Consider the following 72089-nt stretch of genomic DNA (forward strand, 5'->3'; position numbering starts at 1 on the left):
TGCCACATGGTGCTCTGTACACACTAAACACTCTAAAATCCTCTGCCACTATACCAGTAACTTCTAAGTCTTTTTCTCTAGCTATGGGAAATGTAGCAGCTTCACTGTTTACATTCTTTGATAGAGTACCTGTTTTAATATATATAGAAACGCCACCACCCTTATATTTAGATCTGCAGAAGTAACTAGTTAGCTTGTAGTCCTTTATTGCAACATTATGTATTTTACTTTCAGTTAGTCCATGTTCACTTATGCATAATATGTCTGGTTTTACTTCACTCAGGAGTACTTCTGCTTCTAATTTTTTGTTACCAAAGTATGGAATATTTTGATGAAGTACTTTTATGTAATTTTTCTTTTGTTGGTTTACATGTTGTGAGCTATATTCTGGTGCAAATTCTTTAGTATCGTCTTTTTTGTATGGTGCTTACATTTTTCTTTTCCAGCTGGAGTGTATGATTTTTCACCCCCTTCAGGCCATATTAGTTTCCCTTGCTTCTAATGATTTTGCAGACATCTGCAAACATTCTGCTGAACGTTATAGACCCCAATGTATTTAAATGCAAGTGAGTTTTCACATAGGAATTTGATTGGGTCTATAAAAATTGCCCCAAGACGATCACGTTGTTCTTTAAGAGCACAGTTTATTTTGGCAATATATTTTTCACTCACCGACCTTCTGTTTATGACTCCGCTAAGTATCACACGAGATCCTGCATACATATTTCTTGCAGAACGAATCATGTTTCTTGTTTCGTCTGCCGTTTCTTCCTCACTGCTGCTCCTTAACGAATTCGTTCCAACATGTATAAACACCCCTTTATAGTTATGTCTGGTTTCAGAATCTGGTTCTGTAGTATCTTGTCTTGCATTTACCATATTTTTAAAATGTTTACCGAGTTGATGCGTTCTAATTCCAGGTCGTATGTCGATCTTGCAATTGGGGACAGCGATATTCTTCAGCAGCGAATCGCCAATTATTAAAAAGTCATTTTACTTTTGTTGCGTATCCGTTGCCTTGTTTTTCCTTTTGCTGTATGTCACCACCTTCCATTTATATTTATCTTCCGGTTTTTGGCTTACTGAGTTTACCGAGGCATCAACGGGAACACCTGAAATGTTGTTTTTAAAGTCCGATCGGTCACTTGTATTTTCGCGATCTTCTTGCTTTTCCGTTTGATGGCTTTTACACACACAGGACTTCTTTTCTTGTGTTAATGTATCGTTTTCTTTCTTGATGACCGAAAGTTCGGTTTTTAATGCCTCAATGTCACTTTGCAGTAACTTTATAATTTCGTTTTTTGTATCAACTGCACTTACAGGATCGGCCGTTTCGTTACGTAAACAACCGCGACATGTCCACGGAAAATCATCGCTGACGAACTTTAGATTTACTTTCGCGCACTTTTCGTGTAACCAGAAGTTGCATTTGATACACAGAATACCCTTCATCACACGCTTTTCACATTCTCTACACGAAGAACTGTTCATTTTTTGCCTTTTTAGCGAGAGAGAAGCGTCACTACACTTTCCTATCGGCGCCATCTTGAAGCAAGAATTAACTAAAATGAGAATCACTCAATCAAGCTGACTGGTAATTTCGAAAGGCACTGCTACTGTATTATGAATCAGTTGATTAAAGAGATACTTAACTGGCGTATTCGAGTTGATGTTCATAACTGAAGATCATGAATATTAAGATGAGATGTTCGAGGAATGATTTTCGGTGGGCTAAGAAAGAACACAGTGATAATAACATGTATTAAAGAGTGTGATACATTGAAATTTCTGTCTGGTCGGTTTTATTATTGAATCGGTATACGATCATTACTTTTCTTACGCGACGTCAATCCTGTACTTCGCAGTAATTTTTCATCACAGATTAAATTCAGCTTTGCTTACGATAATGTCAACTTCTTTTTCACCGCATGCCGACAGATAGGAGAAGCATACAGGATTACGATATACTGTGATTGCTGAATGCATTACACATTACAATTGGCGCCAGCTCGAGGATGAACGTCACATATTGTATAAACTGAAGTGTATGCAATTTTCTTTTTCTTGAAACCATATCATTTGAAACTTGAGTGGGGAAAGTGAAACATTAAAGACCACACCAATAGCACACCGAAAAGAGATTGGTGTTCGTCGGTGGAGCAGCAAACGCAAGTGACAGTTGTTGCATTTTCATGCAGTCTTGCTTGTATCAAGTACTCGATTAGAATACGTCAGAATTAACCATAGTACTTTTTTGTAATATTTTATAGGAGTTTGATGCAGTAGGTACTATTTTTAAGTAGTTAGAAAGTGAACTTCGTGCCTCGCTACAACAATCAGTTTAGGCGTAGGTGGATTTTTTTTCTTTTAAAGTTATATCACAACGCAACCATCGCTGTTACAAGTTGATGCATAGGGAATTTAATACGGTAACTAATGGTCAAGCGCATGGTCCGACGTCACTCGTCGACTTTGACCAGTGATATCCTGTGTAAAGGCATGAGCTGACGATGCGAAGGATGTAAGCTGCCTGTTATTAAATGTTATCCGCGTGTGGCATTAGAGAAGAGAGTAGCGATTACATTTGGTTCTCACTAACATTTTGCTCTTTCTTTCGTATGTAGCATGACTTGCGTGGATATGGGAATTGCGATTATGTTTATAAACTTGTTTCTTACAAATATTTTTTTTTTTTTTTTTTTTCGAAGGTGCGATTAGGCAGGGACCTGAGAGCACAGCTCAAACTAGTGCGCGAAACGAGTAGCGATCGTATTTATAATATTGATTCTTACAAATATTTGGCTGTTTCATTTTGAAAGTGCCGTCGTGGAGGTATGGCGTATTTGAAAGTATTGCTTTTGTAGGACTGTGTTGTTCGTAATTATTGGTATTTATTTGATTTGTTTCTGAGCTATTATTTTTCGTTTGCAGTTTGTTCGTTTTTTAGATTCAATGTGCTGTGTTTGTCGTTTCTTTGTATACAGTTTTGCCTTGAAGTTACGTTACATTTTGTTTTGCAGTGCAGTTAGTGTGTTTGTGTGTGTGTGGTTTGTAATATTTTGATTATAGGTTAATTTAGAGTTGATTGTGGTCGGTAACTAAGTTTTTACGGTCTGTTTTGTTTACTGAGAGACTGTACTTTGATTATTGAAGGGAAACTACTTTGAAATAAGAGTTTTCAAATTGTGTTTAATTATTTTTATTTGTTGAGTAGTGGTGCTTTCAGGCGGGGGGGTGGGGGGGTGGGGGGGGTGGGGGGGGTGGGGAGGGGCTGCAATTCAGCTATATTGATCTAACGAAAATTGCGATACGGTCGCAAGGGATGCAATATATACCAGGTATATGCAGTTGTAATATGTCATTTCCCAACCAAACATATCTTTCGTTTTTCATGGTGCTCGAAGAGCACCTTTATGTTGTTTTTCTGAGGACTCCCACAATTTCGGCTGAGGGAGACCCAGTATAGAGGATAAAGGCGACTTTTTCTTCCTCTTCTCTAGCCCTTATTTGTCGATGGCTGTATCACTCATTTTTTTTTTGAATGCGCATCTGATCTGCCCTTCGCTGTGCCTAATTTGTCGAAACATATCTCTAAGGTGTTGCAGTTCAGTCGGGAGACTGTCTTAGTCATATATGACACAAGCCCTGGGAATCAGTGTCGTTAGAATATTGTACCGCTGCTCTAGACAATGGCAGCTCGTTGTACGACAGAACAGATTTGTGTGGGTCTGCTTTCTGTAGACTGTATGTCTTAAAGTCGGCTTTTCTTTTTATTAGAATGTCCACAAATGGTAGACATCCATTCTGTTCTAGCTCCACCACTAACTGTATGTTTTGATGGATGCCGTTCAGGTGGTCCAGCAACCCATTCATGGTCTCTCTGCCATGTTCCCACATAAAGGAGCAAGTGTTTAGGTTTGAGCTCTGCAGTTTTTAGTGGCATCTCCTCAAAGTGCCCTTCTACGTCTACATCTACATCTACATGGATACTCTGCAAACCACATTTAAGTGTCTGGCAGAGGATTCATCGAACCACAGTTCTCTATTATTCCAATCTCGTATAGCGCTCGGGAAGAATGAACACCTGTATCTATCCGTACGAGCTCTGATTTCCCTTGTTTTGTCGTGGTGATCGTTTCTCCCTGTGTGTCAACAAAATATTTTCACACTCGGAAGAGAAAGTTGGTCATTTGTATTTCGTGGTAAGTTCCCGCCTCAACGAAAAACGCCTTTGTTTTAATGATGTCCACTCCAGATCCAGTATTATTTCAGTGACACTCTCTCCCATATTTCGCGATAATACAAACGTGCTGCCCTTCTTTGAACTTTTTCGATGTACTCCGTCAATCCTATCTGTTAAGAATCACACCGCGCAGCATTATTCTAAAAGAGGACGGACAAGCATTGTGTAGGCAGTCTCCTTAGTTGATCTGTTACATTTTCTAAGCGTCCTGCCAATAAAATGCAGTCTTTAGTTAGCATTCCCCACAATATTTTCCAAGTGTTCCTTCCAAATTAAGTTGTCCGTAATTGCAATTCCTAGGTATTTAGTTGAATTTACGGCCTTTAGATTTGACTGATTTGCCGAGTAACCAAAGTTTAACGGATTCCTTTTAGCACTCATGTGGATGACCTCACACTTTTCGTTATTTAGGGTCAACTGCCAATTCTCACACCGTACAGATATCTTTTCTAAATCGTTTTGCAATTTGTTTGGATCTTTTGCTGAGTTTATTAGTCGATAAACGACAGCGTCATCTGCAAACAACCTAAGATGGCTGCTCAGGTGGTCTCCCAAATCGTTTATGTGGATGAGGAACAGCAAAGGGCCTATAACACTACCTTGGGGAACGTCAGAAACTACTTCTGTTTTACTCGATGATTTTCCGTCAGTTACTACGAACTGTGACCTCTCTGACAGGAAATTACGAATCCAGGCACACAACTGAGACGATGTTTCATAAGCACGCAATTTCACTACAAGCCGTTTTTGTGCTACAGTGCCAAAAGCCTTCAGGAAATCCCTAAATACGGAATCAATCTGAAATCCCTTATCTCTGGCTTTAGCCAGCTTTCTCTGTCTATAACGATTTGAGCATCAGTGCTTTCTATTAGCGCTTGGAGCTCTGGTACTTTCCCAACACAGCTACGACAATTTGCAGCTGTTATACCGATGGTTCCGGTATCTGCGTTCTTCCTGTGTTCGGCCTGCATCCTTTGTGACTGAGGCCCTTTTTGTGTTTTCCCTAGACCCTCTAACGTAAAAAACCGCCCAGTCTACGCCACGCAGCCCCTGCTACCCGTGTAGCTGCCTCCTGTGTATAGTGGACTCCTGACCTATTCAGCGGAACCCGAAACCCAACCACCCTTTAGCGCAAGTCGAGAAATCTGCAGCCTACACGGTTGCAGAACCATCTGAGCCTCTGATTCAGACCCTCCACTCGGCTCTGTAACAAAGGTCCGCAACCGGTCCTGACGACTATGCTGCAAATGGTCAGTTCTGCTTTCATCTCGCAAGCGAGACTGGCAGACTTTACCATTTCTGTTAGGTGCTGGAAACCAGAAAGAATCGCTTCTGATCCAAAGTGGCACACATCAATTGGTACTGACGTGAGCCACCACCTGCAGTTGGCTGCACCCTGTGCTCTTCATGGCACCCGGAAGGACCCTTTCCACGTCTTGAATGACCCCACCTGGTATGCACACGGAGTGCACGTTGGCTTTCTTCCCCTTCTTGGCACCCATGACCCTAAGGGGCCCATAACGCGCCTAACGTTGGAGCTCCCAACTATCAATAATCCTAAACTCTGTGATTGTCCGGATTTTGCAAGCTGAGAGATTTCCTGTGAAACAGTACAGGCGACGACATCTGGCTCAGCGACAGTGTCATCCACAGACAGCACCTGGAACCTGTTTGTCAGACTAGCCGAGGAGGCCTTACGTGCGGCTGCCTGGGAAGTTTTTCGCCACCTGCTACGCCCTGGGGCGGCCTCCCACTATATCACAGGTGAAGGGTCAACCTCAGTGAGAACTGTAACTGGGCTAGCCACTGGTGAGGACCGATCGGAGGACTCGGACGTGCTGGACGTCCGTTGGATCCCCATCCACTGCATCCTGAAGCTAACGGAAACCATCATAGCCTGGAGCTGAGAGCGAGATGTCACCAACTCGGCTCGCATCTGCACATAACAGTCACAGTCCCCATCCATACTAAAGACCGTGTAAAACTAAACTACCCAGATAAACGTACTAACGGCACATTTTGCGGAACTCTACTGTAGACACTGACGAAAACCCAGGAACTGTGTCTGGCAAAGACACTCTGCTGTAGACACTGACGAAAACGCAGGAACTGTGTCTAGTAAAGAGATCTCAACTTGTACACAGAACTCTCCCTCCCCACTTCCCATATTTGAATTACGTTGATGTGAGTACATATACAAACAGCTTGACTGTATGGGGCTCAAAACGATCTGCTAAGTGTCCCAAGGCGTCTAGAAGTGGTACTCATGTGAAAAGAGATGTCAGACTGAAGCTCACCAGCAGATACTCCTCCTGCAGTAGCACCTCTTTCCGTAAGGCCACGAATTCAGCCGAGTTCTTCACATGATTACTGCGGAGTCCCACTATGGGTTTCACAAGTAAGGCCACATACTTAATCACTTCATGTTTAGGTGAATTAGTGATGTCCACTATAGGACATAGTGGCATATCTTCTTTATGCATTTTAGGCAGTCCATGCAAGCGTGGAGACGCTGGAGATTTGCTTGGAGCCACTTCATATTTTCTTTCGATAGAGCTGACTCATGAAGCAAAGCTATGGTTTTTCTTGTCATCTTCGGTGTTGAGTCCTTCTTCAGTTTCCTGTAGGCCAGATTCTGTAGCATAGTGCGTACTTTCTGACAGTAGTCATCACCACACAACTGAACTGTCACACTTCCTTTTTGTTAGCTGCTAGGACTATCGTTCTTTCATCTGTCTTAGCACTTTTCGCCCAGTTCTTAGATATCCATACGTAGACTGGCGTTCTGTTCTTCTGGAACTGCTCGGAGAGCGGCGAAGTCAAAGGCAACAAGAACGGAAGGCTGCCCTTGCCACCCACTGGGCCGACCGCCGCTCCTTCCTGAACAATGGCCCGCGGTTGTGCCACTTCCGGCGCTCTCTCCGCTGGCGCCGCTGTGTGCCGGATCTCGGTCGGGCACCACGCTTTGTGGGACTGGCATAAGGGTCCGCTCGTTGCTCAGATTCTGCGAAACGTCTGCTTGTTGTCCCCTACAGCTGGCCAACTGAGCGAGACTCCCTTGGTTGAACGTATATGCTGCGGTTTCCAAGCACTCTAACTCATCAATATTCTGTTCCACGTCGCTCATTATTCTTAAATTTCTCTATCTTGATTGCATTCTCATGTACGTTGCCTACTAAAACCTGTAATTTTAATCCAAAACACACGTAATGCTTGAACAACGAATCGAGAAGTACCGAACTGCTAGTACTCCTGCCTCGCACACGAAATAGTTAGCCATACATCAGCAAAAAAATGAAACATTTCTCCCAAAAACAATGGACACACAAATCAGATCTATAATGCTGAACAACAGAGATGCAAATGAAATTGCACAAAGCTTAAAAGAAATATTTTTGAAAAACGTGCGAAACAAAAACTGCTAAATCTGACAACTTCAGCAAATGTTCGCAGAAGAAACGAACCCCGTCAGGGGAAGCCAAATTTTGCTTTACGTGACTTTTCTGGATGCTGCAGTAGTAGAAGTAATAGTAGTAGTATTAGTAGCTTTATTCATCCGTAGATCTCTTTTTACAAGGATATAGGACATGTCAAAGTATTTACAAATTTACATCAATTTAAAATAAGCTAATTCGTATACACATATATTTACAGACTTCTAGTTAGAGACAACAATTAAATTTACTCCTGGTATATAATACTTTTTTTTTCAAATAACTTAATAAATAATGTAATGCCACACTGTTCACTCGTATCTCACTATGTCACTGCACACATTATACACTATTGTTTCATAACACTTCACTCACTACACACACACACACACGCACGCACGCACACACGCACTGGTGTTCTCTGGGCCATTTTTTGTACCGCAACTTCCCATCTGCTATCCTGAAAAACTGAGTCAGCATCCCTCCATAATGAGCGATATGTTGAGCTCAGAAAGAGGAAGAGGTGTTAGTATTGTGCTAAGCATAGATTGGGTGTAATTATTTCTAGCAAGGAAAAAAGTAGGAAAAAAACATAAAGGTGTTATGTGGAATGTTGGATATTTTATAATCATGATGATTATTATTATTTATTTAATAACATTTTTTTATCAAACCCCTACTCTGTTTTAGCTAAATAATCCCTCAATGTATAAAATGTATTGCATAACAGGTACTTTTTAGCAGCATTTTTAAATAAGTGTATTTTTGTAATTTCTTTGCCGGTCTTGGAATTAGAAAGAGATCCGAACATGAGTAAGGCGGAACGGAAAATTGGATTTGATCGAACGTGATTTCTCATGAGGATGTTTTGGTTTATCTTAATACAAGAGCATCTTGCACTCTTTTATTGCATTTCACAAGCGTTTGTATTGCTCTTTTCATGAGGACATGCGTGTTGGAGGAGGGAATGAAGTTATCTGAGGTAGAATTACTCCTTCACACAGATTTCATTAATTCTCAAAAAACCGTTTATGGAACAACAGCCCGCTTTAAATGAACAAGAAATAATTTAGCAAGTAGTTGATCCCCTATCGATAATAATTACTGGAGTAGAGCCAAGTTGCAGAGAAGAAACCAGCTTACAGGTTTTATGACGGGTGAAGAGGAGGATCGTGAGATACATGGAAAAACGGAAGATAATCCTGCATTAATTTTGCACCTGACATACACATGACTAAAAGTAGGCCTGAAACTCTGCAGTCCTCCACCAAAGGAAGTTCTTGGATATGTTGAGGAGTTTCCAAGCTCCAAAACAGTTTTTACATCTACAAATGGTACTGAATGAAGCCACTCAGGGAATTGCGCTGCAAGTATCAAGTATACTTGCGTATTATACGAAAAAAATCGCATAATAAAAATATTTAAACACGCGTGATTGCTGATGGCAATGAAATCACATGTGTAATCGCACATTGATTGCTATATTTCATACGTGATTCACAAGGACAAACGAGATTATTCAAAGGCATCGTAAAATGAATCACAGTCGAGATGAAATTCTTGTCATTTAACATGATATACGATAACCAACAAAACTGAGATCACTGCTCAGAGCACATGATCGTCTCCGTTGTGAAAGAAGATAAATGCTTGTCCATATGCTTCTCTCGGAAACTAAATCTACTCACCGAAATGAAATAAAACTCTTCCGAACGTTCTAGAAACTGAAACAAAATTTCTCCTGAATTTCGAAACTAACAGAAGTATGAACATCTTAATCTATGTTCCACAGGAACAACAGGTCTTACCATTTCAGCATCTGGAGGACGTTTCCTCATTTTAGTCAGGAGCGCTTTTTTTTTACACCTGTGGGGCCTGGATAGCTCAAAACAACGGTTTCTAAAAAACGGGAACTGTGAAATATAATAATCAATGTCCGATTACTCATGTGATTTCATTGCCATCAGCAATCACGTGAGTTTAAATATTTTTATTATGCGATTTTTTTAGTGTAATACGGAAGTATAATTAGTACTTGAAGTGCGATTCCCTCAGGAGCTTCATTCAGTACCATTTGTAGATGTAAAAACCGTTTCGGGTCTTGTGAACTCCTCTACATATCCAAGTAATTCCTTTGGTGGCGGGATGTACTCTTTCGGTCCTGCTTTGAGTCGTGTATGAGTCAGGTGCAATATTAATGCAGGATTATCTTCCGTTTTTCCGTGTATCTGACCATCTTCCGCCTCACCCCGTCATAAAACCTGCTGGTTTCTTCCTTGAAATTTGGCATGATTCGTCGGGAAAGAACTCGCCCCAATGTCCTATAGAAAGCTATCAACATCAGAAAACGACAAGCGCTTTGGTTCGTGGATAAAGAAAATCAGGAGATTCCTGTGGAAAAAGCTAACAGAATCGGAGCTACAGTATAGATTGCACAAGAAAACCTTTGTTTGCCTCCCTAGTCGCTGAGACACAGCAGCTCACAGAAATTAACTAACCAGGGATTAGCTGTGGAAGTGATGAGGACGGGCAAAATGGAGCATGAAAAGAATACGCGCTCTCACACTGCACTTATTCTTCAGGAAACACATGGACGCAAAAGAATATGAATCGATCAGCAACGAAAGTTATATTCCATAGCAGTCTCTCAGTGTATATGATTTGTTGCTTTGCTCGATATTTACATATTTCGGCATAGCTCAGTTCTTTAAATGTAATAAAAATGGATATATAGTTTTAGCATTTGACGCGGTTCATGTTATTAAAGAAATATACCTAAACTTGACAAAAGTAAACTTTTGTAACTTGTTTCAACATTTTAAATAAAAATTGGATATAAAATTTAAGATATTCTCCTGAAATATAATCATTTTAGGTTTAACATTTGCTTTTGTACTTGCCAGACATTTTATGATACTGATAAAATGATCAGAGAGTTAGTAACAACGTATTGGATGTCTTTGTGAAAGACTGGCAGGTTTAGTTACTAGTAACGAAGGTTTTAATTTGCCAGGAAGATTCAAGAAGTGATATGTGGAACGAATTTTCTCGAATTCTTAAGAGCTAGACTTCACGTAACGAACATGGCCTTTCCTTTAATGCGTTCCATTTACGAGATATTTTGACATTTCTCTGATACTCTTTAAATAAATGCGGGGGAAAAACCCATTCTTCTCATAATCTAAGTTACAGTATATTTTATAATGAGAATACACTTCTGTCAGCAATTCTACGGTTATAAATGTAGTAAAAGGTCACCTATTTCACAGCAAAAAGCTGTGTTATGCCAATACAAGAGTGATACAATTGCCCATAAAAACAGTTCAAGGATTTTTTTAATATTCACCTTTTTGGAATAATTATCGCTTTAGAGAATCCACATAAAGCACTTGGATTTACCTGTTTGGACTTCAGGCGCTTTTTATTCCCGGTTTCACTTCGCAGGAACGCCATAACACATTTCTCAAGCGAACGAGCACACAACGCCACATTCCAGTCTGGCATGATAAGAAAACGTTTCGACGTGGTTGGGCGGCACGGTCGTGCGTGCCAGCGTTTTCCCCGCCGCTCCAGATAATGTTGTATCGACTTTGTGAGACGAAGCAGCGAACCCTGTCTCAGGAGGTCACTGCTTGCTCAGATACATATTCTATAAAACACACTGACTTAGAAAGCTTCCACCACAATACTCTTTACCCTGTATATGCGGAATTCCTTAGTTGCTCCCAGATTTCTTGTAATTTACTAAATTCCGACAGATTGCAGATCCAATGTACGTATGGTAATTTATGGAATATTATTACCAAGAAAATATTTCATTGGCACTCAAACTGTGTTAGAAGCAGCGTATTTAGCATACTAGACTCATTTGCTGCGGCCGAAATTTATGCGTAGGAACAATCAAATTTTCAATACCATGTGCTCTAGCGGCACTAGGTATCACCGGGACATCGTCTTCACTATGTCTGTGTAAATATTCTAATTTTCTATTTTTTTTAATTACAGACTATTATCGCATTTGTTTCACAATGATTAGCGATTTTGTTGATATTCTGGACAGCTTCAGATCCATTGTAGTTATAGGACAACCCGTCTGTTTTATGTGCTGTACAGAGCCGAAATAATTCACTAATTAGTGATTTATGAAGGCTGCACACAGCACATAGCTTGTGGCACATGGAGGTTGTACGCAGCTCATTAACCTGTCGGGATGATCGACAGTTGCAGTGTATCAGAAGATGTTCCGAACATGAACGAATCTGGTATTCACTGCAACGACAAATGTGACAAAAGAATGTAATAAAAAATACTATAATGACTATTCAGCTGCCCATCTTTTATCTCCACTTAGCATTATGTCAAGATTTCATAAAAGTGAATATTTTCACAGCCGTAATAGCCGGATTTCTCTACAGACAATTGAGACAGCGTTTACTGGCAAAGATGTGGTACCTGGGAACAGTTCAGCTGGTATAACTCACAAAAACGACTATATAAAATTCATAAAACCACTGAAACCAAGCTTTAGTCTACCTTCCTGTAAATTTGCAGTACTGATACTGAGTAAGATAAAAACAAGAATACTGAGAGCTTCGCTGTGAGAAAAGACTGAATTACATGCCGAATCCCTGCACCCTACAATGAGAAGAAAACTTGTAAGACCGATGTCGACTGTTTGCCCCTTGACGCATATACCCGGTACCGCCCTGAGAACGAATTTAAATTCTTTGAAAATATCATAATATTTCCCAGAAAAGATCATCACCTCGTTCTTAGCACTGTGCTAATACTGACAGCTAACATGCAAAAGGCGTCATCCTCAAAGTTGTATGCAGTCCTGCCACTTTCAAGACGTTATACAGGAAGGGTTTGATTGCAGACCATTAGATCCTCTCTGAAGTGATACTTTCACAAACGATCTGAGACTACTATATTTGATAGAACGGATAAGATAATTCATTTGGTTGAAGTACGTAAGTGTTTACGCTATTAAACGTGAAGATTTTGTCGCCCATAAACTTGACCTGTCGTCATTTTGGTAGCCCACATTCTAGCCAGAAAGTTGCTACAATGTCCTACAAATTAACGACAGTCTGACATTCTGATTTCACTACCATGTTTTGTTTTTTTTTTTTTTGTTTTTTTTTTTTTGTGCTTCAGGGAGAAGGCTGGTTTGATGTAGCTCTCCACGCTAGTCTCTCCTGTGCAAGCTCAAAATGGTTCAAATAGCTGTGAGCACTATGGGACTTAACATCTGAGGTCATCAATCCCCTAGACTTAGAACTACTTAAACCTAACTAACCTAAGGACAGCACACACATCCATGCGCGAGGCAGGATTCGAACCTGCGACCGTAGCAGCAGCGCGGTCCCGGACTGACGCGCCTAGAACCGCTCGGCCACAACAGCCAGCTCCTCTGCAAGCCCCTCTCCTCTGCACAACTACGGCAACGTACGTCCATTCAAAGCCGCATACTGTATTCAAGCCTAGATCTTCCCTCTACGATTCCTCCCCCCTACACACACACACATCCCTCCATTCTATTCAGTACTTCCTCAATAGTTACGCTATCTACCCACCTAATCTTCTCCTCAATAGTTACGCTATCTACCCACCTCATCTTCAGCGCTCTTCTTTAGCGTCACATTTTAAAAGCTTCCACTCTCTTCCAGTCAGGACTGCTTATCGTCCACATTTCACTTCCATGTAAGGCTACATGCCAGAAAAGGTTTCCTAACACTTAAATTTATATTCTACACCAAGTGATCAAAAGTGTCCGGACACCCCCAAAAACATACGTTTTTCATATTAGGTGCATTGTGCTGGCACCTACTGCCAGGTACTCCATATCAGTGACCTCAGTAGTCATTACACATCGTGAGAGAGCGGAATAGGACGCTCGGCAGAACTCACAGACTTCGAACGTGGTCAGGTGATAGGGTGTCACTTGTGTCATACATCTGTACGCGAGATTTCCATACTCCCAAACATCTTTAGGTCCACTGTTTCCTATGCGATAGTGAAGTGGAAATGTGAAGGGACACACGTGCAGCACAACAGCGTACAGACCGACCTCGTCTGTTGACTGAGAGAGACAGCCGACAGTTGAAGAAGATCGTAATGTGTAATAGGCAGACATCTATCCAGACCATCACACAGGAATTCAAAACTGCGTCAGTATCCACTGCAACGACTACGACAGTTAGGCGAGATGTGAGCAAATTGGATTTCATGGTCGACCGGCAGCTCATAAGCCACATATCACGCCGGTAAATGCCAAACGACACCTCGCTTGGTGTAAGGAATGTAAACATTGGACGATTGAACAGTGGAAAAACTTTGTGTGGAGTGACGAATCACGATACACAAAGTGGCGATCCGATGGCAGGGTGTGGGTATGGCGAATGCCCGGTGAACGTCATCTGCCAGCGTGTGTAGGGCCAACAGTAAAATACGGAGGCGGTGGTGTTTTGGTGTGGTCGTGTTTCTCGTGGAGGGGGCTTGCACCCCCTATTGTTTTGCGTGGCACAATCACAACACAGGCCTACATTGATGTTTTAAGAAACTTCTTGCTTCGCACTGTTGAAGAGCAATTCGGGGATGGTGATTGCATCTTTCAACACGATCGAACAACTGTTTATGATGCACGGCCTGTGGCGGAGTGGTTACACGACAATAACACCCCTGTAATGGACTGGCCTGCACAGAGTCCTGACCTGAATCCTATAGAACACCTTTGGGGATGTTTTGGAACGCCGACTTCGTGCCAGGCCTCACCGACCGACATCGATACCTCTCCTCAGTGCAGCACTCCGTGAAGAATGGGCTGCCATTCCCCAAGGAACCTTCCAGCACCTGACTGAACGTATGCCTGCGAGAGTGGAAGCTGTCATCAAGGCTAAGTATGGGCCAACACCATCTTGAATTCCAGCATTGCCGATGGAGGGCGCCACGAACTTGTAAACCATTTTAGCCAGGTGTCCGGATACTTTTGATCACATAGTGTGTGTTATCAAACTCCTCTTTCCTTGGTATAGCCAGCCCGAATTTTGTATCATCTCTACTTCGGACTTCATCAGTTTTTTGCTGCCAAAATAGGAAATCACATCTACTACGTTTAATGTCTCATTCTAATTCAGTAACCATCGCCTGGATGTTCTCGGCAGGCCCACATATTGCCAAAGTTGTTTCAACTACCCAGCAAGAGTTTCGCAGTGAAGCTCTTACGCATGATCCATACAGTACCAATCCCCCTCCAAGTGATTTCCAGATTTTTGGAGCCCTGAAGAAAGACACTCGCGGCTTTCGATTTGCTTCGGACGAAAAGGTACACATCGTACTATCGTCATGGTTCCTCAGCCAACCACAGACATTTTTCCATGAAGGCACTGGCCGTCGCGTCTCAAAGTGCGATAAATGTATTAATAGTCACGGCGATCGTTTTTGAAATAATAAACAGTTTACTTACTTTTTCCATCTGTCTCGTTCTCATTTGTTTTCCTTTATATATCTACTTTCGTTTCACCTTATGTCTCTTTAATTTTTCTTTAGGCAGCAGCTGTCTTTGTATGTTTCTATAGCTCTGCACCTGTCCTCTAACCATTCTTGGTTAGCCAATTTGAGTTTTCTGCCAGTCTCATTTGTGAGACGCCTGTTGCGTCGGTATCTAACGGTTACTGCTAGTACAGTTGCTCTTCGATACAGCATCCCATACGAGCAAACCACCTGAGTCATTACCTGCTGTTACTCGTACTAAGGTACTTGGGCTATGTGTCGTTCATTTTATAGAGAATAGCTCGATGCAGTCATAGAGTCGATCCGCGCGCGTCTAGTTTCGTGTCCCGCAGCTTATTCGCTGCAAATAATAACCTGTAGCATGATAAAATAACCTATGCATTGGCTAGTACTGCAAATTAATAAAATACGCAGATATACAAATTAAAAGTTCAGTGAATAATTTAATAGCAGGGGTTCTATTCTAACGTATGTAATTGAAGCAAGCTACAGATAATTATGTTGAATTATATTTACTGGGGGAAGAACATCTCAAATAAACGGGAAGAGGTCCTACAATATTTACTTAAAATACAGACAGAAAATACCCTTACCAAATTCAATAAAATTACGTTGAGAGCGTTATGAGAATAGTACCAAAATCCTAAAACTAAATAGTCATCAAAGTTACACCAAAACTAATTTCATTTCGTGATCACAATACGCAAATTATTCACCAGCTCAAAACAATTCAGAATTCAACATGATGATTTAGAAGTTAACACAGGTGATACAAAGAATAGTAGCTCATACTCTGCCTATCCTCAGTTCTGTAATACAAGCGGAAAAAGGTAAAGTCCAATTGCGGATTACATTCAGACCTCCTGACATATAAAGTCCCTTGAGAAATTAAAGTACGATAAGCGCCATTCACCGCCCAGAATCAGTCATATACACGACTGAATATCAATCGTTACCCCACAGATAGGTCTGTCTCCTTCAAGCAGAAACTTAAAAGTGTCCAGAGTCATTTCCTTGAGTTCTTCACTCAAGAAGATCGACTCTCCATTTGACTCCTATAGTTTTCCGCTGCTGTCTGCTTTTCCATTGCTTGAAGGCCGTTCACACCAAAAATACAACATTCTTAAGCTCTACAGACATGATTTACCTTAACGTGACCCCTTACTGGACCAAACTAATATATTGCAATAATATTTACATAAAGAAATGTTATAAACATTGAGTCACACTCAGAACAAACAATAAACATAAATATTGGTTTGTCCATAAGTAAATAAGCAAGTGTTGTTACGCAAGTGTACTCATGGTAAATTGTTGTTACATATCGTTTAAACATTACTTTTGAATACATTATGGGAGTGACAGTGATCAATGTGTTACAAATATTTACTATCAAAACCAGTTTTCATCATAATTTATTTATTATGGTGACCGGTTTCGACCACTAGTGTGGTCATCTTCAGTGATTCTCCAGCACAAGTAGGTTCTTACTCGTTTGTCTGCAGATGACCACACTAGTGGTCGAAACCAGTCACCTTAATAAATAAATTGTGATCAAGACTGTTTTTAACAGTAAATATTGTTTAAACAGTTATTTGAGCCTGCTTGTCAGAAGCGTCTTTTGGCACTCTTACAAAGGTGGTGTCAGCTAACATATCCTATTGACCACCTCGTAAAGTACAACGATTTTTTTATCAGTTGCAGTTAATATTTAGATAATGTTATTACAAAATAGTAAACTGTTCATTAAATAAATACACAAGTATGATAAAATGTGAGGTATTCATGGTGTATTCATTTGCTGTGTAATTTTTCAGGATACGATATTCTGACAAACATTTTTCTGTTTGTGCAGTATTTATGTATCTATATTTTGAAAATAACGTCTGTGGTCGGCGAGTGTGGATATCGAAGCAGACAATGATAATTGAAAAAATTAACAAAGATATTTACTAGCGTACTGAATTGATTATAAATAGTGGAGGCTTAAATCTTACTCTCTCTGTCTTTTTGCAGCCGTTATAGTTTAAGAGCCAGTGACGCTCACTTGAATGCTTGGTTAGCTTTCTTGTGTTCTTTGTTCGAGAAAGACGCCACTGGAGGCTGATGTATAAAAAGGTGTTTACTTTGAATTTATGTTGATTTTCGAATACAGAAATTGTTAAAAGCACTTGTAATAATTTATTGCTAGCTTGCCTAGTATTTCATTCCATCTTTTTAGCCGTTTTCAGCATATTTTGAATTTTTCATGTAGCAGAGCTGCACAGCGATCGCGGGAGCCGCTGCCGCGGCAAATTCAAATTATAATTGAATGAAAGCGGTTTTCCCGCAATTAAGAGGGCAAGTAATGGTACATTAAAATTATTTCTTTCAGATTCACGGAGTCCTCAGAGGAGAATTGTGGATTTTATTATGTCATTTTTAGGTGGACATGGGCAACTGCTATTACAATGTCAGTGACCTAAATAATTTACGTAAAGACGAGTGGTAAAACTTTACTTGTGTGATATCAAAGACTGCTGTGCTTAAACCTGTTCTGGCTAGTAATAATATTTAAATCAAATTTCATTTTTGGTTTCATGCTCTCGTGTTAGTCGTGGCAATCAATAGTGTTCATATGTTAAAAGAGACATTGCAGTTTTATGTTTAGCGTACAAATCGTACTGTAACTTCTGTACGTGTAAATAAGAGTAATTTTCGGTGCATTTCAGAGATGAAAGTAGATAAGGACATGTTTAATTTCATAATTAGTTACAGTAATGATACTGTGCTCCATTTCTAACAGGCCAGATCAGGGTTATGTGGAAACAGTTTGCAAATTAAAGATCACACGTTCACAGCAGGAAATCTTTTAGTGTTGTGCGTATCCCCACACAATAGGTCGAGGTGCACAAAGTTAAAGTTTTTCAGCTACAGAAACTAATAATGAGAATTGCATGTTATCTTTTGTGCTCGCAACAATAATCAATATACAGTTAATTGAAATGTTATGCAACATAAACTGCATATAAAATCAAAAAGTGCGCGGTGGGAAGACCGAAAAATTGCTGAGCGAAATATACCCCAGAACTATGCACCAAATTTTGTGGGAACAATAATTATAAACAAGTTACCTATATCAAAGGAGAAACCCATTCAAAATATAACAAGTAATCATTTAAATACCCTCTTGGATTTTCCCAAGTCTTACGTATTATACATTTTATTCCTCTCTTACATAGACGTAAATAACGACATTAATTACTTCCTACCGACTTCTACGTACTAAGAGCCGTGCAACCATTATTAGCTCACTCCTTCCACCAAGTTTTGCCTCCACACATTTTACATACATCTTAAATTCAAGATTTTTACTCCTTGCGGAAGCAATCTAACCCCCAGAATTCTTAAAACTGCATATGAAAATACAGTTATTTACACTCTTATATTGACACACAACACGTTTTTCATTCACAAGATCCAAATATGCTCTGTTATCTCTTGTAACATGTATCTCACCAGTGTGAGTATCTTCTGAATCTCAGTTTTTTCGTTTTTTGAATTGCTCAAACTTGAGGCCTCTTTCCTCATTTATCAATGGACTCCTAATTTTGCCGCAAAAATTTTTTGCTGCTGTTGGAACACTACTTTTTGGTTCTAGAAACCCACACTTTCTTTCCTCTTCAACATAGATAACTTCACTTACAAGTTGCTCATTCTTAGTTTCATCCCTGTCTAAACGCTGTGCTCTCGAAAGATCATTTTCAACGGCCCTTCCTTTTTCCTCCACTTTTATGGTACACATTCTAATTTCAGAAAAATCCTCACTCTCATTGTATATTTCTAGATTCTCCTGATATACCTCCAACTCATCCATAAGTGAAATCACCCTCAAAAACCCGACATTCCATCACCCTATCAAGCATCAAATACACACTTCGCTTCCCCCGAATTAATGATGTCAATAGCTGCAACATTGTCACAAGTAACCACAAAACTTAAAACTTCATGTCTCTTAAACAAATCCTCACTTATATCCGCCGAAACACTAGAAACTTAACATTAACATCCACAGATAACTCATAATCGTCTTTACTTAAAACATCCATTACGTCTGTCAATATGTTGTACAAATCACCACCAATAGCTTTGTCTACCTCCGCCGATACATGATATAATTTGTCACTATTACATCGTTCCACATGGGAATTCACAATACACTCGAACGGCACCAAACTTGAATCTACCTCTGTCTCCATTACGTTTTCTCTCTTCTCAGACGCCTCTACCACTTTATGCTTTATATACCACTCAGCACATTACTTCCACGTCGATTCTTCCACATTCACTCAAAATTCATGTTTCCATCAAGAGCCATCGGTTCACTTCCATGAATAGAAACAACAGCACGAATTCCTTCAAATGGTTCAAATGGCTCTGAGCACTATGGGACTTAACATCTGATGTCATCACTCATCTATAACTTAGAACTACTTAAACCTAACTAACCTAAGGACATCACACAGCCGGCTGCGGTGGCCGAGCCGTTCTAGGCGCTTCAGTCCGGAACCGCGCGACTGCTACAGTCGCAGGTTCGAATACTGCCTCGGGAATGGATGTGTGTGATGTCCTTTGGTTAGTTAGGTTTAAGCAGTTCTATGTTCTAGGGGACTGATGACCTCAGATGTTAAGTGCTATAATGCTCAGAGCCATTTGAACTATTTGACATCACACACATCCATGCCCGAGGTAGGATTCGAACCTGCGACCGTAGCAGTCGCGCATTTCCGGACTGAAGTGCCTAGAGCCGCTCTGCCACCGCGGTCGGCACGAATTTCTTCCTCCCAGATATCTAGGTCAGAAGCTTCAACCCCCACAACTTCAGCAGTTAGAACACCACCTTTACCCCGCTTTAACAGTAAATAGTCCACTTACACCGATACATAATAGAACTCATCACCAGCTGACTAGTCTTCTGCAACGTCGCCTTCACAAGCACCTTCACATACTTCCGCCAATATATCACAAAATACATCTCCAGCTGACGAGACAACAGCTTCACTACCTCCACAGACATCCTCACATGTTTCTGTCGATATAAAATCATGTATATTACTTTCTCCTACACTACTGTAATTCTGCTACTGACTAGTGCCTCATCAGAATTCGTCACAGATTGCATCTCCACCGAATTCAGATCTACCTCTGCCTCTCTTCAGATGAAAGAATTTTTCACCAAACATAGATTCATTACATCATTTACTTCCCTTCCACAAAAATTTTTCAGCCCCATATAATAATTATCAAATATCTCTACACATTTTACAACATTTATTGTGCCCTGTTTATGGCTGCGTCTCTTAAAATTTTGTTCTTACTTCTTACAACCTTTATCTGCAACATTTGTGACTTCTTTGCCGAATTTTCGACACCCACAGAATTTTTAAAATAACATGTCCTTTGCAACACGAGTTCATTTCGTCGCCTCTGGACCTGGCACGTAGCGATCTCGAACTTCCTGACCTCGTATTTTGGCACTGTATTTGGCGAAGCTCCTGCCCCTCAAATCTTCGTTCCTGGTTTTGATTTCCGTTGTGAGCACTCTAATTTCCATTACCCCTTTGAAAATTATGGCTACCATTGCAGTGATAATTATTTGGTGATTATTATGATTATTGCAGTTATTTCTGTTGTTCCTGTTCTGGCACCGATTTCTTTATCTGCTATTCCCATTTTGTGCCCTGAATTCAACGCCTGTTCAAGCTTTTCCAGAAAATTCAGTGGAATTTGTCGGACTGTGGACGAGATCTCATTGTATAAATCCCTTTAGTCGTCTCTTGATCGTTGTGATCTCTGTCAACACTCCCAGCGGACGATTATGTGCGCCTACTTAGCCAATTCACGCACATAAAAGTCCCGCATTGACCCATTCCCGCAACTGAAATTTGCTCCGTTTAGAAACTCTTTCTGAAGTCACGTTTATTTTGCTTCACTCCAGAATTTGTTCAGCAAACAACTCTCAGACACTTGGCAGATTGTAAATGAAGCACTCGTTAAATTTGCCTATGATTGTGCATTGCCCCCAGTATGCTTTTCCGTGAACTGCAGAGCACTTTGTCATTCACGGATTACCCCATGGAGCACCTACCACAGTAGTAGCCTGATTTGCTGCTAAAGAATTAAATTCTGAACTCATGTCGTAGGCTATTCATGGTGCACAGCTTCTTTAATACATACAGCTCCAAAATGTTCTCTGTTCTTAAGCAACTCTTCTCACATTCTGCCTCTCTACATGACAAATTGTTGACCGAATTACTGATCACTTCCTTAAGCGTATTTTGCTTCTGCACATAATTCTTAACATCGCCACCCAGATCGTCCCTTATATTTCCCAACTTTTCCCCGAAATCGTTTTCTTCTGTGTGGACTCTGGGGTTAACCAGGCTAGCCTCCTCAAAATTTTGCCCGTCTCTGCCCTTATAACTTCTGATTTTGTATCAACTACGCATTCAATATCTGATTTAATTTTTTCACCTCAGCTTTTACACTTTCGATATTTCAATTGAGATCGGAATTCCCCTGTTCCAATTCAGTGTACAATTTGAAGCGAGAATGGTCCAACCAAGCAAAATGTTTCGAGTCATCAACAGTCCAATGTCGGTGGTGATGGTGTAAGTAGGCTGTTTATGTTTTCTTATTGGCAACGTTACGTAGCGCTCTATATGAAAATCACTGGCGGTGCTGTGTGCAGTCTGTGGCTAGTTTGCATTGTTGTCTGCCATTGTAGTGTTGGGCAGCGGCAGCTGGATGTGAACAGCGCGTAGCGTTGCGCAGTTGGAGGTGAGCCGCCAGCAGTGGTGGATGTGGGGAGAGAGATGGCGGAGTTTTGAAATTTGTAAGACTGGATGTCATGAACTGCTATATATATTATGACTATTAAGGTAAATACATTGTTTGATCTCTATTAAAATCTCTCATTTGCTAACTATGCCTATCAGTAGTTAGTGCCTTCAGTAGTTTGAATCTTTTATTTAGCTGGCAATAGTGGCGCTTGCTGTATTGCAGTAGTTCGAGTAACGAAGATTTTTGTGAGGTAAGTGATTTGTGAAACGTATAGGTTAATGTTAGTCAGGGCCATTCTTTTGTAGGGATTATTGAAAGTCAGATTGCGTTGCGCTAAAAAATATTGTGTGCCAGTTTAAGCACAGTCACGTATAATTTTTCTAAGGGGATGTTTCAATGGGCCCAGGCGAGGCGTAAAGCTCTGTGTCGTGCCGTCATCAAGCTCCGAAAGCACATATCAATGATGTTTCGGTGAACGGTTCGCACGCTGTCACTTGATGATGGCCCAGCATTGGAATCTGCAGCAATTTGCGGAAGGGCTGCACTTCTGTCATGTTGAACGATTCTCTTCAGTCGTCGTTGATCCCGTTCTTGCAGGATCCTTTTCCGGCCACAGTGATGCGGAGATTTGATGTTTCACCGGATTCCTGATATTCACAGTAAGAGTGTAATGGTCGAACGGGAAAATTCCCAATTGATCGCTACCTCGGAGATGCTGTGCCCATCGCTCATGTGCCGATTATAACACCACGTTCAAACTCACTTAAATCTTGATAACCTGCCATTGTAGCAGCAGTATCCGAACAACAACTGCGCCAGAAACTTGCTGTCACATATAGGCGTTGCCGACCCCAGCGCCCTACTCTCCCTGTTTACATATCTCTGTATTTGAATACGCATGCCTGTACCAGCTTCTTTGGCGCTTGATTGTATATTCGTTCGTTGTGTAACAGTGTCTCGATTTGACTTGCGTGCCCTGGAGGATATGTTCGCTTTCTTTGAATTTAAGCCATAATTTGTGTCCAGTTAATAGTATGGAAAGAGAAGAAACTATCTTAGGAAGCATCATGCGAATTTCCATCTCAATTTTTTAAGCATATATATTTCCCATTTACTTTTAATGGATTTGGACTTTATGGTGACGTTGTGGTCACTATCTACTGTATCTATCACCACGTTCTCTACTTGCTCAGGTTTGTCGCTAAGAGGTCTAGTATGTTGTCACAACCATTTACTCATCGTATACCCTCTTGAACGAATTGCTCATAATAATTTTTGGAGAAAATTTATTAGCGCTAGTACTGTATAGGAATATTTGTTGACAGAGACAACGTGAACAGCAATACTTATGCACACAATATTCTCTACAGCTCCTGCAATAGAGCTGCCATGATCCTCTGCGTGTATTCATTCGGCCCTTTTCGTTTCTTTAGGCACAGAGTTGTTGAAGTTCTATCTGAGTATTAGAGCGATGTCAATCAAGAAAGCGTTGTAAGTGTTACCCTCTTTGTCACAGCCATAAATGGTATAACATACACAGGAAGGAATCTTGTCAGTGTTCCTTATTTATGGTTGATTAGCTGGTTTTTGCCCCACATCCACTGCAACAGCAACTCACCAACTGCGGCTTACAGACGGTTAGTTGAGTGTGGTCTGCAGCTGCAGGTTTTACAAGTAAGTTTCTACGGATGTGTGTTGCATTGATTTTAACCATTTTCAGTTTATGTGGCTCGCAGATGAGGGTTATATAATATTACTGTATTTAGGCGAATTAATCAGCCACCTAGAATTGGTGTGAGGTGAACTGGTTTTTACGGTTGAACGCTAGTGGGTTCAGGGCTCCAGGAGTGGAGCGGCCGCCTCAGTTGCAGTGAGTGTTGTTAGCGAGCTCTGGTGTGTTTACAAAGACTTGACAACCAATTGGTAAATCCCAGTTTGGGGAATTTTGGTATCGTCACACTCTTAGTAGAAGAGTTAATATACCAGCAGTGACTGTCAGACAAGGTGAAAGACGGCTCTGTGAAATTCGACAAGAAATGCAAAGTATCTAACCAAAATTGTATCCTTTTATTCTGTGAAAGTATAAGTGATAAGATTGTTCTAAATTAATTATTCAGAAAACCTGCATCTGACAACTTGTTTCTTGCACTCCTCCATTTTGCCAAAAATGCAACATGTATTTGACTCAGCAATCAAGTTTAAGAGAATAATGGCGTTTGTGCAAAGGCATTAAGATGGTACTGGAAAATTAACTTTTGGCCCTGATGTTTACTTGGTTCTTTCATTGGTGGGTAACTTTAGTTTACTACTCATTTTCATATGCAATACAAGCAAAGGATGTGGATTATGATTCAGGCTGTTAGATTTAAACACAATTTTGATCTCAATATATATATTGTTAAAATTTTAAGTCATACACAAAACTTACTATTTCAAACATTTTCGTAGCATGACTCACTCTTACAAAAAATTTTACAATACGCTTACTGCGTCATGAGGTATTCGTCACGTTTTACGTTCTGTTCATCACGTTTAGCGAATTGTTCATCACGCTTTATGTCACGTTCGCTCAGTAGTCGAATAAAATAATCTAATTTATCTTCAGCTAGAGAAGGGGATGTCAGCTCGGGATTTGAGTGTTGCAGCTCATATTGCTGGAGAGGGTTGCTAACAACTGTTTGAGAATTCTCAGATGAAACAATTTCTCCGTCTGTGGAAGAATATTGCAAGAGAAATTGGTTGTCGGAATCAACCACATGGCTTTGTGAAGGTTGAATTAACATGAACGAGTCATGGGAAACTGTTTCTATTTGTCTTCCTGCATTCTGAGAATCCGAAGGCAAAAGAGGAACAGATGCGGAATTTTGTGGCTCTGTGGCGTCATTACTTGCTGCCCCATTGTTGTCAAATTCCTGATCACTTTGTGAAGTAGGAGGGTTAGCTGACAAAACTAGGGCATTGTCCGGTTGTTGTTGCTTACGCTATTGTGGGGAACTGCGTAATTGTACTTTATCACCCTGCCGATTTGTTTTGGACATCTTGAGGAAGACAATACGGCGGACAAAATCTCAAAATGGTCGTAATTCACAAGACGATATTTTGTACACAAAAGGTAAAATATTTAGAATAGACACATAAAATCAGTATAAGCATAAGCAGAAAAAAAATATTCACAACTCAATATTGCGCAACTAGCGATGCTGCGCACAGCTGAAACAGTGGTGTAGCAGCAAACGCAATATTACGCAACTAGCTATGCAGCGCATAGCTGAAATAGTGGTGTTGAAAAGAATGCTCGAAAACAAAGTCCACAGTTACAAAAAATATATCCAAGAACGTCACCATGGAGGATGTCCCCAAGTGAAAGTATCCAACCGAAATTGTATCCTTTTATTCTGTGAAAGTATCAGTGATAAGATTGTTCTAAATTAATTATTCAGCAAACCTGCATCTGACAACTTGTTTCTTGCACTCCTCCTTTTTGCCAAAAATGCAACATGTATTTGAATCAGCAATCAAGTTTAAGAGAATAATGGCGTTTGAGCAAAGGCATTAAGATGGTACTGGAAAATTAACTTTTGGCCCTGATGTTTACTTGGTTCTTACATTGGTGGGTAACTTTAGTTTACTACTCATTTTCATATGCAATACAAGCAAAGGATGTGGATTACGATTCAGGCTGTTAGATTTAAACACAATGTTGATCTCAATATATATATTGTTAAAATTTTGAGTTATACACAAAACCTACTATTTCAAACATTTTCGTAGCACGAATCACTCTTACAAAAAATTTTACAAACCGCTTACTGCGTCAAACCTTGGACATACAAATCCTAGCTCTGAACATTATCTAACAAAAACCAATTTGAAATGATTATATATCTTCTCTCATTTACATTCTAAAGTTTGGTCAGGGGCAGCGACCTACCTTAACGCTCTCACACGTCTGCTTCCTCCGCGCACCTAGCTGCGACTTCTCCCTTAAAGCTGTCTGCACACGTCCGCTTCCTCCGGGCACCTACCTGCGATTCCCCCGTTTTTTTACTGCGCGCGCCCGGCTCTCTTAACTATCAAAGATCCTCCTACTCAAAGATATTATACTCGTTCCATCTTGCCATTGGCAACTACCGACTATTTTCTGGAGCTAACCTGATCAGACCTTGGCACATACCTTGGAAAATCACACTTACGTAACAAAACCAATGCGAGTACATATGTGACCTCAGAAAAATGAGATCCATCCAGAGACACAACAAAGTTTTCAATATCTTTCAAACTACAGAAGTTAATATTTTGCAGTGGCTAAACATTTTCACAACTAACCTACTAATTAACAACCTCTAAAAGCTTCATGCGATTTCAACAAACGATGTCTCAGATTACCGCATTGCAATGTAGCTATCGTCTCTGAAAGCTATGTATGTGTATCCAATTTATTCCTTGATTTGTGGCGTCTTTTATATCTTTTCGTTAGCCAAATGTCTATCAGAACTTCGTATTTTCCACAATAACATCGCAAATGAGTGCTGCATGAGTACCTTAAGTCTTGTCATACTTCTTTAGTTGTTTAAGGAAAATTTTACAATTTTGTTACTAACGTTATTTAAATGCTGATTACAACTGCTATTAAGAAACAGTGGCAAATTAATAGCGGTCAATCGTATGTGTTAGCTGATACCATCACTAAAAAGAGTGCAAAAAGATGCTTCAGCCAAGCAGACATAAATAATTGTTTAAATAATAATTAGCGACACTTGGTTCTCATTTAACATGAGCTCACTTGTGCAATAATGGATGTTTCAAATGGATATCGTAGGACCATTTCCTTTTTGGTTGAAATATGCTTTCATGAACAGATATTATCCAACACAGTTCTCTGTCATCTAAATCAATTACAGACGTTAGGATAGAACCCTTTTCACTAAAATATTCGTTTATCTTTTATTTAATATTCCTGTGTCTTTTATTAAATCTCAATTCTGGATAATGCATAAACTATATGATTGAACGATTACAGCAACATTATTATTTGCACCCAATTTGGTGCTTTTCATGAGATCAGTCATGCACAGCTCAACCCTACGACTACATCGAGTGCTGCATAGCCCAGGTACCTAAGGTATGACCAGTACCAGGTAAAGTCTGCTGGTTAGAGAGCTACTGCTTAGCAGAACCGATAGGTAGCGCCGTAGACACCATTCTGGGCCTCAGATTTGATTTATAATTAATTGTGATCACATCTAGGGATCCTAAAGGCACTGAACATCTTGAACTGCTTTAGCCACAGGTCTCTGGCATCATACATGACGCCTTTACTCCAGTTTCATAAGTTTTCGTGAAATCCTCACTAGATTACAGGTGCATAGTATATGGATCAGTGATGTCTGTCTCATTCATGCGTTTTGTAAATGATTAGCAAGCCACACAACCTTGCAAAGGTACGAGTGGACATAAGTGATGTGGAGGTTTCATATTTCAATTTTTTTAAGATGTGGACGTTTTAATAAAATTCTGCTCTTATTATTTGTACGAAGACATTGATAAAACAGTGACTGAGTGCTCTTAAACTGCAAATGTACATATGCAATAACCGGGAAATGTATTAATTACATTGTCAGTACACCCTGAGAGAGGACGAGTCACTCTCTCACTATTCCCCATATGCAAGAGTACAATTTAATGTTGATTTCACACCCAATACGTTGTTTTCATGAGATTACAGAAAGTTATAAGCATGAGCAGGTATTTATGGGAGCATGTACGTTGTTAAATCATGTGGGATTTTTATGGTGGCTGTCCTTATAATATTTTTCCGTAATTGAGAACCAGCAGAAAGTTTGGTCATTTAACAGTAAATCTTGCAGTGGACGTTTGGGGCTTGATAGCCACATGCAGCTATTACGGAAAGGAACATCTTGAAGCATTTACTGGGGACATAACGCTGGACCCACGAATTTCTTGCACGGGTCTGCAGACAAAGCATTTGGTCAAAGAGGCGAAAAAAACAGCCTAGCTGGACTTATCTACTAGGCGCTGGAATCTTCCGAGATTTAAGGGCTCCATTAGACAGTAATTGCAATGCATCTAACAGATCGCCAACCTCGCCTTTGTATATATCGTGCATGCGATATGGAAATAAAGGCGCCGCACATCACTGCTCTGCTTACTTTGGAGCCACGACCGTAACCTGAGACAGCACCACACATCGAGAAAACGGGTTCTCTACTGCTGATCTGGCTTGTTAGGGCAAACAGGATCACAATCTCACCACTTGTTCTCAGCTGCATCAACGTAGCATAACTATGTGTAGAATAAATCTGTCAACGTCTATTGAGTGTTAGATAATTTCAGATTCCGTTGTACATATTTTGAGCCAGAATAAATAGTTCAACCAGACAAATCTTAATCTTTGCCAACCAGCCACCTCGCAGGAGAATATTAACTGTTTGTTGCATATTTGTGATATCATCAGATCATGTTTTATTTTTGTCACTTCGCTTAACATGTATCTTTTTGTCCTATGTTATAACCAAGAAACTTGTTCCATAACTTTTATAAAAGTTCAATCTCGTGTTGATATATTAATCATCCATCAACAATTGACTAAAATAACGATAGGACATCCATTTCATAAATATTATTTCAGCATTCAAGTTCATTTAGATTCAGATAAATGTGACAACGTCTAACGCAGTCATAGGGCAAAAAATAAGTTTCGCATATGCATGGGGCAGCTAGTCATGTGGAAAGTTTGCTAGTGAAGGTCATCGTTGTCATGGCAGTAACTCGGAGTCACCTGTCGCCTTACAAAACATACCGCAAATCCAATGTAGTCTTGCAACCCAGCTGTCATCCCCGTGTCCCATGGCATCAAAGCATTTAGCACTTAAAGTTCGTAAAGTGGGATAACGACAGCTATCATGATTTTCTTCTTTCCTACATCAACGCTCCTCATATCACCTTACGGCTGTGGAAGGGAGTACTTCTATTGCTACTGTCTTATACCCTACCCAGTTTCATTTTCGAATGGTCCTTGGGAAGATAGACTTTCGATTAACCTGCTTATGAACTCTAATTTTTCCGTTTTTCTCGTTTTGGTCATTTGGTCATCTCAAGAGACGAACGTGAGAGCAGCTTCTTCTTGAAATTTCAACAGTAAATTGCACCATAATACCCAATGCTTGTTTTACAGTACCTGCCATTGCACTTTTTTGAACTTTTTCATAGCTGTCTTGCACTTACTACACGATCCGGAGGCGGAACGCGTCGTTCTTATTTCTCTCTCTCTCTCTCTCTCTCTCTCTCTCTCTCTCTCTCTCTCTCTCTCTCCCTCTCCTATCAATCCAAACTTCTAAGGATCCAAGACTAGTGAGAAATGTCCAACGGGCTGTGTTACAAGTGTTTCGCATCACACTCCTTTCGTTAGTGAATTACATCTCCTCAAGATTATTCCAGTTAATCTCAGCCTGGCACCTGCTTTTTCTACTATTAGTTTTATGTGGTCATTCCTCTTGATATTGCTCCAGATCTTTACTCCTATACAGTTTAAGATCGTTACTGTTTTCAGTCATTTATCCCCAATGGCAGTATTGGATCTCTTACCAATGCGCAGTACGTTGCAGTTATTTACGTTCAAACGGACAGTTCTTGTCAAAATAATGATCCTTCCTAGTTTTTCCCGCCATTCGCTTCTGACATCTGGTTTTGAAACCTTCATAAACACAACAGCACATTCTGTTAGCAACCACAGGAATCTTCCGATATTATGAACTGGACAACACTGGTCAACAAAAAAGAATACTATGTTTCAGTTACAAGAGCAATTCACACTCTATCTGCAAGATTATTCCACCCTGAATCCGTATCTAACTTCAGAATATCTTTCGCCTTAGCTTTCACATAATAATAGTTTTTGCAAATTCTTACGTAAACCTATGTGTTAGATGTATCTGGCAAAATAAGGCGCTCTCGCAGCAAGACTTCCAAGTGCAAACAGCAAAAACTCTGTCAGTACACAAACGAATCAAAGAAATAAGTAAAGTTACACTAAAGAAATCCGAAGAATCATATCTCCCCCATGCTGTTCCTAAATCACGTCTCTGCGGTACAGTTTCGTCCTGGAGAGGTAATCTCAGAAGACGGCAGATAGCAGCGCCCGGGTAGATAACCGTATTTCTTGACTTTCGTAAAGCGTTCGATACAGTTCCGCATTGCCGCCTAATGAACAAACTACGAAGTTACGGGACCCATAACATACAAAAATGTAACGTATTGCGCATCTAAGACAGAAAGACGTATTATTTTATGATACACAAAAGCAGAACAATCACTGGAAGCAGTTACTTCAATAAAATATCTAGGACTGCGCATACGAGGAAACTTACAGTGGAACCACTACATAAAACCCATCGCAGTAAAGACAGATGCTAGGTTTAGATCCATTGGAAGAAACCTCAGAATCTGTAGTTCGTCAAGAAATGACTAAGCTTACAAAACCCTCGTTCGACCAACATTTGAATATTGCTCATCAGTATGGGATCCGTACCATATAGAACACCCCGATGAACCATGATGGACCTTGCCACTGCTGGGGTGGCTTGTATGTCTCAGCGATACAGGTAGCTGTACCGAAAGTGCCATCACAAAAATGGTTCAAATGGCTCTGAGCACTATGGGACGTAACTTCTTAGGTCATCAGTCCCCTAGAACTTAGAACTACTTAAACCTAACTAACCTAAGGACATCACACACATCCATGCCCGATGCAGGATTCGAACCTGCGACCGTAGCGATCGCGCGGTTCCAGGTGCCATCACAATGGAGGACATCTGGTGAGAGGCCAGACAAACGTGTGGTTCTTGAAGAACGGCAGCAGATTTTCCATTAGTTGCAAGGGCAAAAGTCTGGATGACTGACTGATCTGCCATAGTAAGATAAACCTAAATGTTAACCAAAACGGCCTTTCTGTGTTGGTACTGCAAACTGCTGGCTGCAAGGGGAAACCACAGGATATGCAACTCTACTGTGTGGTCGAATGATGATGTCAACCACTGGGGTGAAATACGTCAAAAATTTCCCCCATTCGCATCTTCTGGCGTAGACTACTCAAGAGAACGCCGTCATCAGAAGAAACAAAACTGGCGTTCTGCGGGTCGGAGCTTGCGATGTTAGACCCCTTAATTGGGCAAGTCGGTCAGAAAATTTAGAAAGGGGAATGAATATGTTGAAGTTAAATATAATGGAAAATAGTGGAGCTCGGTGGCAGGAGGAACAGGACTTCTGGTCAGCTGAATACAGGGCTATAACTGCAAAATGATATAGGTGAAGTTTTAATAATGAATAAGAAACTAGGTATGCAGGTAAGGTACTACAAACAGCATAGTGAACGCATTATCATAGCCAACATAGACACTAAGCCTACATCCAACGCACTGGTGCAAGTTTATATGATGACTACCTGCGCAGATGATGAAGAGATTGATGGAACGTATGATGAGACAGAAAAAATTATTCAGAATAGAAGAAATTATTCAGACAGTGTAACCTCCCCACAAAAAATAATTAATTATATATCGTTCACATTCAGCGTAACCTCCCAACAGATAAATTACGTAACCTACCAATAGTGCAATGTGACTAACCTCCTAATAAAAATGTGACTCATATATAACCTTTCAATAATTGACAGACTGTGACTCTAAACTGGTAAATTTGGACGTCAGCAGTCCTGCGTCATGGCCCTGAAAGATCATACTGAATAAATTGAAAAATCTTACCTCAATGAAGTCGCCGGATTACGCATACATATTTGCTCCTATAAGAAATTTTTCTGGCACAGCCCATTGCAATGCTGGCCAATAGATTTGTCATGTATAAAAAGAAACAACTGATTTTTCTTTACAATAATCGGGATGACCATGGATTGGAGAAATTAGTAAATTCTACAAATTGTGATGAATGATTGTCAAAAGTTAATTTTTTAAGAAAGATTATTATTAAGAGATTGTTTTAAAAACATTTACATGGGACTTGATATAACAATAGTACATATGCGCGAGGCTGCTTTTACCTTATACTACATCATTCAGGCTCCGCCATCGCTCCCCACGACCGGCCCAGCCAACTCGATACACCAGACTGCTCGCAACTACATACTACAACTGTTATATACACTGCTCTTACTGCATACAACACTGCTCTCTGGTCTGAGATTCTCTTATAGCTTACATATCGCAGGCAGCGATATATATATATATATATATATATATATATATATATATATATATAGAACATTACTGATAAATAATATAAGTACAGAATATATTAAGAAATGACAAAGTGTATACGCAATGAGTACAAAATATATTAACAGATGACATAAAGTGCACACACACTGTACAAGTCTTTACAATTTTACAAGAATTAAAACATATTGAGAAATGAAATAAAGTGCACATGCACTGAATAAGTCTTTACCATTTTACAAGAATTTAAATATATTGAGAAATGAAATAACGTGCACACACACTGTATAAGACTTCACCATTTTACAATAATGTAAACATATTGAGAAATGAAATAAAGTACACACGCACTGCATAAGTCTTTACCATTTTACAAGAATTTAAATATATTGAGAAATGAAATAAAGTGCACACACACTGTAAAAGTCTTTAGCATATTTATAAGAACTGATCATATTAACTAATGAAATGAAGTGCACATGCATTGTAGAAGTCTTTAGCATTTTTTGAGAACTAGGAAAGGAATGGGAAGAATAGCATCATGGTTGTAGCACAGTGGGTTGCACATAGCTGCACTGAAAGTCCACATCTTTCTACAGAAGCACAACACCAAGTGAGACAATCTGAAGTTCTCTTCCCTGAAGTATTTTCAGTGGAGCCAGGAGACTGAAGTGTTGTATTAGTATTGTATGTTATCATTTTGGTAGTACATTAGGTACACCAAACAGTAGGACCATAATAACATCTCCATCGTTCAAGGTGGTGGACAGCTTGATATGTCGACACCACATTCTTGTAGAATCCTTACTCTTACATCAACATAGAATTAGTGCAAAAACCAAATATAGTTCTCCATGATCATGAGGATGGACACGACATACGGATATTGCAGTAATTGTTGGTATTTAGGTCAGAAGGTGAAGCTAGTCATCACTCAGAATTACACTAGTGTATCAACCGATCTGGATAATTATTGGCATTCATTGGCTATTTACATAGCATCTAAGTAGTATGTATGGAATATTACAGAACATTATTCATAAGTCATCTCATTATAGTAATTATTGGCATAGCATTTATGCATAAGTCATCTCATTACAGTAATTATTGGCATCATAAGTTATCTCATTACAGTAATTATTGGCATAGCATTTATGCACTATTACAAAACATCATTCAGTATTACTCAGAAGTCATCATTCAAAACAAGAGTTATTGCATGAAGCAACAAATTGTTAGTGTTCATATGTGATATCACGCAAGTGACATAAGACATATTTAAAATATAATACATTGTAACTATTACTCAAGGTCTGTAGTCCAATAGTATGTAGATATAATGGATTCAATACATAAGAGAAATTTGCATTACATTTAGGACTAGAAATATATCTTAAACTGGTAGCATTATTTAGTTGGATACTGGTAGTAGTTGGGACTGGTAATAATTTTTTTGGGCTAGCAATGGATTGCATTGTGATCGATAGTCAATTGCTGGGGCATGAAAATATTTGGTTTTGACTGATTGCTGGAAATAAGGATTAATAATGTCAGTTGTCATGAGTCAGCTGTAGCAAGGTTATGAAACAAATACAGTACATGTGATCACATTCATAAATGATAGACACACTGGGTAAAAAGTGCAAGTACTAGAATAGATTTAATAATTAAGTGCTTATAGCATATTAGTATCATGAAAAGCTTCTCCTGGAAAAAATACGAAGTGGATTATTGAGCTGAAAGAAGAAATGTATTCATATTACGCTGAAAAGTAGTAAACTTCGAATTAACAGGTAACGAAACGTGTACTTAATATGTATGTACTCTAGCTGTCTTTCCCAAAACATTCAGTCATTATACTATGCGACATAAGACATACTGTCAAAAGGAACTGCAACAAATATTTAAATAACTACATAGCATCGAATAGAAAATATATAAACTTCATCATTATCATCATCTGCAAAGAAAAACTTCATTATTCATATTACCATATACTTCATATAACTATTCATCGTCATTTATTATCATCTGCAAAAAATAGGCACTTCATTATTCATATTCATATTACCATTTACTTCATACAACTATTCATTATCATTCATTACTTCATGTAGTATAGAGTTTCTTACTTCTAGCATATTTCATCTCTAAAATTAACATGTGTAGTTCTTTCTGACAGCCTGCATTAAATCACCTCGTATTCTGAAAGAAAAATAATTAGTTAAGACTGCTATCATACAGTGTGTATAGTATATTCTTGGTACTGCTTGTTATTTCTGATCCAGTTACTCTTCATGACAACGTATTGCATTTTCTTTCGTTCATTCCGATGGTGAAATTTCCATTTCGTAGTAAACCACTGTGTTTGTATAATTTATTTCTTTTACACGTTATTGCTTTCTGAAAATGACGAATATGGATTAATATCTCGGATTTAAGTCATATACTCATTAAATGAAAACTTGTTTCTAGTGATATGACTAAGCATACAGCATAGCATGACAGAAAACGTATTAGGTCAAAACCATAGACAATTTTCAAGTGCAAAAAATGTACACACAGTATCATAATGTAGTAGCAAAAATGTAGAATAGTAAAGATATTGAGATATCATAAGGCAACAATGTTAAAGTCATCTGGTGATCGTTATATCTTAAAGATTTCATAGTGCACGCAGACAAAAATTCTACTTTCGATGGGATAACAATCATACATACACAAAAAAATGGAAAATGTGCACGGTCTGATATACAACGACAAGAAAAGCGACCTGCTAACCTTACCTTGCCGGGCACTTGCCAAGAAAAAAATACGATCATTATCAGTAAGTAGTCACATAAACATAATTGCATAAGTGGTCATATAAATATCAGGAAACGGCATTACAGTATGATAAATCATAAAGTATGTTCATTCAATAAAGGGTTTAATATTGGAGACATGGTGATTGCGTTTGCTTTTTCTGGTTCTCAAAGTTTCGACGTGTACCACATTGGGGTGAGGAATGCTGCAAATTCTATACGGACCTGCGTATAGAAGCTCAAATGTACTGCATCTGCTCTTTCCTCTGCTAGATAAATAGTGTGTGTGTACTAATATCTTCTGTCCAATGTAAAAGTCACGGCGTGTACAAACTTGTTTTTGCTGTCTTCTCCGGCGCTCTGCGGCGCGTTTGATGTTGTTCAGCGCAATGTCAATTATTTCATGGTGGCGTAGTCGACGAGATGTAGGAAAAGATACTAATTCTTTAATTTTGTTGGGTGGTTCAACATTTTTCAATATAACAGTCGGAGATAGCATAGTAGATTCATGTGGTATGGAGTTAATTACATCCTGGAATGAGAGTATGTGTGTATCCTAATCAATATGTCTTTTATGGCAGTATATTCTACATAGTTTACCAATTTCTTTCATTAGTCGTTCACAAGGGTTCGAAGAAGCGTGATACTTGCATATATAGATCGGAGAAATTTTTCTAACTCGTAACATACGTGTCCATATCGCAGATCGAAACTGTGGTCCATTGTCGGAAATTACTTTCAATACATGCCCTATATGAAACAGAAAATGTTTTACAAATGCATTTGAAACAGGTTTCGCAGTGGCTTTGAGTAACGGAGTGAAGGTAACAAATTTCGAAGTGAGTTCAACAGCGACAAAGATGTAGCAAAAACCTCTATTAATTCTGGGAATCGGTCCAAAAATATCTACAGCGGCCATATGTCTCAATTTAACGGGTACAATGGGATGTAACGGAGGAATATGTGAAGTCGTGTCTGATTTAGCTTTCTGGCGGATTTTACGTGCCGCTAAAACTCGTCGAATACGTTTCTCCATGTTGGCAAGATAACAGTTCTGTCTCAGTATAAGAAAACTTTTCTGGCTCCATAATGTGCGTAGCTTAAATGAATATACCAAATTAATTTGTTAACAAGCTCGTCAGGAATACATAACAACCAGTTGTTGTTGTCAGGGTGATAACGGCGAAACAGAATGTTCTTGCATACAGTGTAATGGTTTCTAATGGTAACGTTATTCCTATCTTGCCAAAGATGTTTAATTTCTTTCCATACGTTGTCTTTGCTCTGCTCTTGTGCTATGTCTCGTAATGATGACGAAATGAAATTTTCAAGCGCAACTTGTTGAATATACATGACGCTAGAATTTGCTTGGCAGAAGTTGGTTGCAATGTCTTGGTGATTGTTGCTGAGAGAACGAGATAGTACGTCTGCTACAATATTTTGTGTACCGGGAATGTGAAAAATTGTAAAATTAAATTCCTGTAAATAAAGTTTCCATCTGCTTAACCTGCCATATGTAAATTTAGCGGAAAGTAAAACCTGTATAGCTCTATGATCTGTGTACACGGTAGTATGTCTTCCATAAAGAAAATGCCTAAATCTGGTAAATGCCCATACAACACATAATGTTTCAAGTTCTGTGCCAGAATAATTACGTTCAGCAAGTGACATAATGCGACTTGTAAAGGCGATGTTTTTAATTATTGTAGTACAGTCATCTTCAATTTCCTGAAAAATGTGTACGCCTAAAGCTGTGCTAGAGCTGTCGGTGGCAATGGAAAAATTTCTAGTAGGATCTGGGTGTGATAAAAGAGGTGCATTCAACAAGGCATGTTTCAGATTAACAAATTCAGACTGTGCTTGGCTATCCCAGGACCAAATAGCGTTTTTACCCGTCAATTGGCATAATCTAGGGGTGTCTAAAGCAGAGTAATCAATAAATTTACGGAAAAAGTTAATTAATCCCCGGAAGCTGCATAGTTGTTTCTTCGTCGTTGGAACAGTAATGTCACGTAAAGCTTGAAGTTTTTTCGGGTCAGGTGCAATGTCTTCTGCTGAAATTACGTGTCCAAGAAATTTTATGGAAGTTTTGCCAAAGTGTGATTTGCTAAGATTAACTGTGAGTCCTTGTGCACGAAAAGTTTGCAACAGTTGTTCAAGAATCAAATTGTGTTCAGACCAGTTAGCTTATGCAATAAGGATGCCGTCTACATACGTTGTGATTCTGTCTTTAAGTTCTGTCGAAAGTATAGTATTCAAACAACGAATAAATGCTGCTGAAGCAATTGTTAAACCGAACGGTAATTTGCAAAATTAATAACAGTCACCAAAACAGAGAAATGCTGTGTACTTTCTGCAGTTCGGATGGAGCTGAATTTGCCAAAATCCCTATTTCAAATCTAATGTGGAATAAATAGCAGTACCATGAAATTTCTGTAAAAGTTCTTCTATTGTCTGTGGGCGATCTGTTTCATTAATAATAATGTCGTTGACAAGACGTGAATCAAGTAAAAGGCGAGGTGATCCATCCTTTTTCTTAACAATATGGAGCGGGTTTATGTACGGACTAACTGCCGGTTCAATAATTCCTTGGTCAAGCATAGCTTCCAATTCTTTCTTGACTTATTCGCTGTGAATATATGGAATAGAATAATGTTTTGCTTTAAATGTGTCGTGCTGTTTAACTTGAAATTCATACATAAAACCGGACGTAGTACCAGGGATGTTGTAAAAACTGGAGCTTGCTGTAAAAGAATATTGCGTAGTTCAGTACGTTCGCCATCTGTATTTGCACTGCTCTGTTTAACTTTATCAGAAATCATTTGCATAACGTCATAGTCGGCTTCGTCTGGTGTATTGTAGTTGTGTACGTACGTATCTGTAAACAATGTGAGACGACAGTCTATATTACGCAATGTCGAAATGACCTCTGTTTGATGAATTGTTTGTTCTTCTGCACATAAAGAGTGCTGAAATTCTAATGCCAATTGTACTTTTTCATCCTTTAACATTAAATAGGAATTTTTAAAGTCAAAAATTGCGTCGTGTTGTATCAAAACATTCGTTCCTAAAATAACGTCTGTTCTCAATAAGGGAACAATCCAAAAATTTGAGTGGAAAGTATGACCTGCAATACAAAATGATAAGTGTGTCTGTAATTTTACATCTACTCCTTTACCAGATACTGCTCCTTTTACTTTAATTTTGCCTAATGGTAACGTGGCATAAGTATTCTCTTTCTTACATTCGTTGAATGTTTCTTTTCTTTATAACTGACATAGGTGATCCAGAATCGATTACTGCTGGAAATGTGGATGATCCAATCTTTACTTCAATGACAGGGTGAGAAATGGTTTTTTTTTTGAATAACTGGTTTTTCATGCAAAAGTGTGTGTCGGATATCGTCAAAAGTAATAACATTTTTGTAAACAAGATTTTGTGTGTCAAAAGTATTGCTTACGTTGCTGGAAGATGCAACCTGTACTGTATCTAGTCAAATTCTTTCTGACGTGCTATTATTTGCGGGAGGATGCTGTGGCATTTCGACTATTTGTACAGTTCTGTTATTTCTTCCTGACGTATTAGGTTCGGGACGATATCGACTGTCTGGTCCATTTATGATGATCTGTTGTTGCGGATGATTCTGCTGCTAGTAAGACCTACTGTTATGAAATGTAGGCTCAAATCTGTGCTCATTACTTTAACGTCTGTCATGATAGTCATTGCTATATGGCGCGTTGCGATAGGAATTGAAATGATGTGTTTTCTGTACGTGCTTATTTCCTTGTTGCGGTGCGTTACTATTTGGTGGAGCCGACGCTATACGTGTAGGCGGAGAAACATTAAAGCTTGGTTGACCTTCCACATTACATTGTTGGTTAGGTATGCTAACCAGCTGGTTTGATTGTTGTTGTGGGGAAAAAGCTCTATTGTTACCAAAATGTGTTTCCTGTTGCTGATAATTTTGACGATACTGATAATTAAAATTTTGTCTGTTATTCAAGTTCTGGTGGTTATCATTCCTGGAGCGTCTATCACCTATGCTATTAAAATAGCTTGGCTGGTCGTAATTACTGTATGCTTGTTGGCCTTGGTTATGATGTAAAAAATTTTTGTTTATGAAATAATAGTCTGATTGCTGAAATTCCAAAAACTGTAGCAGATCTCTAAATGCCGAAATATTTTCTTTCTGCTGTCCTGTTAAAAGTGATACTCTTAACGATCGTGGTAATTTAGAAATAACTGGATAAGTGCTGATTCGCTGTATGGCTCATATAAGTATTGCTTTTTTTGTACAATGTGTTCAAAAATTGCGTGACACTGGGAAAATTTGAGTTCTCATAATTCGGTAAGGTAATTAATTGATCTTTGATTCCGCGCTGTGTCGTCTTCGACCAATACGCTGACAGAAAAGCATTCTGAAATTCTTCTACGGAGTAGCACTGTCTCGCGATCGGTCTCATACGAGTTGCCGGTTTGCCTTCCAAAAAACTGCAAATAAATTCAAGTTTATGTGTTACGGGCCAAGTTGGTGGAAATGCAAAACTAAATTGTTGTATCCAATCCAAAGGGTGAATCTGTGTTCTGTCATTTTTAAATACCGTAAATTTCCTAACGGATATAAAGAGCTTATAATCAAAATTATCGTCTCTGTATGTCTGAGCAGGTTCAGGATTGTATGATAATCTGTTTGTCTGTGACTGTTCGGAATCTAAGTCACGTACTCTCTGTAAATTACCTAAGTTACACTGGCTGTGTGAGTGTGACAAATGTTCGGAAAGTGGCGTTTGCTGTGATGTGTTAAAGGCTGAAATATTTTTCATCTACGTCACTTCGTGCTGTAAACATGACAATTTTCTACGTAATATATTATTGGACGAACCTATCTCACTGATTATCTGCTGTAAATTTTGGAATTCGAGTTTTTGATTAAACGAAACTGGTGACGTATCGTCTGATTTGGTGTTATTGTTGTTTTCGATAACATCAATACGACTGGCCAATTCATCATATTTTTCATTCAGTGCTTCTACCTGATCATCATTTTTAGTGTCACAAGCATTAATTTGTTTTTGCATTTTACGTGTGGTTTTGTTCAATTTCTTAACGTCTGCTTTAATGGCATCAGGATCTTGTATTCATTCCAACTTTTGAAGTCTGCTGGCCATTGTCTGAAAATCTACTGTGTGTGTGTCTGTTTTTGTTTTAAGATCGGAGATTTTATCGTGCAGTTCGGTGTTCAACGATATGATTTCGTCTGATACTGTAGCAATGTTGTTGTCTATGTATGTTTTTGTTTTCGATAAACAACTTTCTTTTATCTTCCTGTCTCTGTGCAGTAATTGTATCCATGACTTGTTTCTTTACTTTATTCTGTTCATGTATGAATGTACGGTAACGCGTTTCACTGTTTTGTATGTGGTGATTAAAACGTTCGTCAATTTGGCTGTTCTGTTGGTCAAACTTCTTGTCTACTTTCGCATCCAATGTGCGTGAAAATTCTGCTGACATTAATTTAAACTCGTCGCGTAACTGTGTTGCGTTCTCTGAACATAGCAACTGCACTAATTTCATCTCTAAGTAATTTCATTGTGGCTGCATGTGTATTACTTAATTCTTGTGCAACAGATCTAATTTCTTCACTACTGTTCCTAGCACAAGCCTTAATTTTATCACCTAATTGTTCTTTAGTATCATGACATTGCATGGCAATGGCTGTAATCTGTTCACTAAGGTGTTTGTAACTGTTTGAGATTTACATTAAGTAGTTTGTTCGATTCATTAAGGTTGTCGTGTTTTTCAGTCAACTGTTTGAGATTTTCATTAAGTTGTTTTTAACTGTTGTCTTGTTTTTCATTGAATTGTATCAATAATGCCACAACTTGATCCATGCCAAAATTAGCGACTCTATTCTCTGTACTGTGTGATGGTGTATCTACATGTCTTCGCGTCTGTAGTTGAAAAACTACACGTGCACCCTGGGTAACGCTAAATGAACTAGCACCATACTGGCGACCAGACAATCGGTAAACGATCTCCTGGTCATAATCAAATCACGATGACTCACAGAAAACGGAATGCTGAGTGTCCTTCTGAGGGCAACTTGATTAGACAGCTCGGACCGCTTGTAGAAGCTTATTCCTCTATAAACGTGATTTGTACTTGCCATCCGCTAAATAAATAAATAATACAGGTGTCACGTTTTGTTTAAACATTTTGTCACTGTCTGATTCACGAAAAGGTTTGCTAATCGGATGTGCATTGTTGGTCACTACATCGGAATCAAATAAATCTGACGTATTTTGACTATATTGTTCATTTTCGCTAGAAACATTTAACTGTTCACTGTGTAAATTTTGCAAATCAGGTGTGTCAAACTGGGCAGCGTTCATTGTAACGGAACATGCTGTGTAATCAATTGTCGCTAAATTAAGTGTGGACATAATTGAATTTGTTTGCTCATCATTAGGATTAAAATCATTACTAGTGGTCGGTATGCACTGATAATCTGTAATTGGAGGAATTTCAATATGAAAATGAGAGTCGTTACCATTATCTGTCAAATTATTGTAGTCCTCTTTTTCATTCACTGCACATCGCGATGTACTGTTAGCAGTTTTTCGTGGCATTTTCACAAGTCAAAGTAGGCACAAAATCAAAAAAAGACAAAGCAAAATTGAATACAATAACAACAAAGAGCAATAAATTGCCGATGATCTGTGAAAGAAAGAATGACAAATTAGTAAATGCGTTGTGCCAGATGCAAACTACATTTAACATTAAGTAAATAAGAGCAGATATATAATTGACTTCTTCTCAGAAATTCACAAAGAAAATACGATCCTGGCAGGGTCGCCAAGTGTAGCCTCCCCACAGATAAATAATATTTATAATAACCTCCCAATAGTAAAAAATATAACTATAACATTGACATTTAGCGTAACCTCCCAATTAATAAATTCTGTGACCTGCAAAGAACACAATGTGACTAATCTCTCAATAAAATTGTGGCTCACTTATAACCTTTCAATAATTGACTGTGAATTCAAACTGGTAAATTTGGACGTCAGCAGTGCTGCGTCAAGGCCCTGAAAGATCATTCTGAATAAATTGAAATTCTTACCTCAATAAGGTCGCTGGATAACGCATATATATCTGCTCCTATAAGAAATTTTTCTGGCAGAGCCCAGTGCAATGCTGGCCGATAGATTTGTCATGTATAAAAAGAAACAACTGATTTTTCTTTACAATAATCGGGATGACCATGGATTGGAGAAATTAGTAAATTCTTTAAATTGAAATGAATGATTGTCAAAAGTTAATTTTTATATGAGATATTATTATTAAGAGATTTTTCTTAAAACATTCACATGGGACTTGACATAACAATAGTACATATGTGCAAGGCTGCTTTTACCTTATACTACATCGCTCAGGCTCCGCCATCGCTCACCACGACCGGCCCAGCCAACTCAATACACCAGACTGCTCGCTACTACTACTACTACTACTGCTGCTACAGACACTGCTCTTACTGCATACAACACTGCTCTCTGGTCTGAGATTCTCTTATAGCTTACATATCGCAGGCAGCGCGTGAGCAATCCATCAAAATTACACCTGCTTGAGTGCGCTAGCAACAGATTCCTTAATCATGGACCTCTTATAACAGTTAAAGGAGATAAAAATTTAATTGTGATGGGGAACTGGAATTTGGTAGTAGAAAAAGTTAGAGAAGAAAAATATGGACTGAAATGAACTGGTGAAAGGAATGAAGGGAGAAGCTGGCTAGCAGAATTTTCACAGAGTATAGTTTAATCATCTCTGACACTAGGTTTTACAATCACAAAAGGAAGTTGTATACGTGGGAGAGACTTAGAGACAGTGGAATGTTTCAGATTGATTATATAATGGTAAGACGGAGATTTCGGAACCAGACCTTAAGTTGTAAGACATTTCCATGGGCAAATGTGGGCTCGGACCGCAATTTATTGTTGTGAACTGTAGAGTAAAACTAAAGAAATTACAGAAAAGTAGGAAAATGACGAGATGGGACCTCGATAAATTGAAATAACGAGAGTTTGTTGGGAGTTTCTGAGGGAGTATTAGACAATGATTGTCTAGAACAAGGGAAAGGAATACAGCAGAAGACGGATGAGGGGATTTGAGTGATGAAATAGTGAAGGCAGCACAGGATCACATAGGTAAAAAGATATGGCCTAGTAGAAATCCAAAGATATCACAGGAGTTACTGAATTTAGTTGATGAAAGAAGAAAATACACAAAACAGCAAATGAACCAAGCGAAAGAAAATACAAACGTTTAATATAGGAGACTGAAAGGAAGTGCAAAATGGCTAAGGAGGAATGCTATGAGAAGAAATGTAAGGATTCAAAAGAAATATTTCTGTAGGGAGAAGACAGATACCCCCTTTAAGCAAAATTAAAAAGGCCTTTGGAGAAAAGAGAACCACTCGTATGAACATCAAGGACACAGATGGAAAATCAGTACTAAGCCAAGAAGGGATCCATAAAAGAGAGATAAATCTGAAGGCAACAGCATAGAAATGGAAGAGAACGTAGATGAAGATGAGATGGGAGATGCAATGCTGCGAGAAGAATTTGACAGAGCACTGAAAGTCCTAAGTCGAAACAAGGCCCTAGGAGTAGACGACATTCTGTCAGAATTACTGATAGCTTTGGGAGAGCCAGCCGGACAAAACTCTTCGATCTGGTGCGCAAAATGTATGAAACAGGCGAAATACCATCAGATTTCAAGAAGAATATAGTGATCCCAGTTCCAAAGAAAGCAGGTCTGGCAGACATGAATAATACAGAACTATCAGTTTAATAAGGCGTGGTTGCAAAACACTAACAAGAAGCATGGAGAAAGTGGCAGAAGCTGACCTCAGGGAAGATCAGTTTGGATTCCAGAGAAATATAGGACCACGCGAGGCAGTACTGGCCTTACTACTCCTTTTAGAACTAGGCTAAGGAAAGGCAAACTTATGTTTAAAGCTTTTGTAGAATTTAAGAAAACTTTGGATAATATTGACGTGAATACTTTTTTTTATGTTCTGGAGGTAGCAGGGATAAAATGCAGGGAACCAAAGACTATTTGCGACTTGTACCGAAACCAGACAGTGGTTATAAGAGTCGAGGGGCGTGAAAGGAAAGCAGTGGTTGAGACGGGAGGGCGAGAAGGTTGTAGCCTCTCCCCCATGTTATTCAGTATGTACACTGAGCAAGCAGTAAAGGAAACCTAAGAAAAATCTGCAGCATGAATTCTAGCTCATGGAGATGAAATGTAATTATGGAGGTTTGCCGACGTCCTTGTAATAATGTCAGGGACACCAAGGACTTCGAAGAGTAGCTGAACGGAATCGACAGGATCTCGAAAGGAGAGTACAAGATAACCATCAAGAAAAGCAAAACAAGGAAATGGAATGTAGTCAAATTATGTTGAGGGAATTTGATTAGAAAACGAGACAATTATGATATTAGATGAGATTTTTTTTAATTTGGGCAGCAAAATAACTCTAATGATGGCCGAAGTATAGGGCATATGAAATGTAGACAGGCAATGCAAGAAATGCGTTTCTGAAGAAGAGAAATTCGTTAACTTCAAGTATAGATTTTTAAGTGTCAGCAAGTGTTTTCTGAAAACTTTCGAATGGAGTGTAGCCACGTATGGAAGGGAAATATGGACAATAAACAGTTTAGACAAGAAGAGAATAGAAGCTTTTGAAATGTGGTGCAACAGAAGAATGCTGAAGGCTGGATGGGTATATTAAGTAACTAATAAGAAAGTACTGAATAGAATTGGGGAGCGACGAAATTTGTGGTACAACCTAGTTTAGTACTGGAGGAAAGTGTGTGTGGGAGGTGGGGGGGGGGGGGGGGGGTAGAAACGTAGAGGGATACCAAGAGATGAATACAGTAAGCAGAATCAGAAGGATGTAGGTGGGAGTAGTTACCTAGAGATGAAGAGGCTTGCACAGGACAGAGTAGCATGGAGAACAGCATCAAACCAGTCTGCGAACTGCAGAACACAAAGTTTGGCGCCATATCTTCCAGTCCTGCGTGATCTGCAACCACACCTCGAAATATGTAGGAAAGCTATAATTAGTTACCTACTTATTTTGTATCAAATCTTACATAATTACCCATGAACTTAGTTTCATGCATTAATCTGTCTTACGCTTCATCAAACCGCGAGCGCGAGACGCGCATAAGCGGTATGCGGCGCCCGGAGCAGTCGCGTGAGGACAGTCGTTTGACAGCAGGCGTCATTTACGGCTGTGTCTAAATTGCGAATTTTTCAGAGCAAATTAACCAATACTTAGACTCAACGATTAGACATTGCCATTTCGATATTTACCTATGTCGTCTAGGTAGCTTAATTGTATTTAAATTTCATAATTAATTATTTTTAGATGTATTCTATTTTTTTATCTACTTAGCGGTCCCCCGACGCGTCGAAGCTTGCCTCAAAGTATTACTACTAATATTAAACTTAAAGGGGCAATACAAATTATTTTTTGGAGGTTCTTTTCTGTCATGGCTTTTAAAATTTTAAAAATAAGTTTTATTTCATGTTTTTAAACTTCATATTTCGCCATTAGATACGGTACGATCGACACTCTATTCCCACATTCACACAAATACTTTCTGGGACGAAACGTGGTACTGCTGCTCAAGATCTTGACTCGCCGAAATCTACATATTCTGACAATACATATACTTTCATCAATGTTATTACATTTGCAATGATTTCGTAATGCAATATCGCACACGCGTTTTTGAGTTTCAACCTGAGATTACTATTCCGACTTTTTTCTATTTTTTGATATTTTGTTCGTTTATGCTCGTTTACGTTCGTTTGTTTGATTCCCACATATATTCACTGACTATGTTTTAGTATACATTTAACTAATCACCCTTCTTCTGTTTTGTAGGTGCTGAAACGGGCGCCTTCAAATGACAAAAGTCATCGTCTGTTGGTCAACCGTAAAAGATAAATATATGTACTCGCGAACTTTTATTTAGATGTTTTTGAGCTTTGCAGTCTGGTACTACGTAACTTAATGTTGCTCTTATGTATTACGTAAAGTATATCAAGAAAGCGCACTGGCGGAGAACTTTTTTACTTGATTTATCTGATGAAATTTACGTGGCTGAACGGGCTTTCATGGAACTTAGTTAAGAGCCATCCAGATTAAACCAGCGTCCAAATAAAAAAACTGCATTAAAATCGGACCTCTCGTTTGGATGCCACAGACAAAAAGACGGACACACACGTTAAACTTATAACATGCCTCTGTTTGCGTCGGGTGTTAAAGACTAGAAGTGTTTTATTTACTTTGGACATACGATGTCCAACATATGCATCGAATTTCTTATGATACTTTCTTCCGGGTACGAACGTGCTGATGATGATTTAACGCCATCCAACGGTCTTTAGATGCCTGCGTTAAAATAAAATCAATAGAGCAATAATGCATTGGTTTGTAGGACACACAAAACATTAGTCATCCCTCCTATAAATTACCACGGTGGTAAAGTTCCACCACTGGCGTCTGCTCCTCTCCAATTGAATAAGCATGGGTTTCGAAAAAGACGATCGTGTGAAACCCAGCTCGTTCTATTCGTCCACGAGACTCAGAGGGCCATATACACGGGTTACCAGGTAGATGCCGTGTTTCTTAACTTCCGCAAGGCGTTTGGTACCGTTTCCCACAGTCGTTTAATGAACAAAGTAAGAGCATATGGACTATCAGACCAATTATGTGATTGGATTGAAGAGTTCCTAGATAACAGAACGCAGCATGTCATTCTCAGTGTACAGAAGTCTTCCAAATTAACAATGATTTCAGATGTGCCGCAGGAGAGTGTCGTAGGCCCTCTGCTATTCACAGTATATATAAATGACCTTGTGGATAACATCGGAAATTCACTGAGGCTTTTTGCGGACGATGCTGTAGTATATCGAGAGGTTGCAACAATGGAAAATTGTACTGAAATGCAGGAGGATCTGCAACGAATTGATGCATGGTGCGGGGAATGGCAATTGAATCTCAATGTAGGCAAGTGTAATGTGCTGCGAATACATAGAAAGAAAGATCCTTTATCATTTAGCTACAATATAGCAGGTCAGCAACTGGAAGCAGTTATTTCCATAAATTATCTGGGAGTAGGCATTAGGAGTGATTTAAAATGGAATGACCACATAAAATTAATCGTCGGTAAAGCAGATGCCAAACTGAGATTCATTGGAAGAATCCTAAGGAAATACGGTCCGAAAACAAAGGAAGTAGGTTACAACAAACTTGTTCACCCACTGCTTGAATACTGGTCACGGGTGTGGGATCCGTACCAGATAGGGTTGATAGAAGAGACAGAGAAGATCCAACGGAGAATAGCACGCTTCGTTACAGGATCATTTAGTAATCGCGAAAGCGTTTCGGAGATGATAGATAAACTCCAGTGAAAGACTGTGCAAGAGAGACGCTCAGTAGCTCGGTACGGGATTTTGTTGAAGTTTCGAGAACATACCTTCACCGAGGAGTCAAGCAGTATATTGCTCCCTCCTACATATATCTCGCGAAGAGACCATGAGGATAAAATCAGAGAGATTAGAGCCCACACAGAGGCATACCGACAATCTTTCTTTCCAAGAGCAATACACTCAAGGTACCCTCCGCCACACACCGTCAGGTGGCTCGCGGAGTATGGATGTAGATGTGGACATAGAATTACCAGTACTGAATCGTGTACAGGCCAACGGCTAAGCTTTAGAATGTATAAACTCTCTCACCTACTAGTCGGCACTAATTCGGCGTTCGACACCTCTGAGGTTTCTTGTTTCCACACTGACGTTTGGGACTGGAACCTCCCCTTAGAAAAATTTATGAATGGCTGTGCTGATAAACCTCTTACGTTATTTGATTTTCAAACAGCTGAGCAGAAATGAACGTACTCAGATATTATGGCAGTTTTTGAGTATCATCAACATGGACAAATGCACTAAATATGGATGATACGGTACTCTATGGTATTCTGCGGTTTGATTCACTCTATTATTTAGCAGTTGCATTGATTTGGTTTTGTAAATGATACTGACAATATTATACACATGTATAATCCATTACTCATACTACAACATCTCCCAGATAATTATTTTGTTCAAATTGCACAAGAATTCCACCTTACGTAGTGTAATAATGTTGACTGTAACCTATGTTCATATCACTAAAATTACAGGTCGTACATCAGAGCTTTTATAATTTTTTTTTTTTTTGTCTTCGATGGATTTAATTATTCTTAGCAAATTGATCATGAAAAGGAACCACAGAATACCACCTGCACACAACACTGACGTATGCTACCAGAAATATTTTTCTCCGTGATTCGTGCGTAGTTTAATTGCGGCCACATACACCAGCAATGAAATCTTGTTCAACAATAAATACCATCAGCACTGTTCTTAGAAAATGCAGTATGATTCGATTAGTTCTTTCTTTTATAAATAGAGTTCAGTACCACCAATGCACTTTTATTTCTTACACATCGGAATATTGAAAGTTTGCAGTTTCAAGTAATTTAAATTTGCCGCTGTAATAAAAGTTAATATGGCGTCCAACAAAAAATAGAGGATTTCTTTTTTAATTAAGATGTTCCTTTTCCCAATAAATCATATAAATAATATATATTGATGCCACCAATAAAAAAAATAATTAAATTGTTTTGAAAATTAGTTTAACACAAACCCATGCTATTTTCAACTAGAAGTACAGACGAAGTTGCTATATAATCGCAACTAACAATAGCTGCGCTACTTGCAGCTATGTTAAAACAATTAATGCAAAATTATAATTAAAAGAGGAAGTGAATTTTCAATAATTAATCATAAATAGCTTTAACGCATTTGGCTCTATTTGTTTTACCAGCAAATGAACATAAAAGTACAATAATTTTACATTAAATGTTTTTCATTTAACAGACCTCAAACCGATTCGCGTCTTGCGTCGGCGATGTACATCAGAAGAACACGTCAAAAGGGTACAAAACAAAAGAAAAGAATGACATAGATTATCAAAGAATGTGAGACATATATTGTATCTGTTTTACATAATTATCATCTTTTTAAGAAATAATTACATAATTGAGTGAAGATTATCCACACGTTCATATTCCACTCGTAATATATATATCGTGGATGTTATATTGCCCCTGGGGCTGATAAAAAGAATAGTTTATTCACCATGTTTATTTCTCATCACCCTTTTTTTCATCAGTTCACGTAATCCACGAAGATTCATTGTTTTTAATGTCCGAATATTTGACTTCAATGTAACTTGTCACAGAAAATTGTATTTGATTTGAGCAATTAAAAAAAAACTCCGTGGCTGTATTGCCTCGGAAATTGCTTCGGATACTTCCCAGATTATCTTATTCCGCCCCCCCCCCCCCCCCCCCCCGCCACCATTCGGGTTAGCTGGAATCGGAAAACCGGGATCAAAACCGTCCAAGGGGCTTCAAGACAATACATTCACCTAGTATTTACAGTCAGGTTTGACATAGTTGAGATTGTACAAACTGGAACAGGAATTTATGTTTCTGTCGTATGTGCGAAATACATTGAAGTTTTATGATTTTCTTAACCGTTTTAATGTATTACTTGTGTATGACAAAAATTTTTTCCACGTCGACCCGTCGGAACGCAGTCAGGTAGTGACTGCCGCCTGTCCGCCCCTGGCCGCGTCGGCGTAGCGTCAACTGCCGTCGGCTGCGTCGTGATTGCGATCTGCTGCCGGCCGGAACTACCCCTGCAGCAGCTCTGGGTTCTCTTGTGCCTCGTCATTCAGGTCAAGACGGGTACATGAAATGTCAAAATACATGTGTCAGTGACAAGATAAACACTCTTACCATCATGTGGAGAAAATTTGTTAGTGTCCATATCACTCGCATTCACACAGAAGGAATTAATTTTGTCCTGTATCTTGACACTGTTCAATACAATGTAGTGATTCATTTAGGAATTCATCACAATATGCACATTTCAATCACAGCACTGTTAATCACACACGTGTCCGTAGCGTGCTTTGTGTACACTCGCAGAATGTGATTACACTTTCTCTCTCGCGACGCGCTGCGAAGGCAATGTTGTATTGTTTTTGTGCGGCGCGGCTGGCTCTACTGTCAGTCACATAATATTTTACCCGCAAAGACGCTCCGAATGGAATCATTAGAGGTCACGAGTTCCTTTTATCTGCTAATATTGGCAACAGGACTTACTGTCCATAGCGTTGTTGTTACCTTCGACACTACATGAGTGTTCACTAGACTTTTGTGCAGTTCTTGTAAGACACAGATCAAGTTTCTGATTGCTGTGAGTACATGTCCATAGTACTTACACACAGTCTATATGCGAACGACATCTTTCATGAAAAGAGGTCTGGTACATTCGCACATATTTTCGCATTACAATGACTGAATAACAAGATCAAAATTTTATCCAGTTACATAAACATCATACAGTATAAAACTTTAGGAATCTGCTACATTGTTGTGATCATTAGATCATTCTCGAACAATCGAGATAACAGTACACTTCCATGTTCATGGCAAATACTCATATTTTATCATTTCTTGGGACAGAGATCCATGTTTGACTTCTTTTAACCGGAATGTCCCTCATAAGTCATTTTATATGACTTCATATTGAAATGTGTACATTAATTAGTACACAGTCAGATTCTATTCGAGAGGTGGCTGACAGGATCACACAGCTCACCCATGACCAACACTCGTTGCATGTATGGGACTATATGACTCAATCTCATTTAAAACATTTTATGCATTTCATTGATATGTATGGTACATAAAAAATAATAAAATTTATTACATCTAATACAATAATATTTAAGTGAACTTTTATGAAGATACTGATTTCTTTTATTAAAATGTGTTTATCATGGAGATTCTTTACTCCTTGTACAAATAATTCAAGAATATTATATTGTGACACTTGACGTGTAAATCTACAAACTAACAAACATATAATATCATTGCATTACTAAAACTAAACATCACATTTATTAATGTTCGGTACATTAGCACCTCTTATTAGTCGTTTCTAAATACAAACATTTTATTGCAAATATTTTTTTATGTCTTTATGGCAATATAGCCCCTTCCTCTTAGTCCAGGGAACCGAGTAAGCTGCTCTACAATAGGTCTTCTGCGGGAATACATTCATTTTATACTGATAATCTGTTATGATATCAGGTTGTTCAACGAATACTTCATGATATTCAGACAATAATTCGGTCAATTGCTTAGCCTCAGAAGTATTAAGGCAAGTTGTCTCCTTTATTTTTTCTTGTATTGTTGCTACGATGTCATTCGCATTGCTGGGTACATCGTTATTTCGGTTTTGACTACGTATCTGCGGGTGCTCTTGGTTCAACATTAACATCTTCTGTTTACTGACGGAAAGGTGTACCCTTTTCATTAATGGAAGGTTTGCACCGAACTCCCGATTCAACATCAAAGTTATCGGTCGCTGTTGGTGATTAAGATCACACGTCCCCCGGGCAAGATTCATTATACCTTCCTTTTCCCGAAGGAACTCACGTCCAAGTACCACTGGTACGGATAAGTTATCTATCAATAGGAACGTGTATGTCAATCGATCATTTCCTAAGGTAACTTCCGCCTGTGTCTGGAATTTTATGGTTTTTGTCTTATTTCCCAATGCTCCAATAACCTTGCAATTTGCGATGGGTAAGATCGGTAATTTTCCTAGTTGCGAAACCTTCTTGAAAAATTGCATATTCATTACGGATACATTTGCACCTGTATCGAGCAGAATTGTAGTTGGTATCCAATTTATACTCCCGGTGACACTTGCTTGAATTATTTCCTTTTCTACCCTATCAGAAATGACAGGTTCTTGATATAGCTCATCTTCTAATTTATTTCCATCGTGATATCGAATCATGTTTATATTGTGCTTCTTCGACCTATTGCCTTCCTTGTTGCCCTCGGTCGCCTGGCGAAGGCCTACAGGGACCGCAATTAGTTTGTCGGCTTCTGTGAATTTTGTTTGGTATCAGAAGGTACCTCTGTTATTTTCACATTTTGTGAATTTTCTGTTGTAGTTGGAGGTGGCCTGCTTGTATCCCACCACGGTGGGTATTGGCTGTTTGACATCGGAATAGCTTGGACATAGTTTACCGGCTGGCCTGTATTAAAAGAACCTTGCGACGGTTGCCAATGGCTTGGTCCTGGTTGCCGCCAATACTCGTTATCTTCGCGCATATTCTTTGGCTTATCTTTGTACGGACTGTTTGGTCTGTGGTCATTCCGTCTTTTTCGGTTATTAATGTCACTATGAAAATTTGAATTCTGATTGTGATGCTGCCTTGGATTACAATTCGGCTTTTGGTATTCTTCGACTTTCCTGTAATCTATGTTACTATTATCGTTGTAACCACAGTCTTGGTTGTATTGGTTTCTATTACTGTTATTGTTGTAATTGCTGTTTCCACAAGATTTATTTTGTTTAGGGCTAGCTTCGCCCCTATTTACCTTATTTGAATTCCATGAATTCTTTCCGTTCGGACTGTTTGTATTGCTGGTGACATCAGAAGTTTTTCTGGCGTCCTCCAGCACAAGATCCAAGGAATCGATTACAGACAGAAATTCTTTTAAGTCGGTGTCTGTAACATTGAACAGTTTCTCTCTAATGTGGATTCGTAGTCTGGCTTTTAGTACTCCTAACAAATCTCTAGTGGTAACTGGCTCATTCCAGTATCTGGTCATGTTAACATATTTTTCAAAATACTTCCTTAATGAACCTGATTTCGGATTATAGACTTCGGCATTGTATACTATTTTACGAAGTCGCTCTTGAATAGACGCCGACCAAAATTGATCTAAAAACGCCTTTTCAAAGTCATGAAAAGTTTTACAAGTTTCTGCGGCATTTAATGCCCATAATGACGTATCATCAGAGATATGTGATACCACAAATTGTATCTTTTGTACTTCTGACCTTGATTTTGGAAGAACACTTTTGAAATTACGGATAAATACGACAGAATGTACGTTTCTTTTGCTTTCTTCATTGAAGATCTGAAACTGCCGACGCTTGATGAGACTCTCTTCATGCATCAGAGTTGTTAGTTGCATTGAACTGCTATCATTTGCAGGTGTTGCATTTACCTTTTTACAAGTACACTCTGCTTCGTTATCATGATTGTCACGCATTGCTGTGGCAAAATCATTTGATTACCAAAGTCTGGTTTTCTTTGCGGCACAACAAGATTCAGTGTAGAATGTTCTGTGTGCGTTTGCCTGTCAGCATCAATGTTGTTATTGCTGCATACTGACAGATTTTGTGGGTTACGGTTTTCAGAATACATCGCTCTGGCTATCTCGGTTTTGACTTGCGTATGAATTTCGGAAGGAATATCTTCCTGCAATGTTTCGACAGCTGTGGCTAGAGCTTTGAATCTATTTTCAAGTTTATCCACATCAGTTTGAAGGCTGCTAACCTGAACTGGAATTTTCACTAATGGTTCGATCGTGGATTTCACTGCATCGATCTCTTGTTTCACATGATTAGTAATTGCACTATCCCGTTCGTTTAAAGTTTGATTGACCTGGCGGACAATTTTCTCATCTATTTTAATAAATATGTTGTTGATATTTTCAACTAATTTCCTTTCCCTTTCTTGGTCTTTAATTTCTTGTTCCTGTCTCTCTCTAGCCCTTTCTTCCCTCTGCTGGGTAGTAAATTTTTCGAATAATGCTGTTAACATATCTTGCAACGGCATAGCTTGAGCGTTGTGCACTTGTGCCCCTGGGTCGGTAGAAATAGTGTCTCTATTTTCTAACTGATTGACTGGTGGAGTGCAAATTTGCTTCGGCAGCTCTTCAGTCCCACTACTTGTCGGAACATCACCTACAAAATTGTAATCGGTAATTAGATTCTCTAATGACTGAGTAGGAGTGTGAACAGATTGTTCTACAGGAGGATCTGATATCATTTCTGCCTACGAATCCTCACTAGGTTTCACCAGTTTCCTGGGCCTAACCATTTTATACACAATACAACACAACGAGTCTATATATATCACTGACACACATACATCAACACAAAATAATCTTATAACTAACACATACATACATACACACACACACACACACACACACACACACAATGTGCATTGGTGGTCCCTGTTCGGGCGCCAGTGTGGCTGTTTTTGTGTATCATCAACATGGACATATTGGCCACGACATCTTGGTAGATGAATGTTGCAGTGTCTGTGTGTTTATGGGTTGCATTTTTTCATATGACTTGTCAAGCCAATGGCAGCACGACATCTCTTGCCGCAATCGTCACAAGTGTATCTGGCTGCTGAGGCAGGAGCAGTGGTAGCATTGCGAAGCTTTTTCTGCCTTAATCTGTCTAACAAGCCTTCGTCATGCTTCGACATTCCAGATGATATATCATCACGCCACTCTGGTCTCATGCTAGCCCGTGCCTCCCACCTGTTTGTGTCGATTCCAAAGCTCTCCACATCTCGTTTACAGGAGTCCTTGAACCTCAATACAGTACGTCCTACAGGTCTTTTGGCTATAGAGATCTCTCCAAGCATCACCTCACGTGGTAATCTGTCAGGATCCATACGGTGGACGTGTCCCAGCCAGCGGAGTCGTCTCTGCTTCAAGATAGCTGAAATACTGTTGCAGTTAGTTTTAGATAGCACCGCTTCGTTGGTCACTCGGTACTTCCACGTTACTCAGAGGATGGATCTCAGGCACATGGACAAATGCAATAAATATGGATGATACGATACTCTATGGTATTCTGCGGTTTGAATTCACTCTGTTATTTAGCAGTTGCATTGATTTGGTTTTGTAAATGATACTGACAATATTATACACATATATAATCCATTACTCACACTATAACTTCTCCCGGATAATTATTTTGTTCAAATTGCACAAGAATTCCATCTGACATAGTGTAATAATGTTCACTGTAAGCTGTGTTCATATCACTAAAATTACAGATCGTACATCAGAGCTTTTATAATTTTTTTTGTCTTCGATGGATTTCATTATTCTTAGCAAACTGATCATGAAAAGGAACCACAGAGTACCACCTGCACACAACACTGACGTATGCTACCAGAAATATTTTTCTCCGTGATTCGTGCGTAGTTTAATTTTGGCCACATACACCAGCAATGAAATCTTGTTCAACAATAAATACCATCAGCACGGTTCTTAGAAAATGCAGTATGATTCGATTAGTTCTTTCTTTTATAAATAGAGTTCAGTACCACCAGTGCACATTTATTTCTTACACATCGGAATATTGAAAGTTTGCAGTTTCAAGTAATTTAAATTTGCCGCTGTAATAAAAGTTAATATGGCGTCCAACAAAAAATAGAGGATTTCTTTTTTAATTAAGATTTTCCTTTCCCAATAAATCATATAAATAATATATATTGATGCCACCAATAAAAAAATAATTAAATTATTTTGAAAATTAGTTTAACACAAACACATGCTATTTTCAACTAGAAGTGCAGACGAAGTTGCTATATAATCGCAACTAACAATGGCTGCGCTACTTGCAGCTACGATAAAACAATTAATACAAAATTATAATTAAAAGAGGAAGTGAAGTTTCAATAATTAATCACAAATAGTTTTAATGCATTTGGCTCTATTTGTTTTACCAGCAAATGAACATAAAAGTACAATAATTTTACATTAAATGTTTTTCATTTAACAGACCTCAAATCGATTCGCATCTTGCGTCGGCGATGTACATCAGAAGAAGACGACAAAAGGGTGCAAAACAAAAGAAAAGAATGACACAGGTTAACAAAGAATGTGAGACAAATATTGCCTCTATTTTACATAATTATCATCTTTTTAAGAAATAATTACATAACTGAATGAAGACTATCCACACATTCATATTCCACTCATTATATATATATATATATATATATATATATATATATACTCCTGGAAATTGAAATAAGAACACCGTGAATTCATTGTCCCAGGAAGGGGAAACTTCATTGACACATTCCTGGGGTCAGATACATCACATGATCACACTGACAGAACCACAGGCACATAGACACAGGCAACAGAGCATGCACAATGTCGGCACTAGTACAGTGTATATCCACCTTTCGCAGCAATGCAGGCTGCTATTCTCCCATGGAGACGATCGTAGAGATGCTGGATGTAGTCCTGTGGAACGGCTTGCCATGCCATTTCCACCTGGCGCCTCAGTTGGACCAGCGTTCGTGCTGGACGTGCAGACCGCGTGAGACGACGCTTCATCCAGTCCCAAACATGCTCAATGGGGGACAGATCCGGAGATCTTGCTGGCCAGGGTAGTTGACTTACACCTTCTAGAGCACGTTGGGTGGCACGGGATACATGCGGACGTGCATTGTCCTGTTGGAACAGCAAGTTCCCTTGCCGGTCTAGGAATGGTAGAACGATGGGTTCGATGACGGTTTGGATGTACCGTGCACTATTCAGTGTCCCCTCGACGATCACCAGTGGTGTACGGCCAGTGTAGGAGATCGCTCCCCACACCATGATGCCGGGTGTTGGCCCTGTGTGCCTCGGTCGTATGCAGTCCTGATTGTGGCGCTCACCTGCACGGCGCCAAACACGCATACGACCATCATTGGCACCAAGGCAGAAGCGACTCTCATCGCTGAAGACGACACGTCTCCATTCGTCCCTCCATTCACGCCTGTCGCGACACCACTGGAGGCGGGCTGCACGATGTTGGGGCGTGAGCGGAAGACGGCCTAACGGTGTGCGGGACCGTAGCCCAGCTTCATGGAGACGGTTGCGAATGGTCCTCGCCGATACCCCAGGAGCAACAGTGTCCCTAATTTGCTGGGAAGTGGCGGTGCGGTCCCCTACGGCACTGCGTAGGATCCTACGGTCTTGGCGTGCATCCGTGCGTCGCTGCGGTCCGGTCCCAGGTCGACGGGCACGTGCACCTTACGCCGACCACTGGCGACAACATCGATGTACTGTGGAGACCTCACGCCCCACGTCTTGAGCAATTCGGCGGTACGTCCACCCGGCCTCCCGCATGCCCACCATATGCCCTCGCTCAAAGTCCGTCAACTGCACATACGGTTCACGCCCACGCTGTCGCGGCATGCTACCAGTGTTAAAGACTGCGATGGAGCTCCGTATGCCACGGCAAACTGGCTGACACTGACGGCGGCGGTGCACAAATGCTGCGCAGCTAGCGCCATTCGACGGCCAACACCGCGGTTCCTGGTGTGTCCGCTGTGCCGTGCGTGTGATCATTGCTTGTACAGCCCTCTCGCAGTGTCCGGAGCAAGTATGGTGGGTCTGACACACCGGTGTCAATGTGTTCTTTTTTCCATTTCCAGGAGTGTATTTACCTTAATAGTGTTCAAAAGTCGTTATATATATCAGTTCATGACATCCAGTCTTACAAATTTACTGTGTCTGATGGACACATGTCCAGATCATCTCCTCTCAAAACTCCGCCATCTCTCTCCCCAAATCCACCACTGCTGGAGGCTCACCTCCAACTGCGCCACGCTATGCTCTGTTGACATCCAACTGCACAACACTACAACAGCGAATATTCCAACAATGCCAACCAGCCACAGACTGCACACAGCACAGTCAGTACTTTTCATGCAGAGAGCTATGTGGCGTTACCAACATAAAAACTTAAACAGGCTACTTACAAAGCCCCCATGCTCCCCACAAAAAAATTTGCAAATTTTTTGGGCAGTGGCCAATAACAATTTCAAAAAATTTTTCATAATTACAATAACAAAGATATCAAATGCACATACTTATTGATGCACTATTGGTGGAAAGCAAAAATCGTTCTCATAAAGACAGTCCTGGTCATTTATCACAACAGTGATTGCATTGCACAAAGTCTGATCAGAAAAAGAAAATGCACACGAAAGTAGTGGATTGCCATGCAGTCTTGAAGAAGTAGTGATGTCCTTCCAACGGTGAGACAATGCTGACTCTTGACATGCAGACAGGTAATGGGCCACAACAGAGTAAACCCACAGCAGAGTCAGTATTAGTTTTGAAGAATATTGGTAGGTAGGTCATCACAGAGCAGACCACTGTAGTCCTGTTAGAGAGTATGGTATTGGTGGGCCATCAAAGGTACAGACCCACTGCAGTCCTTGTAGAGACGGCCAGCAGCCGTCTGTTGTGACTGCGCAGGTGCACAATCACCATCGAAGAGTCTTGCGGATAATATAGCAAGTCCATAAACCACCACTTGTGCACTCACAGAGATTTGGAATTGTCCTTAGAACCAGTAATGCTGTTAACCAGTCCCTTGCTGAATCATTAACACATGTACAAACACTAACATGTTATTCATATACTATGACCAACAGAAATGTGTGCACTGAAATGAATGCTTACAAGTTACATAATTTGATGAACTGGTGGCAATTACAATTTTATAACATGAGAGTACAATTACAAAGGTACAGAAAACATCATTAAAAACATAATAATACAGATAACATTTGTAGTAATAGAGGCGTTACAAAAGAATAGAAATAAACATGTACATCAGTGTTAAAGGAATTATACCACAAGTAAATAAATAAAATAATGAGAATAGTTTTCGAAACATTAATTTCACACTGAGCATTAAACCAGAACAGAATAAATAATGTCTAAACATCTTTAAAAAGTAAATAACATATTATTAGAAAAATTCTACAACATAACTCTTATCAGATAAACACATAAAGACAGGAAGAACACAAATACACAAGGGTACACAAACACATAGCGGAAGAACACAAAAGGAAAGGACAGGGTTTGTTTTACTGCAGTATTTTGCAAACAAAACTTTCTTTACTTCTTGGAGATCTCCCTTCGTTCATTATTATACACAAAAAGTCCTATCTATACCTGATTTCTGTAATCTATTCGTACCCTCTTCCAAAATAATTATTCTTCATTGTACAGTACCCTTTTTTTACAAACTTTTTTCGTATAACTTCGCAATGCATTTTTTTCCAATTCATTGCAACTCATTCTCTTATATAGTCTACCCCCTCTTAAGCTAACTTAAATCTACTGAGCTCAGATGCATAAACTAATGGACAAGGCAATGCAGCAGCAGAAAACAACTAACACAATGCAAATGCAACGTTACAACTAATATGAGCCAATGAATACCAACAAGAAAAATAAATCAGTAGTAAAACTGGCTTAACGGGGTAATACAAAGAGAAATTCAGTAGCACTATGCCTGGCAAACAGCAGCAGCAAATGCAATAACTTATACCTAAATATGACATAGCTCAAGCAGAAAAAATGAAGACAACATTGCAGATAAGGGAAATGTCTATTCACATCTTAATGTAAATGTCATTAAAGTGGTGCACCACAGCAACTTATTCTACAAAAAAAATTACCAAGTACTTGAAAAGAAAATTATCTATGCAGTTACTGTTATTAGTCCCTTCTTATTGTTCCTCACTTTCCAAGTGTTCCTTTTCCGAAGAATGTGGATCATAAAATTATTATTTAATAGATCTGTTGACAGAAAGTGTTCACATTAGCAAATGCATTTAATTTTATTTTATAAAACCAATGCTGCAACACAGCTGGAAACCAGATATCAAATGAAATAAGCAACTATGTACAAAGCAAACCATAAAAACATCATTCAATAGCCATGTGGCATTTCATAAGTCAGTAGAAATTATCTCAACTCTCGTAGAAAGACACTTGTCATAATCAGGTGTGCAGATGTAAGAATATTTCCCATCAATTCATAAGCATTTCAGTAAATATCAGAAAGTATGAGCTCAGAACTGTAATCATATGTTCCAAGTATGAGCATGTCTTATTTGAAATGCTTTCTACAAAGAAATGTCAATAGGGAGGTTAATGGCCCTTTTTTTCGCCTAATGGCTTTTTCTCCAGGCAACTGGCACAGCTGGGCTCCCATAACGCATTACGTCAAGGTCACTTAGCCTTCTTACCGAAATATTTACGACAGCAGTTTGTGCTACATTGACAGTCTCATATAAAAAATTTCACAGGTCGAGAATTTGCGTTGCAAATGTGTAGAAACAAAATCCTATAAATTTAACAGAGTCCAAAAAATTTTCGCCAGCATTGTGATACATTCACACATGTACACACATTTCATAACTCTTAAAGTACAATACTTGGTTTCCAACATCCTTTTTCTCAAATCAGAGTCCCTAACCACTACTCATTATTCCTTACCTTATTACACATATACATATTCGTCGACACTTCTTCAATATTTCATCATAATAAATATGTAGCATAATCAAATTCCACATATCGCATCAGTTTATTGATCATAAACAAACCTCAAGAGCATAATACACATCGTCGTCATAATAATAACATCATAACACCTCAGTCAAACCTCAAAAATGTCGTAGCTTTCTGCAATAATTTCAAAACCTAAAAATATTTCGTTGCTCATTTCAATAGTGTCATCTACCTCAAATGTGCTTTAAAAATCATGATTCCATACCAAATACATCATTCAAAGCTCTCATAGTATCACAATGGTTCCGAAAAAATATGAACAGATCACAAATTTCAGACAAAATACAATTTCATAAGTGTGAAGTTATCCAACTGTGTAATTACGTAAACATGTCACTGACATAGTAAAAAAAAAATGTTTGTCTCTCTCGGTTAAATGATCAGGTAGCTGTGTAATTTATGTGTTAGAGAAATATGGTACCGACGTGTAAAGTTGTATAAGCAAATACCGTGTTACCTAGGGCTCCTAGCGCTCGCTACACACTTAGTACACAAAGTAGGCGTGTACCCCCCTGAGGATTATTGTAATTATACCCTCAGGTGTTACAGATTACAGCAATGCAATGAAATGTATCACGGAAAACCTTTGTATCTTTGTAATTCAAAAATGTTTAAAAATAATTGTTTTAAGTACAAAATTAATCACTCAAATACGTGTACTGTAGCGCTAAACTGTGCGTCTTGTTGTAAGATAATCTTTGTCATTACTTAAGGGTAAAAAATGTGCCAAGTATCGTAATTATCGTCGTCCGTAAGCAAAGTTCTGTAGAAGTCAATGTATTTACCTTGTAACAAACAAAAGTGAAATGCTATGCGTATAGATATCGTAGTTATTACGTACATTACTGTGATAAAGAAAGTACTATACTGTAACGTATTATTGTGCTACGAAAAAGGCTGTCTCATTGTAGCAATACCACAAAAGTTGCTACCAGAACATGTTTTACTTTCCAGAAGAATTCAGAAAAACTGTGCAGATATAAAACAGATACACCGCAAAAGCAGTAATATAAATTGTGTCTCATTAGTAGCGTTGCGATATAACCGTGTAGCTGTTAAATAAACTAATTACTGTGTCAGTTGGTATCTCTCAGAAAGCACTTTAAATCCATAATGTATTTTCAAGTAAACCAAAATGTTTCATTAAAATCTCATTAGCATTACCAGTATATGTTCTAAGTATGTAAGCCTTATAGTCGTTACATAATCGTGCAACTAACAAGCAAGAATGTACACACAAATAACACTGTGTCGTCTGTTCACTATAACAACGCATTTGTAATTACTTTTTAAATAAGTTCTCTTGGTTCTTGAGTGGATAGTTAACTTCAAACATTGTTGCATGTTAACAGTTTCTAAGTGTGACAAAGCAGACTAGTGACGTGAGTGCAAAATTTTATACCAAAGACTAAGTTAAAAATAAGATTATCTCTCAATAAACGGTTTTACATGTGAAATGTGGTGCAATCCTTTACTCTTCCTAGTGCGCAGAGTTTCAACTTCAACGCAATTATCATGTGGTATACGTCAGCAAGGAATGCTAAAATTTTTCTCTAGGTTAGTGTCTATGATATTTTTCTCTGAGACAGCCGGCGCACGTGGCTGCCTGCGGTGCGAGTCATTGTCTGTCTCTTTGTTGGCGCGCGTCGTTATTAGGATTAGGAGACCTAACGTCTACAAATTCACATTGTCGAGAGGGCCCTGCCCTGTTTGAACCTCGCCAGTTCTGATGAAATTCAGGTTTGTCGTTATGTTTATATCGTCTGTCGTCATGTCGGTAATTTCTGTAATATTTTTCTTGTGCATCACGTGGTGGAGAATTTCTCCCGAAATCGTAACTGCGCGCTGAACTGTTGCGTCTGAAGTTATTCTGTCTCACTTGATAATAATTGTTTTCGTTCTCATATTGTCTGTTTCTCTGATTGTCTGTGTGATAGTCATTACTGCAGAGAGGTGATCTTTCCCTGTAATTAGTACTACTCTGCCAGCGGTTGTCATACGGGTGGTGTCTGCTTTGGTCACGATTCGCTTTGTAAGAATAGCCTTGTCGTGTCCAGTTATTATTTCTTTCATCGTGGAATTGTGAAGGATGTGGCCTGTAATTATTGTGTTCCTGTTTTCGCGTCCTGCAATTGTCAGTGTCAATTTCCAATTCTTGTAAGAGTACCTGAAAAGCTTCAATGTCATCTTTGCAACGTCCTGCCAAAATAATATGTCTTAAATGTTTGGGCAATTTGATTAAGCAAATGTGGATGAGTTCTGAGGGACTGTATGGGTTTGACAGATACTGCTTCTTATGCAACATGTCTTCAAAATATTTCACAAGACTGGAGACTGGAAAATTCAGATTGTTCGAAATGTTTCATCATTATGATGCTTTGTTTTACTCGGTCTTGTGTAGCGTGAGACCAATATGCTGAGAGGAAGGCATGACAAAATTCTCCGTCACTGTGACAATCGTGAATGACCGATCGCATTCTTACAGCTGGTTCATTCTTTAAGTAGCCACACAGAAATTCTAATCTGCGCTCTAGTGACCAGGTGGGAGGAAAACAATGAGAGAATTGATGAAGCCACGCTTGTGGATGAATGTCGATGCCGGAATTCTTAAATGTTTTAAATTTGCGTGTAGTAATGAACAGCTTATAGTCAAAGCCACCGTGTCGGCGAGTCGCATATCGGTCATTGTTACGTCGTGTCGGCGGTTCCATCTCAAAATTCGGTGTGCCTTGCCAATTTCTTTCATAATTTCCGAAATGCCCTGTGTTATTATTTTGTGGATTTTCCGTATTTCTAAGTCCCTCTTCCCTTGTTGGACCATGAGTCTCCTCTGAAATATGTAATTCCTGTATTACTTGTGCCAACTGATCTTGTACTACCCGGATTTCCCTTTCTTGTTGCGTATTAATTTGATTCTGATTTTGTTTGAATTTCCTGATTTGTTCGTACTCTTCTGTGTCAGTGAAGGCTACCGGTCTTGTGTCATTCAGATCATCTACCTTCGTAGATAAATTATTTAGCTGATCCGAAAGTTCAACTACTTTCTCTGATAATGAACTAATTTCCTCCATGTGTCTTTCTGAACCAATTGTCAGAGTATCTACTGTGTCCTTTAAGTTTTCTCGAGTTTTTGCAAGTAGCGTAACCGAATAGGTAGATGCAACTGAGTCAATTTTAGCCCGCATGGTCTCGTGACTTTTATGAACAATAGTTTGCAGTTCTTTTATGGCTGCTCGTGATTCTGTAATGCATTTTCATGCCACGAAACTATAGGTTGAAAAAGCTTACAAATTTGTGTTTTTACGTCATTACAGACTTTTTGACGTTTCGATTCGATGTTATGTAACTCAGTAGTTAAATCTTCACGTGTTTGTTGAAATGTTTCTTTAATTTGTTTCTGATTTTGTTCCATTTGTTGCTGTATTTGTCTCTGATTTTGTTCCTTTGTGTCTAACTTTTGAAGCTGTTGTCCATTTGTTGCATTAATTGTAAAAACAATGCACTAGTGTCTGAAACATGTTCCTCTGTGCTTTTCGGCAGTGCAGTTGCACCGGCAACATTCGCATTTTGAAAAGCAGAAAATGTGTCTTGACTTGATTGAGAAACGGGTAATGACGCAAAACCTGAATCTACGGTATTTGCAAAATTGTGTCCTGTCATTTCGGATCCCTGTGGTGAGCTGTTTCCGACCGACCGATCGACAATACTACCCTCTTCACTAGCTGTTTCACTGTCTGCACCATTATTTGCCACCCGCTCCATTTCCCTATGCACAATTACCAAATTACTACTTTGAATGTCTGTTAATTCATCACACGGTGGTGCTGATAAGCTACGCTCGTCGTGACTATCATTTCTCAATTTACTTTGGAGCCTAGTGTTACGTTTTTCACACGCCATAATTATCACGTATTTCACACGATAACAAGAGAAGCACAATTTGAAGAGCAAAAATAATAAAACACATTAACATAGCACTGAAAATAATATCTAGTTAATTGCAAGCGCAGCTGCGAAATACTTGGTGCAAACCTACATGAATGCCACATCTGTTTTACTGTACAACAATGAAAAACTACAACTACAAACGAAATTCTCTCTACAATTACGCTCTAGCAATAAACAATAGCTACACTAATTACACAAACTACAAGAAAAAATCAGAAGATTCCAGTGAGGTATTCTCGGCTAAGGGTCGACATATGAAACCTCCCCTTAGAAAAATTTATGAATGACTGTGCTGATAAACCTCTTACGTTATTTGATTTTCAAACAGCTGAGCAGAACTGAACGTACTCAGACATTTCTCACTTTACTTATTCTGATCAACACTAAGCTGACACACAATATTTTTAGTGCAACGCAATCTGAAAAAAATGGCTCTGAGCACTATGGGACTTAACTTCTGAAGTCATCAGTCCCCTAGAACTTAGAACTACTTAAACCTAACTAACCTAAGGACAACACACATCCACGCTCGAGGCAGGATTCGAACCTGCGACCGTAGCGGTCGCGCGGTTCCAGACTGTAGCGCCTAGAACCGCTCAGCCACCCCAGCCGCCCGCAATCTGACTTTCAATAATTCCTACAAAATAATGGCCCTGACTAACAATAACCTATACCTTTCATGAATCACTTACCTCACAAAAATCTTCGTTACTCGGACTACTGCAATACAGCGAGCGCCACTACTGCCAGCTAAATAAAAGATTCAAACTACTGAAGGCACTAACTACTGATAGGCATAGCAAATGAAAGATTTTGATAGAGAACAAACAATGTATTTACCTTACTAGGGTTCAAAAGTCATAATATATATAGCAGTTCATGACATCCATTCTTACAAATGTACTGTTTCTGATGGACACAAGTCCAGATCATCCGCTCTCAGAACTCCGCCATCTCTCTCCCCAAATCCACCACTGCTGGAGGCTCACCTCCAACTGCGCCACGCTACGCTCTGTTGACATCCAACTGCCGAACATTACAATAGCGAATATTCCAACAATGCCAACCAGCCACAGACTGCACACAGCACAGTCACTGATTTTCATACAGTGCGCTACCTGGCGTTACCAACATAAAAACCTAAACAGCCTATTTATAGGACAATGAAACGCGCGATGGATTTTCCCAGCAAGCAACGACGAATTGCTCAGGCAACGGCTTCGGGCTCAAACCTGAAGATTCTGTTGCAGTACTTCTGCACCGGTTGGCCACATTCAATTAAGCAGGTTAGGATCCAGTAATACGTCATTATTTTGCTCTTCGGCACAACTTATGTGCCCAGCAGGGTGTTATCCTATTACATTCAGACAATGACCAGTTACATGTGGTTGTGCCATGTTGGCTTCAGGAGGAAAGGACATTGGGGTATTGTACCCATTAAGCAGTTTTCCCGGCACCATTGCACATGGGGCGGCACGGACACCCAAACAGAATAACTGAATTCACAATGTCTGGCATGTACGGAACACCACGCTGCTCGAAAGTCCACCAGAAATGTTGGTTTCAGACAATAGACCTCCGTTCACATCAGCAGAATTTCAACAGTATCTACATCTACATCTACGTGATTACTCTGCAATTCACATTTAAGTGCTTGGCAGAGGGTTCATCGAACCACAATCATACTATCTCTCTACCATTCCACTCCCGAACAGCGCGCGGGAAAAATGAACACCTAAACCTTACTGTTCGAGCTCTGATTTCTCTTATTTTATTTTGATGATCATTCCTACCTATGTAGGTTGGGCTCAACAAAATATTTTCGCATTCGGAAGAGAAAGTTTCTGACTGAAATTTCGTAAATAGATCTCGCCGCGACGAAAAACGTCTTTGCTTTAATGACTTCCATCCCAACTCGCGTATCATATCTGCCACACTCTCTCCCCTATTACGTGATAATACAAAACGAGCTGCCCTTTTTTGCACCCTTTCGATGTCCTCCGTCAATCCCACCTGGTAAGGATCCCACACCGCGCAGCAATATTCTAACAGAGGACGAACGAGTGTAGTGTAAGCTGTCTCTTTAGTGGACTTGTTGCATCTTCTAAGTGTCCTGCCAATGAAACGCAACCTTTGGCTCGCCTTCCCCACAATATTATCTATGTGGTCTTTCCAACTGAAGTTGTTCGTTATTTTAACACCCAGATACTTAGTTGAATTGACAGCCTTGAGAATTGTACTATTTATCGAGTAATCGACTCCCAACGGATTTCTTTTGGAACTCATGTTATTTAGCGTCAACTGCCACCTGCCACACCATACAGCAATCTTTTCTAAATCGCTTTGCAACTGATACTGGTCTTCGGATGACCTTACTAGACGGTAAATTACAGCATCATCTGCGAACAACCTAAGAGAACTGCTCAGATTGTCACCCAGGTCATTTATATGGATCAGGAACAGCAGAGGTCCCAGGACGCTTCCCTGGGGAACACCTGATATCACTTCAGTTTTACTCGATGATTTGCTGTCTATTACTACGAACTGCGACCTTCCTGACAGGAAATCACGAATCCAGTCGCACAAGTGAGACGATACCCCATAGGCCCGCAGCTTGATTAGAAGTAGCTTGTGAGGAACGGTGTCAAAAGCTTTCCGGAAATCTAGAAATACGGAATCAACTTGAGATCGCCTGTCGACAGCGGCCATTACTTCGTGCGAATAAAGAGCTAGCTGCGTTGCACAAGAACGATGTTTTCTGAAACCATGCTGATTACATATAAATAGATCGTTCCCTTCGAGGTGATTCATAATGTTTGAATACAGTATATGCTCCAAAACCCTACCGCAAACCGACGTCAATGATATAGGTCTGTAGTTCGATGGATTACTCCTACTACCCTTCTTCAACACTGGTGCGACCTGCGTAATTTTCCAATCTGTAGGTACAGATCTATCGGTGGGCGAGAGGTTGTATATGATTGCTAAGTAGGGAGCTATTGTATCAGCGTAATCTGAAAGGAACCTAATCGGTATACAATCTGGACCTGAAGACTTGCCCCTATCAAGCGATTTGAGTTGCTTCGCAACCCCTAAGGTATCTACTTCTAAGAAACTCATGCTAGCAGCTGTTCGTGTTTCAAATTGTGGAATATTCCATTCGTCTTCCCTGGTGAAGGAATTTCGGAAAACTGCGTTCAATAACTCCGCTTTAGCGACACCGTCGTCGGTAACAGTACCATCGGCACTGTGCAGCGAAGGTATTGACTGCGTCTTGCCGCTTGTGTACTTCACATACGACCAGAATTTCTTCGGATTTTCCACCAAATTTTGAGACAATGTTTCGTTGTGAAACCTATTAAAGGTATCTCGCATTGAAGTCCGTGCCAAATTTCGCGCATCTGTAAATTTTAGCCAATCTTCGGGATTTCGCGTTCTTCTGAACTTCGCATGCTTTTTCCGTTGCCTGTGCAACAGCGTTCGGACCTGTTTTGTGTACCATGCGGGATCAGTTCCATCTCTTACCAATTTATGAGGTATGAATCTCTCAATTGCTGTTGCTACTATATCTTTGAATTTGAGCCACATCTCGTCTACATTTGCACAGTCAGTTCGGAAGGAATGGAGATTGTCTCTTAGGAAGGCTTCTAGTGACACTTTATCCGCTTTTTTAAATAAAATTATTTTGCGTTTGTTTCTGGTGGATTTGGAAGAAACGGTATTGAGCGTAGCTACAACGACCTTGTGATCACTAATCCCTGTATCTGTCATGACGCTCTCTATTAGCTCTGGAATGTTTGCGGCTAAGAGGCAAGTATGTTTTCGCAACCATTTACAATTCGCGTGGGTTCGTGGACTAAATGCACGAAATAATTTTCGGAGAAAGCATTTAGGACAATCTCGGAAGATGTTTTCTGCCTACCACCGGTTTTGAACAAGTATTTTTGCCAACATATCGAGGGGAGGTTGAAGTCCCCACCAACTATAACCGTGTGAATGGGGTATTTACTTGTTACGAGACTCAAATTTTCTCTGAACTGTTAAGTAACTGTATCATCGGAGTCTGGGGGTCGGTAGAAGGAGCCAATTATTAACTTAGTTCGGCTGTTAAGTATAACCTCCACCCATACCAATTCGCACGGAGTATCTACACTCCCGCAAATTGAAATAAGAACACCGTGAATTCATTGTCCCAGGAAGGGGAAACTTTATTGACACATTCCTGGGGTCAGATACATCACATGATCACACTGACAGAACCACAGGCACATAGACACAGGCAACAGAGCATGCACAATGTCGGCACTAGTACAGTGTATATCCACCTTTCGCAGCAATGCAGGCTGCTATTCTCCCATGGAGACGATCGTAGAGATGCTGGATGTAGTCCTGTGGAACGGCTTGCCATGCCATTTCCACCTGGCGCCTCAGTTGGACCAGCGTTCGTGCTGGACGTGCAGACCGCGTGAGACGACGCTTCATCCAGTCCCAAACATGCTCAATGGGGGACAGATCCGGAGATCTTGCTGGCCAGGGTAGTTGACTTACACCTTCTAGAGCACGTTGCGTGGCACGGGATACATGCGGACGTGCATTGTCCTGTTGGAACAGCAAGTTCCCTTGCCGGTCTAGGAATGGTAGAACGATGGGTTCGATGACGGTTTGGATGTACCGTGCACTATTCAGTGTCCCCTCGACGATCACCAGTGGTGTACGGCCAGTGTAGGAGATCGCTCCCCACACCATGATGCCGGGTGTTGGCCCTGTGTGCCTCGGTCGTATGCAGTCCTGATTGTGGCGCTCACCTGCACGGCGCCAAACACGCATACGACCATCATTGGCACCAAGGCAGAAGCGACTCTCATCGCTGGAGACGACACGTCTCCATTCGTCCCTCCATTCACGCCTGTCGCGACACCACTGGAGGCGGGCTGCACGATGTTGGGGCGTGAGCGGAAGACGGCCTAACGGTGTGCGGGACCGTAGCCCAGCTTCATGGAGACGGTTGCGAATGGTCCTCGCCGATACCCCAGGAGCAACAGTGTCCCTAATTTGCTGGGAAGTGGCGGTGCGGTCCCCTACGGCACTGCGTAGGATCCTACGGTCTTGGCGTGCATCCGTGCGTCGCTGCGGTCCGGTCCCAGGTCGACGGGCACGTGCACCTTCCGCCGACCACTGGCGACAACATCGATGTACTGTGGAGACCTCACGCCCCACGTGTTGAGCAATTCGGCGGTACGTCCACCCGGCCTCCCGCATGCCCACTATACGCCCTCACTCAAAGTCCGTCAACTGCACATACGGTTCACGTCCACGCTGTCGCGGCATGCTACCAGTGTTAAAGACTGCGATGGAGCTCCGTATGCCACGGCAAACTGGCTGACACTGACGGCGGCGGTGCACAAATGCTGCGCAGCTAGCGCCATTCGACGGCCAACACCGCGGTTCCTGGTGTGTCCGCTGTGCCGTGTGTGTGATCATTGCTTGTACAGCCCTCTCGCAGTGTCCGGAGCAAGTATGGTGGGTCTGACACACCGGTGTCAATGTGTTCTTTTTTCCATTTCCAGGAGTGTATTTCGACTTCACTACAAGATAAACCACTACAGACAGACACAAACACTCCACCACCAATTGTGGTACCAACGGCATTAAGCATGTGACGACAGCACTATTACACCCTCAATGTAGTGGCGAAGCAGAACGCTCCATCAGAATATTTAAGAAACCGACGAGAAAGTTACGTGCTTCCCATACGTGGGGGTAGGCGTTAGTGCTCTTACTTTCATCATCCCATTCCCAGCCGTACAACAAGAAGCCACCAGCAGAACTTTTGCATGAATGCTGACATAGCACACAGCTTCAGTTGCTACATCCTCCACAACAGTCGGCCCATCCTCCACACCACTCTAAGTTTAATGTCTTTTCCAGAGTGTTTGGCTGACACAGCCGCTGGGAACAAAGAGTTATCACCAAAGTCTTGGGGCGCTTTTTGTATGTTCTACAGGCTCCTGCTGGATTACTGAACCGCCATTGGAATCATCTTCGTTTCTGTGTTGGCTGCGTGATCTTGACGCAGATTTTTCATTTGCAGATTCGTTGAAAAGGGGGAGCCCACAGGCTCGGCCACCTTTGCCTCCCTCGGCTCTCACGCCGCCTGTGCCGGATGGAGAGCCAATGAACGTCGAAACAGCACCACTGTGCCGACGTAAGAAGACGCCTCTCTGACACCAGGAGAGTCGGATGCCGGAGTCCACTCAATGTATTTGAAGCCTACTAGTCAGCCTCACCTCTCAGAGCTATTATCTACGACAGCTTACTCGTAATAAGGAACTGTTGGAATACACTGACTTGCTGAACTGAAGTTAAGTAAACCAGAGTGAAGAACATATTACGTCTGCTTCTCATTATTTTGTACTCTGTCTCAGCACTCGCCTATTTCTCGTCATTCACCCCTGCACTGACCAAATACATTTAGTGCTTGACCTTCTAATGTAGCCCTCTCGGCATCGCCTGATTTTATTAGACTGCGTTCTATTACTCTTGTTTCATTTTCATTAATATTCATTTATAACCTCTTTACAAGACACTATTCATTCTGTCCAATTAATCTAGCAAGTCCTTGTCACTGGAAGAATTGCAATTCCGTCAACGAAGTTCAAAACTCAGTTCTTCTACCTAATGTCGCCTTGATTTCCTTTACTGCATGTTAAATATACAGATCGAATAATATCTGGGATAGGCTGCAATCTTACGCAGTTCCCTTGTAAACCACTGCTTCCCTTTCTTGTCCTTCAACTCTTATAATTGCAGTCCTGTTTCTCTTCAAGCTTCTGAAAATCTTTCACCCCTTATACTTTATCCCTGCTACCTTTAGAGTTCGAGTGCATGCCAGTCAACTCTGTCAAAAGCTTTTCCAAAATCTACAATTACGCCACACGCAGGTTTTCCTTACTTCAGTCTCTGTGTATCTTAAAGACAAGTGGTAGGATCTCAGTACTTATTCGGCTACTCATACATTTCTCCAAAATCGAAACTAATCTTTCCCAACAAATTATTGATAACAGAGGCTTTTTTTAGTAATTTAGTTTCGTGACTGAATGGAAATGGAAACGGTTTTGTTTTCACCTTTCAGGGAATATTTTATCTCAGAGGGAGTAACAACCTCCAGGTTGGATACAGGTGCTCCATTAACATCTTGTAATATACACTCCTGGAAATGGAAAAAAGAACACATTGACACCGGTGTGTCAGACCCACCATACTTGCTCCGGACACTGCGAGAGGGCTGTACAAGCAATGATCACACGCACGGCACAGCGGACACACCAGGAACCGCGGTGTTGGCCGTCGAATGGCGCTAGCTGCGCAGCATTTGTGCACCGCCGCCGTCAGTGTCAGCCAGTTTGCCGTGGCATACGGAGCTCCATCGCAGTCTTTAACACTGGTAGCATGCCGCGACAGCGTGGACGTGAACCGTATGTGCAGTTGACGGACTTTGAGCGAGGGCGTATAGTGGGCATGTGGGAGGCCGGGTGGACGTACCGCCGAATTGCTCAACACGTGGGGCGTGAGGTCTCCACAGTACATCGATGTTGTCGCCAGTGGTCGGCGGAAAGTGCACGTGCCCGTCGACCGGGGACCGGACCGCAGCGACGCACGGATGC

Source organism: Schistocerca nitens, chromosome 2, assembly GCF_023898315.1.
Source record: "Schistocerca nitens isolate TAMUIC-IGC-003100 chromosome 2, iqSchNite1.1, whole genome shotgun sequence".
NCBI lineage: Eukaryota > Metazoa > Arthropoda > Insecta > Orthoptera > Acrididae > Schistocerca > Schistocerca nitens.